The sequence below is a fragment of the Bos grunniens genome, chromosome 17, assembly GCF_055505025.1.
Source record: "Bos grunniens cultivar Pamir isolate PY7600 chromosome 17, Bosgru_T2T1.0, whole genome shotgun sequence".
NCBI lineage: Eukaryota > Metazoa > Chordata > Mammalia > Artiodactyla > Bovidae > Bos > Bos grunniens.
In genome coordinates, this window is record NC_141181.1 from 21,950,231 (window position 1) to 22,022,319 (window position 72,089).

Sequence of the window (72,089 nt, forward strand, 5' to 3'; positions counted from 1 at the left end):
AAGATGATGCTATGAAAGTGCTGCACTCAATATGCCAGCAAATCTGGAAAACTCAGCAGTGGCCACAGGACTGGAAAAAGTCAGTTTTCATTTCAGTCTCAAAGAAGGGCAATGCCAAAGAATGCTCAAACTACCACACAATTGCACTCATCTCACACGCAAGTAAAGTAATGCTCAAAATTCTCCAAGCCAGGCTTCAACAATTCGTGAACTGTGAACTTCCAGATGTGCAACCTGGAATGAGAAAAGGCAGAGGAACCAGAGATCAAATTGCCAACATCCATTGGATCATCGAAAAAGCAAGAGAGTTCCAGAAAGACATCTACTTCTGCTTTCCTGATTACGCCAAAGCCTTTGACTGTGTGGATCACAACAAACTTCGGAAAATTCTTCAGTGCAGTCGTTCAGTTGTGTCTGACTCTTTGCGACCCCATGAATCACAGCACTCCAGGCCTCCCTGTCCATCACCAACTCCCGGAGTTCACTCAGACTCATGTCCATCGAGTCAGTGATGCCATCCAGCCATCTCATCCTCTGTCGTCCCCTTCTCCTCCTGCCCCCAATCCCTCCCAGCATCAGAGTCTTTTCCAATGAGTCAACTCTTCCCATGAGGTGGCCAAAGTATTGGAGTTTCAGCTTCAGCATCAGTCCTTCCAATGAACAGCCAGAATTGATCTCCTTTAGGATGGACTGGTTGGATCTCCTTGCAGTCTAAGGGACTCTCAAGAGTCTTCTCCAACACCACAGTCCAAAAGCATCAATACTTCAGCACTCAGCTTTCTTCACAGTCCAACTCTCACATCCATACATGACCACTGGAAAAACCATAGCCTTGACTAGACAGACCTTTGTTGGCAATTCTTAAAGAGATGGAAATACCAGACCACCTGACCTGCCTCTTGAGAAATATGTATGCAGGTCAGGAAGCAACAGTTAGAACTGGACATGAAACAACCGACTGGTTCCAAATAGGGAAAGGAGTGTATCAAGGCTGTATATTGTCATCCCGGTTATTTAAACTTCTATGCAGAGTACATCATGAGATATTCTGGGCTGGATAAAGCACAAGCTGGAATCAAGATCGCCAGGAATAATATCAATAACCTCAGATATGTAGATGACACCACCCTTATGGCAGAAAGCAAAGAAGAGCTAAAGAGCCTCTTGTTGAAAGTGAAAAAGGAGAGTGAAAAAGTTGGCTTAAAGCTCAATAGTAAGAAAATTAAGTGAAGTGAAGTGAAAGTCGCTCACTCATGTCTGAATCTTTTCGACCCCATGGACTATACAGTCTGTAGAAAATCTCTAGGCCAGAATACTGGAGTGGGTAGCTTTTTCCTTCTCCAGGGGATCTTCCCAACCCAGGGATCAAACCTAGGTCTCCCACACTGCAGGCACATTACTTACCTGCTGAGCCACAAGGGAAGCCCATGTGAAAATTAAGATCATGGCATCTGGTCCATCATTTCAAAGCAAATTGATGGGGAAACAGTGGAAACAGTGACAGACTTTATACTTTTGGGTTCCAACATCACTGCAGATGGTCACTGCATGAAATTAAAAGATGCTTGCTCCTTGGAAGAAAAGTTATGACCAACCTAGACAGCATATTGAAAAGCAGAGATGTTACTTTGCCAACAAAGGTCCGTTTAGTCAAAGCTATGGTTTTTCCGGTAGTCATGTATGGACAAAAGAGCTGGACTAGAAAGAAATCTGAGCGCCAAAGAATTGATGCTTTTGAACTGTGGTGTTGGAGAAGACTCTTGAGAGCGCTTTGGACCGTAAGGAGATGCAACCAGTCCATCCTAAAGGAAATCAGTCCTGAATGTTCATTGGAAGTACTGATGCTAAAGCTGAAACTCCAATACTTTGGCCATCTGATGCAAAGAATTCACTCATTGGAAAAGACCCTAATTCTGGGAAAGATTGAAGGCAGGAGAAGAAAGGGATGACAGAGGATGAGATGGCTGGATGGCATCACCGATTCAGTGATATGAGTTTGAGTAAATTCTGGGAGTTGGTGATGGACAGGGAGGCCTGGTATGCTGCAGTCCATGGGGTTGCAAAGAGTCAGACACAACTGAGCGACTGAACTGAAGGGAATTTTAGACAAGCTGGGTATGAAAAGCCTGAATTCCAGAATGTTACTTAATTATACTAAATTACTATATAAAATTTAAATAATTATATTAATCATATTCCATAAGCAAATCACTAAATTTCATTCACTGTTTCATAATCTGGCTTTGGAGATATGTTATGTCCAGAGACTAAGGATATAAATGTTCATATCTCTAGCAATCTGTTTTGTTCTAAGGGAAAACATATTCAACAATTTCAGTTTCCTGAAATATGAAAAGATGTTTACTTTTTAAAATAAGGACATGTTAATGATAACTCACTTATTAAAAATGGAAGTGGCTAGTGCATGATACAGAACACAAATTTATCAGTTTTCCATATGCCTTCATTAAAATCTAAGGTCTAAATAATTCTCAACATATATATCTCACTTCTCACCATGAGCTTATAATATAAATGAGCAATATAAAGGTTATACCCAAAGGGTTCTGAGAATACTGGATAATTGGATTGTTAGATATCAAAAGCCCTTCACCTCCATATTTGGACTCATGTAGGTTTCTGTAAAATGGCACCTTTCTAAGCTGTACATTTGTCTTGAAATGTTTCATTGCTGGAACCTGACTGCCTTTTAAGATAAGGCCAAACTGGACACCTTGAAGCTGCTGGTGCCAGCAACAGGAACATTCTAATTGAATGTCTTTGTTCCCTTTTCCCAATGAAACAGGTGAGGTTTTGTTCATTTATACATGCATGTAAAGTCATTTGTCCTCATTTATAGCAATTGTTAGAGGCAGCTATTTGTGAAATACTGTTGATAAAATTTAAATAAAATTTATCTCTTGCTACAGATGACCACAATTCTGGTGAAATCCTTTTATTCATTACATTATGATTTAGCTTTTTAGTAATTTTCATTCCTTTAGCTAGACTAGATTTCTTGACAGTCATTTCAAATTCCATTTAGGGAATAACACCAGGGGACATGACCAAGGTGAATAAGACTTCCCATTTGTACTCTGAAGAGCCTGTATTCTGTAGCTTTGAAAGGAAGAACAGATTTCCAGAAAGTTACTAAGTCACAGGGTACATTTATAATGAAACTATACCATAAAGTTCTTGAGAAAAGTACAACCAAATATTAAAAATGTTAAACTATTACTAATTTTAACTTGATTTATTTTTCTTTCAAGGCAATAATGGTCCCCTATATGCAGGGAATACAACTTCACCTTTATTCTATACATCTGCTCCCTTGCCTTATAACTGGATGAAGAGAGTTAGTGAAAATTCTACAGAAAACACAGTTCTAACACCACCAGCATACTAGCTAGATCTTACATTTTGTGAAGGTACAGTCAGAAACCAACAGAATCATCAGGGAAACACTGAATAAATAACTTCAGCTTCACCATACTGTGTCTCCCACTGGTGTTTTATTCACAAGACTTAACACCAAAAAAGGGATAGTTGTTTATTTCTCCCCCCTGAATCAAGCACATTCTGAGGGCACCTAACTCATTTCTTTTTTCATCTAGACATATGCCCATCAAAAATATTTTAGAATATAGGATAGTCAGAAAAAGAAAAATTGATTATTATTCAGGAAAAAAGAATTCCATTCTTAATGCAAAATGCACATAAATTGTCTTCCATGGTATTATTCTGAAAGAATTCAACTCATTATATATCACACAGAATTTTTTTTAAAGGTAGACATGACAATTACTAATGCTTAAACAGATTACTTAAAAGTTTTCAGTAAATGTTTACCAATCCACTGCTCGTGTGGAAGTACCTCACCTCATTACAAAAGGGTGTATACACATAATAGGCAAACAGGAGATTCAGAGGTGAGAGAACTAAGCCATCTCTTGAAAACAACTTTGAATAATTTAAATTTCAGTTAATCATTGTAGAGATATTACCTCCCTCATTAACCTGAACAATCAGTAAATTGTTTAATGGTCCCTAGAGCAAAAGGATCAGCAAAATCCCACAAAGAACATCCTTAAGTGATACATTAAGAACCTTACATAAAAAATTGTGTCACTTACTCTGGACAGAAGTAGGTGTTTGCTCTGTTAAAAAATAAAAGTCCTCCAAATGAGTCATTTGTGCAAAGCCCCATGTCAGCAAGCCAAGACTTAATGGCAGTTTTGGTCTCTCCCAGGAATGTGACTTTTAACCAGTTAGTCTGGGATTATCTGGTCACCACTAGCAAGGTAATCCATTGGATATACCCCAGTTGTCCCCCTAGGAAGATGGTTTTGTCTGAAACAATCCACTCTTTGTTAGGAACTTCCTTTTCCCCTCTTTCTGATTATAAAAGCTTCCACTTTGTATAGCTCCTTAGAGCTGCTTTCTACCTGCTAGATGGGATGCTGTGCGATTCATGAATCATTGAATAAAGCCAATTTCATTTTGAATTTTATGTGTTAACACCTCAAAGTACCAATATTTGTGGCATTTCTCATGTTACTATTATTGTATAGGTGCCTATCTCTTCTAAATAGACTAAATTTTCTTGAGGAATAAAGATCAAATTGGATAAATTTTTTCCCCATTCCTCAACTATTCTTGTTACATACTGAATATAAGAGAAACTTAAAACATTTTCTTGAATTAAATTCATTAAGATAATCCAACCCTGAAGTAATGAAAATGTTGTTTGAAAGCTTAACTTCTTATATGTAAATAACTGTCAAACTTCATTCACAGTTTAATTATTATGTTTTCAGTAACTGGGATTAACCTTTTATTAGCACAAGTAAATTGTAGAATACTACATAATTATTCCATGAATTTTTTTCAATTTCAAAATAAATCTGTTCATGGTATACTAATTTGTCCAGATACATACTTTCAAAACTAAATTCTGGATTTCTAATGGGGATGTGATAAATAAGTGAATGTACATTTCATATAGGAATAGTTTCTTTTTAAGAGTATAATAATAATTTTACCATTATAAATCAGCTGCTATGTGTCAGGCATACTTCTACATCCTTCATAAATATAATAATCTTAGGTCACAGACTACTCTGGCCTACTCTCTTGAGGTTATCTTTCAAACTAGAAAGGAATAGATGCATTTTTAAAATTTAGAACAGAATTACCTATTGTGTCACCAGAACATCTGGTATCTAAACCATATGGATTATTTTAAATAAATAACTAAGACATTTGCATTTCAGACATGCAAAGCATTTAATTATGAGTTAATTATAATTAAGACTTTTGTAAACCTCACTTAGACAAAGAATCTGTAACCATTTACCTGGCTACTTATTCTTGATATCTTCCAATCCACATACCTAGAACAAGTTAGCATATTTTACAGGCTCAGCTACATCCAAGATTCTGAAACAAATCCCTTCCTTAATCCTGGGAGATTTAATTTGTTCTACTTCAGATGACTGGCATTCTAGCATTTGTAACTCGTGTTCTAATTTGTTACTATATTAAGATTTTAAGAACAACAACAAAAGTCATTTTAGTTCTCTGTAGAAATACTTTTGGGGGGCTTCCCTGGTAGCTCAGCTGGTAAAGAATCTGCCTGCAATGTAGTAAAAAGAAATACTTTTTATTTACTCAGTTGAATATATCTTATATCTTCAATCTACAAACTTCTATTAAAGAAAATATCTAATCATTTTCTGCATGTATGCTCAGTCATGTGCAACTCTTTGTTACCCCATGGACTGTAGCATGCCAGGCTCCTCTGTCCATGGAATTTCCCAGGCAAGAATACTGAAGTGGGTTGCTATTCCCTTCTCCAGGGGATCTTCCCAAATCAGGGATCAAACTTGGGCCTCCTGCACTGACAGGCAGATTCTTTACCACTGAGCCATCAGGGAAGCTCCAATCCTAGTCCATGGAAAAACTGTCTTCCATGAAACCAGTCCCTGCTACCAAAAAGGTTGGGGCCGCTGAGTTACAAGTCAATAGTTAGAATAGCAGGAGGGTGAGATTGCTACTTGAACTAGCATGATGTCAGTGGAAAGAAAATAAAGTTTTTTAGTGGAATTTTGGAGATAGTCAGGACTTATTGGTAAAAGAATGTAATATGTGAGGGTGAGTACATGTGACTTCTCAGTATCAGTCATATTCATAAACATGAATAGTGGTATCGGTCACTGAGATACCAACACTTTAAGAGATACATTCAATTTTCTTGCTAGGGAAGAAAAGGGGAAGAGATAATAAACTTATTTGGAAAATGTTTAATTCAAGGCAACTTTTGGCCTTTATTTGACATATTTTTATTACTCTACTTTGTGCCAAGAAAAGCTTTAGTTTTTTAGGTATTATGTGGACAATTAGAGATATGACTCTGGAGCTCAATGAAGAAGTTTAAATATAAATTTGCAAAAAAAAAACTGGCATATAGATGATGCACAGATGACAATGGAAGTTTTAACACAAATAAAGTGAGGGTAAGAAGAGAAAAGATACACCACTAAGTCTTGAGGAACTCCAGTGTTGTAAGGGAGAGAGGTGGCGATCTAGAAAAAAAGATTGAGAAACAAGGGCCAGGTATAGGAGAATGAGATAAATAAAACTTGAGTGGCAAAAGCCAAGGGAAATGTTTTTAAAAGGAAGTAATTCACTGGTCAATTAAGAAACCTAAAAAACACTTCCAAATTAACCTCCAGAAGGTCCTGAGTAATTATAGTAACTGTTGTTTTGATGGACTGATTGGAGCACAAGACAACTGAATGGATCTGAGGAGGAAAAAAAGAAGTGAGGAAGTAGATGCAGCACATGTCAACAACTCTAAAGAAACATCATTGTGAAGGGGCTTCACTGGTGGCTCAGATGGTAAAGAATCTGCTGCAATGCAGGAGACCTGGGTTCAATCCCTGGGTTGGAAAGATGCCCTGGAAGAAGGCATGGCAACCTATTCCAGTAATCTTGCCCAGAGAATCCCCATGGACAGAGGATCCTGGTGGGCTACAGTCCATGGGGTTGCAAAGAGTGGGACACGACTAAGCACACTATGGTCTAATAGACAATTTTAAAAATAATTTGATAAGCATGCTTCATTGACCATTGAAAGGTTTTATTATAAAGTTAGTAGTTGACAAAATAGGTTATGTAGGATTCCTTAGAAGGAGGGTGGAGATGACATTGTTGAGGTTCTGAAAAGTATGTATAGTGCTAATGCACAAATATGTTGAGTACTGTTTCTCCAGTAGTACATATGACCTTGTTTGGAATGTAGGATAAAAAAGATGATTATGATTTAGAATTTTCCCTGTGTATTCAATGAGAATTAAAAAAAAATGAGGATTAGGGTGTTGGCATGAGAGTTATAAAAATAATGAAATAGAAAAGACTGAATATGGAAGGGTAAATGATGAGGGCAAGAAATGGAAATACAGGAAAGTGGAGATTCACCTGGGATCAAAAGAATGTATGCTGCTGCTGCTAAGTCGCTTCAGTCATGTCGGATGCTGTGCGACCCCATAGACAGCAGCCCACCAGGTTCCACCATCCCTGGGATTCTCCAGGCAAGAACACTGGAGTGGGTTACCATTTCAGTCTCCAATGCATGAAAGTGAAAAGTGAAAGTGAAGTTGCTCAGTCGTGTCCGACTCTTAGCAACCCCATGGACTGCAGCCCACCAGGCTCCTCTGACCATGGGATTTTCCAGGCAAAAGCACTGGAGTGGGGTGCCATTGCCTTCTCCAAAAGAATGTATGAATGGAAGTAATTCACAAGTGAGCTGAGAAGGCAAAGAGCAAAGGTGGGTGGTAGTAACACTAATGGGTGAAATAAGATCTAACTTATGATGTAGGATTATGTGGCTGAGGAAGGAGAAGGAAAAAAATCATTGGAGATAAAGATATTAAAGAACAGAGAAACTGACTGTTGAGATAGTCATCTATATGGAAAGTGTGGTCACCCAGAATATTGTCAATAAATAGGATGGAGAGGAATACTTAAGTGAGATGCCTATATGTTATAGATCATAACAAGAAGAGGAAATGTTGGATAATATAAGGTAAAGACATGCTTCAAAGTGTAGAATATCTACCAGATTAGTGAGTATAGATCTGGACCTTATAACAAGGTACAAACAACATCAAGCACAGCACACAAAGTGCATAAGGTGTGAGTAAATAGTCACTACTGGTAGGGTTACAGATACAGCAACTCTCAAGGAAGGATATATGCTTCCTTTAAGGCATGAAACACTTAAGAACACATAGATATTGCTTAACGCGTGTAGTTCTAAAAGGTAGAGTGGACAGCATATAACATATGTGTGATCCCATGGACTGTAGCCCACCAGGCTCCTCTGTCCACGGGATTCTCCAAGGAAGAATACTGGGGTGGGTCACTAAATCTTACTGAGAAGAAGGAAGCTGCAGTAGATGACAGATTATAAGGATAAAATATGGGGAGGGTATGGGATTTTGAATGAGGAAGACAGGACACTATGATTTTCAGTGCAAACTCTTTTGGTAGTGTGCATAAATTTAAATAAGAGGTTACTATCTTTTTACATTCCATTCTGTGGTTCAAAATCATATAGGGACAAGAGGCTCATAGTCCCTACTACTCCCTTAACTCCTACCTACTCCCTTAACTTTGACAAAATATCAAGTATAATGATCAGGTTTTTCTTTTCTTTTGTTTTTGGTTTTCTTTCTTAAACTAACAGAGGTGAGGATAATTGATCAACATGGTAGCAATCTGTATCCACTGCCTGCAAATATAATTCCTCTTTCATTATTTCAAAAATTGTTGATTATTTTATGAATATATCAGATAATATGCTTGGGTACTGTAAAACTGGAGCAAGTTAAAACACAGATGGAATGATATGTGCATATTCATGATCATTTCTCATTACTGGAGGCTGCCCATCATTGTATTTTCAAACACATCAGTTTGAAACATTTGGTATTTGCATAAATACTGTTCATCATGAAAGCATTAACATTGTGTTAGAAGGTGAAGTAAGTAAAATAAATGTATCTGTTTTAACATTATGATCCTTCAATTTATGTTAATTTCAGAAGACATAAAACAGTATCTTATGTATCTGAAAAATCTGTATGAGGTTGTAATTTTAATTTATCTGTGAGTGTTTCTACATTAATTAAAATGCACAGGTTTTTAAAATAGGGATTAAAATATGAAAGAGATCAAGCTATTTACAATCTAATTAGCTCAAAATTGGATGAGTAATATAAATGCATAATTAATCTGCTTTGACTATGACAAACTTGAAAGGGAGATTATGGAATTAATAACAGAAAAAAGTATCTAAAAAAAACTTGTATTCAAAGTAAGAGGAATTTCCTGACATCTTTAAAATAATTCTTCCATACTCTTATTTTCTGAAAAGTATCCTATTGAATAAATACAGAATGAAACATGAAAATATTTTACTTTCTCCAGAATTCCTAAAAAGACACCTTTCATTGCAAAACACTTGCAAAGTAGATAAGTAACAATTTTTATATCCTTACTTCATTTATCTTTTACACATGCTCTTTCTCTTCCTATCTTTTTCTTTCACTCTGAACAAAGTAAGCTGTATATGTCATCTCCCTTTATCCCTAACATTTCAGTATGTATTTTCTAAATTTTCTTATTCTCTCCATATTCCAGTTTGTTGATTGCTAAAAGAATCCACTGTATTGTATAGCATTTTTTTTTTCTCTAGTAAAGAAACCAGTCTAGCTTATGAAAGAATTTAAAGGTGACACAAAGAGATGGAAAAACATACCATGTTCTTGGGCTGATATTGTCAAAATGACCACACTACTCAGGGAAATCTACAAATTCAATGCAATCACTATTAAACTACTAATGGCATTTTTCACAAAGTTAAAAACTAATTTTCTAATTTGTATAGAAACATTAAAGACCCCAAATAGCCAACACAATCCTGAAAAAGAAAACAAGCTGGAGGAATCAGGCTCCCTAACCTCAGACTAAAGCTACAGTAATATAAACAGTATGATGGTACTGGTTTTTAGTCACTTAGTCATGTCCAGATCTTTGAAACCCCATGGATTATAGCCCGCCAGGCACCTGTCCATGGAATTCTCCAGGCAAGAATACTGGAGTGGGTTGCCATGCCCTCTTCCAGGGGATCTTCCCAACCCAGAGATCAAATTCATGTGTCCTGCATTGGTAGGCAGATTTTTTTTACCACTGAGCCACCAGGGAAGCCCAATTCAAACAGTAGGGTACTAGCACAAAAACAGAAATATCGATCAGTGGAATAGGAGAGAAAACTCAAAAATAAAGCTTGACCATGCATTTATGGTTTATTAATCTATGGCAAAGAAGGCAAGAATATACAGTAAAGACAGTCTCTTCAATAAACATTGCTGAGAAAACTGGACAGCTTCATTTGAAAGAATGAAATTAGAACATTCTCTAATACCATACACAAAAATAAAGTCAAAATAGATTAAAGACCTAAATATAAGACTGTATACTGTAAAACTTTTACAGGAAAACAGAGGCAGAATGCTCTTTGATATAAATTACAGCAAAATCCTTTTGGATCCATCTCCCTAGGTAATGGAAATAAAAACTAAAATAAATGGGACTTGAAACTAAAAACTTTTGCATAGCAAAAGAAACCTAAATAAAATGAAAGACAACCTACAGCACAGAAGAAAATATTTGCAAATGAAGCAAATGACAAGATTAACCTCTGAAATATACAAACAGTTCACACCTCAATATTAAACAAAAAAAGACAACCCAATAAAAAAACAGGCAGAAGCTCTATAAAGACATTTCTCCAAAGAAGATATGGCCAAAAGGCACACGAAAAGATGTTCAACACCCATTAATTTTTAGACAAATGCAAATCATAACTACAATGAGGTATCACCTCACACCAGTCAGAATGGCCATCATCAAAATGTCTACAAATAATAAATTCTGGAGAGAGTATAGAAAAAAAGGAACCCTTCTACATTGTTGGTGGGAATGTAAATTACTATAGTCATTATGGAGAACAGCATGGCAGTTCCTTAAAAAAATAAGATCAGAGATACTATATGATACTGCAATCCTACTCCTGGGCATGTACCCAGAGGAAACCATAATTCAAAAATACACACACACTCCAATGTTCACTGTAGCGCTATTTACAATAGCCAAGACATGGAAGCAACCTAAATGTCCATGGACAAAGGAATGGATAAAGAAGTGGTATATCTAAAAAATGGAATATTACTCAGCCATAAAAAGAATGAAATAATGCCATTTGTAGCAACATGGATGGACATAGAAATTATCATACTACTTAAGCCAAACAGATATAAATATTATAAATTGCTTATGTGTGGAATTAAAATAAAAGTACAAATGAACTTATTTCCAAAAGAGAAAGGACCCACTATATGGCACAAGAACTATATTCAATAATTTTTAATAACCTATAAGGGAAAAGGATCTGAAAAAATATGTAACTGAACCACTGTGCTATATACTGGAAACTAATGATATCATAAATCAACTATACTTCAATAAAAAAAAAAAAACAGTTTGTAACTATGTATGGTGCCAGATGTTATCTATACTCATTGTGATAATCATTTTACAATATATATAAATATCAAATAATCATCATGTACACCTGAAGCTGACATGCTATCAATTATACTTCAAAAAAACCCCCAAAATTTTATAGAAAAAAATTAAAAGAGAAATTCAGTCTAGGATCAGGTATTATTGAGTTGTCATTTCTCTTTAGTCTCCTTGGGTCTAGAAAAAATTTTCAGCTTTTATTTAGCATTTTATAAATTGGCATTACTGAAAATTATCATCCTTCTGGATGTTCCTTTAATTTTTATCTAAAAACAAAACTTTTTTAGTTTGTCTTGTTTTCTTATGATTAGATTCAAGTTTTATATTCCTAGCTTGAATATTCTGTATTTTGTCCCTTTCAGTGTATAGGTATCATATCTGAGGCACCCAATGTCTACCTGCCCCTTGTTAATAATGTTAATTTTTATCATAATGTCAAAGTGTTATGTTCATTATAAACAGGATTCTCACCCTAGGGTCCCATGATGAACACATAGGGTGACCAAGGGTAATTTTAATTTTTGAAGGAGCCACAGTAACACTTGTTATCTGCCGGTAACTGCATAAACTATTAGTTAAACTATCAGCTTGAGGTCAGTTCAGTTAGATCATCCTGTGTTCTTCTCAAGATGTCATAATATTGCAAACCTAGGTATTCAATCTTCACTGTGATGAAAAGAACACAGAAAAACAATGTAAATGCTCTGTGTCTAATTTGACTTCAAATCTGAGAATTTGTTCCATGTCCAAAATGTCCACACATCCCATTAGGAATTTATTTAGGAAAGAAAGGAAATGGTTTTATGTTTCTTTTCACATTTTGCATATTTTAAATGGTTATTAAGCCTTCATATATAACTATTATTAAATTGCTTGAATTTCCTTATTAAATAGAGCTGTTGGTATTTATTTTGGATCAGTTGAAATATTTTAAAAATTACTCAGCTATTGTACTAAGGGTTGTAAGATTCTCTGCTGTATAGTTACTATTATTTTCCATTGTAATTAAAAGGCAAATTATGCTGAGACACTAAGATACTCATTCTATCTTCAATATTTAATCCATGATGAAACACTTTAAGATCCTCACCGACATTTATCAGTGATGATTACAACATCATTATTTCTATCTCTGTCATTTCCTCCAAAATTACTGGTCCACATTTGGCCTTTTTATTGAATGAGTCTACTTTTTCCTTCTTAACCATTCAACTAACCAGCATTTGTTATAGGTGTGGTCTCATGAATTACATCTTATTTCAAAATTTATAATTCATCACCCTCCTTAATTATTTTGTAGATCAAATTGTCCCAGATTTGGCCAGTGGAAGCCTATTCAGGTGGTGAGCTTGCCTATATATGTCCATGTTCAGTCGTGTCTGAATCTTTGCGAGTCCATGGAACTATAGCCTGCCTTCCAGGCTCCTTTGTCCACGGAATTTTCCAGGCAACAAAACTGGAGTGGGTTGCCATTTCCTTCTCCGGGGGATCTTCCCAATCTAGGAACTGAACCCAAATCTCTTGTGTCTCCTGCATTGTCAGGCGGATTCTTAACCACTGTACCACCAGGGAAGCCCATTCAAGTGGTATCTGTGTCTTTTTTTTTTTGCTTTAATAAAAAAGTTTTTATTTTCAGTAAATTATTTTCAACTTGTGTACCGTTTATTCTTTCTTTTTTTTAGTTTTATTTATTTATTTTACTTTACAATATTGTATTGGTTTTGCCATACATTGACATGAATCCACTATGGCCCAGAGGGATGGGATGGGGAGGGAAGAGGGAGGCAGGTATCTGTGTCCTTATCACATGTACTCTTTTTTTTTTAAGGCTTCTTTACTTTCTGGCATGGCAATATGTTCTAGTCTCATCTTGTACTTTCCTGAACCAGCCATACAATTAGCTATTTCTCCAAGGACATGCACATACATTATTTTAGAAATGATCAGTCCATATGAACACCTTCAATTCAACCTGGCCAATAATCTTCTTTCTTTACTCCTTTGAATATTTGCTATTTTTCCTTCCAAAGTGAGGTTTCTGGCTTCCAATACATCAAAATATTCACTCATTTTCTAAATAAAAATAGTGTATTCATATTTAATTAATTATTTCAACTTGGGTATCTTATTCATTTGAATACACTTGGGTTAATTTGCTTCTGTTTTCATTTTTAGTTTATCCTTCTTCCCATTTTACTGCAACCATAAAACATATAAATAGTATTCACATGGTTGCAGAAATCAGCATTTTACAAATATTATTTACAGATATATCACTTGCTCTTATCCACTTTTGCAACCCCAGCTCTTGGTGACATCATTTTGCATGTTTTATTCTTTTTCATTTCTTTTCAGAGACAAGAAATTTATGCTTATTATTTACTGTTTCTCCTTTCCTATAGCAAATGTGGCATAATATATATTCTATTTTTCAATTGCTTCTTCATATAAAAATAACTCTGAGAAATTGTTCTGTTTCAGTTCACTGCTATCTTTCTTATTCTTTTTTACAGTTGTATAACCACTCTAGTATGTTTATGTATCATGGTTTACTATTTATGTTTGACATACAAGTAATTCTCACTGTTGCAATTAATCTGTACATATGTGTTTTTGTATTATTGGAGGTGTATATTTAGGATATCTTCCTAATAGTGAGATTGGTTTCTTGAAGGATAGATTCATATTTTTGTTAAATATTGCCCCAAATCTGTTAGGTACATTCATTTTATATTACCAATATATGAGATTGTTTCCCCAAACCTCACCAAGTGACTAAGTTTTTTCTGCCCAGCTTTCTGTTTTGTGTGGTCTACATTTTAATTCTTAGTCATTTTATTAACTTTTTAAATAACTATTCTTTGTATAGAGCATAAAATTAGTTTTGCATTATGTTGTAATTTGAAATATCTTTCAATATGTGAATTAACCTCAACCTCCTATTAAAGCTTTAATTTTCAGTAGATTCTATTTTATATTGGAGGATTCTGTGTCATTTGGTTCACAGTCATTCACAAATGATGTATCTTCATCTTGAAATATAATTTTTAGCATTATAAGTTATTCTTCTTTGTCTAATTTATTGCTGTGGTCCTGAATTTGATTTTATCTACTATCAGGACTGCAACCTCAGGTTCTTCATTGTAAGCTCGTCAATGTTTGCCTCAATTCTGTATTATATGCCTTTCACAGAGATAAATATACTAAAGATACTGATTATAAAACTAAATACACATGGTAAATTTACAAGTAATGATTAAAGTAGAGAAATAAAGTAGAGAAATCAGGTTTTCAAAAACAGAAGGAGAAATGTAAAAAACAGAAGGGATGTAAACAGAAACTCTCAATAAACCTAAAAGTTGTTGAGAAAAAGTGAAGGCCAAAGAACATGAGAAAAAAAGCAAAAACACAACAGGAGAAGTAAAACTCGATCTATAAATAATCACAATAAATTTAATGTATCTAGTTTCAGTTAAATACAAGCAATGTCATATCTCCCTCTGTCTCTAGCCCCTCCCCTGTGCTTTCCTATCTTTTCCTCTAATATGAGTAACAAAGCAAGGATGCCTGCTTTCACAATTTCTATTCAACATATTATTGGAAGTCCTAGCCAGGGCAATAAAATAAAAGGGAAAAAAATAAAAGGCACCCAGCTAGCCAAGCAGAAAAGGAAGAAGGAAAGTTATGCTTGCAATGTGCACATGCACACAAACAAAACACTTGCTAGAACTAGCAAACCAATTAAATTGCAGGATACCAAATTAATGTATCAAAATTAGAGGTATTTATAAAATAACAATTCACAATCCAAAAAAGGAAACTAAAAACAATTCCATTTATAAAATTATAAATGTAACCAAGAAAGTGAAAGACTTGTACACTGAAAACTGTAAATCACTGCTGAAAGAAATTTAAGAAAGTACAAGTAAATGGAAGATATCCAGTGTACAGTTAAAGATTTAACATTAAGATACCTGTGCTATCCAAAACAACCTACTGATTTAACAGAATCCCAATCAAAACTCCACTATCATTTTTCACAATAGAAAAATTCATCTCAGAATTTATGTGGAACTTTGAAAGACCTTTTACAGTTAAAAAACTGTAAAAGAACAAATTGGGAGGACTCACTTCATGATTTAAAAACATTACAAAGCTACAGAAATCAAAACAATTTGGTGTTGCCATGAAGACAGATCATTAAAACAGTGCAATGAAATTGAGTCCAGAAACACAGTTTTGTGTATATTGGCAAATGATATTCAATAAGGATGCCAACACCATCTAATGCGGAAAGCACAGTTTCTTCAACAAATGGTGCTGGGAAAACTGGATATTCACATACAAAAAATGAAGTTAGACTCTTATAGTACACTATATCCAAAACTGAACTTGATATAAAGACATAAATGCATGACCTAAAACTATGAAATTCCTAGAAGGATATTGAGGGAAATTTCATAACCATGGTTTTGGCAATGATTTCTTGGATATATCCGACCCCAAAAGCACATGCAACGAAAGCAGATATAGATGATGCAACTATATCAAACTTAAAAAACTTGTTCAAATGACACAATCAGATTGAATGGCTACTTAGAGAATGTGAGAAAATATCTGCAAAGTATATCTGGTAAAGGACTAATATCTAGAATCCATAAAGAACTCTTGAAACCCAGCAGGAAATTAAATAGACCTATCTAAAAATGAGCAAAAGACTTGGATATTCCTCTAAAGATATACAAATTGCCAGTGAAGCATATGGAAAGATGCCCAACATCACTTATTATCTGAAAAATGCATATTCAAACCACAAAGAGATATTACCTGATACCCATTAGGATGACTACTAAAAAAAAAAAATAAGTGTTGGTCAGGATATGGAGAAATTGGAACCCTTATGCATCTTTGGTAATAATGTCAAATTATGTAACCACTATGAAAAATAACAGAGCTCTCTCAAAAACCTAAAAATAGTATTACCATATTATCCAGCAAATGTTCATTTCATTTCAGCACTTTTTTCAATAGCCAAGACATGAAAGCAACCTACACATTCATTGACAGAGTAATGGATAAGGATGTGGTGCACATACACAATGGAATATTACTCACCTATAAAAAGAACGAAATATTAGCATTTGCAGCAACATGGATGGACGTAGAGATTATTTTACAGTTACTAAGTGAAATAAACCACAGAAAAACAAATATGATATTACTCATATATGGAATCTAATTTTTTAAAAATGATATAAACAAACATTTCCAAAACAGAAACAGACTCAGAAAGCAAGCTTATGGTTACTAAATGGGAAACAGTGAGGGGATAATTTAGGAGGTTGAGATGAACATACACACACTGCCTGCATGCACACTATGTCACCTCGGTCATGTTCAACTCCTTGTGACTCTATGGACTGTAGCCCTCCAGGCTCCTCTGTCCATGGGATTCTCCAGGCAAGAATAGTGGAGTGAGTTACCATGCCCTACTCCAGGGGATCTTCCCAACCCAGAGATTGAACCTGCATCTCTTACAACTCCTGCATTGACAATCAGGTTCTTTACCACTAGTGCCACCTTGGAAACCCCCAACATACACACACTGCTGCTGCTACTGCCGCTAAGTCGCTTCAGTCGTGTCTGACTCTGTGCGACCCCATGGACGGCAGCCTACCAGGTTCCTCCATCCCTGGGATTCTCCTGGCAAGAATACTGGAGTGGGTTGCCATTTCCTTCTCCAATGCATGCATGCATGCTAAGTCACTTCAGTTGTGTCCGACTCTGTGCGGCCCCATGGACAGCAGCCCACCAAGCTCCTCTGTCCACAGGATTCTCTAGGCAAGAATACTGTAGTGGGTTGCCATTTCCTTCTCCCTAAAAATATGGATGGAGAAGGCAATGGCACCCCACTCCAGTACTCTTGCCTGGAAAATCACATGGACGGAGGAGCCTGGTAGGCTGCAGTCCATGGGGTCGATAAGAGTCAGACACGACTGAGCGACTTCACTTTCACTTTTCACTATCATGCATTGGAGAAGGAAATGGCAACCCACTCCAGTGTTATTGCTTGGAGAATCCCAGGGACAGGGAAGCCTGGTGGGCTGCTGTCTATGGGGTTGCACAGAGTCGGACATGACTGAAGTGACTTAGCAGCAGCAGCAGCAGCAAAAAATATGGAACGCGTCACAAATTTGTGTGTCATAGTGCTCGCTTCGGCAGCACATATACTAAAAATACACATACTACTATATGTAAAATAGTACTGTATAGCACAGGGAACTCTACACAATATTCTATAATAGCCTGTATAGGAAAAGAATCTTAAAAAGAATGAATATATTTATAACTGGATCACCTTGCTGTACACCTGAAACTAACACAACACTGTAAAGCAAATACACTGCAATAAAATTTTAAAAAAGATTTGAAAGCAGAGTTTGGGAGACATATTTGTACATTCATGTTCAGAGCAGCACTATTCACAATAGCTAAGAGATGGAATCAAAATGTCCATTGATGGAAGAATGACTAAAATGTGGTATATACAAGCAGTGGAATAACATTCTTGTTCATATGCTACAACTTGGATAAGCCTCAAGACAGTATGATAACTGAAATAAGCCAGTCATAAAAGTACTATATTCTACTTTGATAAGGTATCTAAAGTAGCCAAGTTCATATAAACAGAAAATAGAATTATGGTTACCAGGAACTGTCAGGAAAGAGGAAAAGAGAGTAATCACATAATATACATAGTTTTTTGTATTTTTAAGATGAAAAATTTCTAGGGATTTTTTCTAACAACAATGTGAATATAATTAACACTACTGAACTGCACACTTAAAAATGATTAAGACTGGACTTCCATCATGGTCTGGTGGTCTCCATGCTTCCAATGCAGGGGGCATAGGTTCAATCCCTGATTGGAGAAGTTTTGCATGCAACACAGCATGACCAAAAAAGAAGAAAATTAGTATAAAAAATGGTGGAAATTTTACATCAAGAAAATCTTTAAGAACCATTATATCGATATTATACAAATAATACTCTAATTAAATTGTATTATTAGAGGCAAAGGAGTATATGAAAAATAATTGAAAATATGCAGTCAAGTAAATATATGTACATACAAATTCATTATGCCAGAATTATTCATAATATCTAAGACATGGAAAGTGCCCAAATGTGCATCAGTGGATGAATGGATAAACAAACTGTGATATATACATTCAATAGAACATTCAGCCATACTAAGTGCAGAAATGGTATGATACATGCTACCACATGCATAAACCTCCAAATATTATGCCAAGTGAAATAAATCAGACACAAGAGGTCATCAGATCAGATCAGATTAGTTGCTCAGTCATGTCTGACTCTTTGTGACCCCATGAATCGCAGCATGCCAGGCCTCCCTATCCATCACCAACTCCCGGAGTTCACTCAAACTCACGTCCATTGAGTCAGTGATGCCATCCAGCCATCTCATCCTCTGTCGTCCCCTTCTCCTCCTGCCCCCAATACCTCCCAGCATCAGAGTCTTTCCCAATGAGTCAACTCTTCACATGAGGTGGCCAAAGTACTGGAGTTTCAGCTTTAGCATCATTCCTTCCAAAGAAATCCCAGGGCTGATCTCCTTTAGAATGGACTGGTTGGATCTCTGTGCAGTCCAAGGGACTCTCAAGAGTCTTTTCCAACACCACAGTTCAAAAGCATCAATTCTTCGGCACTAAGCCTTCTTCACAGTCCAACTCTCACATCCATACATGACCACAGGAAAAACCATAGCCTTGACTAGACGGACCTTTGTTGGCAAAGTAATGTCTCTGCTTTTGAATATGCTATCTAGGTTGGTCATAACTTTCCTTCCAAGGAGTAAGCGTCTATTAATTTCATGGCTGCAGTCACCATCTGCAGTGATTTTGGAGCCCAGAAAAATAAAGTCTGACACTGTTTCCACTGTTTCCCCATCTATTTCCCATGAAGTGATGGGACCGGATGCCATGATCTTCGTTTTCTGAATGTTGAGCTTTAAGCCAACTTTTTCACTCTCCACTTTCACTTTCATCAAGAGGCTTTTAAGTTCCTCTTCACTTTCTGCCATAAGGGTGGTGTCATCTGCATATCTGAGGTTATTAATATTTCTCCCGGCAATCTTTATTCCAGCTTGTGTTTCTTCCAGTCCAGCGTTTCTCATGATGTACTCTGCATATAAGTTAAATAAACAGGATGACAATATACAGCCTTGACGTACTCCTTTTCCTATTTGGAAAATGTTCCACGTCCAGTTCTAACTGTTGCTTCCTGACCTGCATACAGATTTCTCAAGAGGCAGGTCAGGTGGTCTGGTATTCCCATCTCTTTCAGAATTTTCCACAGTTTCTTGTGATCCACACAGTCAAAGGCTTTGGCATAGTCAATAAAGCACAAATAGATGTTTTTCTGGAACTCTCTTGCTTTTTCCATGATCCAGTGGATGTTGGCAATTTGATCTCTGGTTCCTCTGCCTTTTCTAAAACCAGCTTGAACATCAGGAAGTTCATGGTTCACATATTGCTGAAGCCTGGCTTGGAGAATTTTGAGCATTACTTTAGTAGCATGTGAGATGAGTGCAATTGTGCAGTAGTTTGAGCATTCTTTGGCATTGCCTTTCTTTGGGATTGGAATGAAAACTGACCTTTTCTAGTCCTACATTCTATGATTCCATTTATATGAAGTACACTGAATAGATTAAATCCATAGAGACAGTTACTTGTGTTAGGGGGAAGGAAAAATAGAGAGAAACTTTTGCATAGGTAAGAAATTTTACTTTGCAGTGCCTGAAACAGCTTTGATCTATATAGAGTTGGTGGCTGTCCAACAATGTGAATGTATTAATGCCACTTGTTAATTTTATGCCATGTGAACTTCATCTAATAAACTTAAAAAAATGGAAACAACCAATAAGACATTGAATACATAAATGTTTTACAGGATTTTCTACCAAATTAGAAAGAAATAGGTAAGTTCAAACTTGTGGGAAAATACTCCCTAGAATAGTTTTTATTTTTATAAGGCTGATATTCTTGGCAAACAGGTAAAAGGAGAAACACATATTAGAAAGCTAATGTAAGCTTTCATAAGACCTACAGTAGCAGAAAAAGCAATGCCAAAGTATTTGGTATGTCTGACATATAATCTACAAGATCTAATTGATTGCGTGAAGTAGATGAATAAAATAGATTTCAAGATTATCTCTTGCTTTTTAATGTGTATTAACTTTTGGGTGAGATTGACAAAATTCAGAGAAAACCCTTTGAATTGATGTATTTATTTATTGATTGATTGATGTTTATTGCAACTTTATTTTTAACTTTTTATTGTACAAAACTAAAAAAACATACAAAGTAGCATGAACAGAAAAGCAAACCCGCATGTACCCACTCCCCAGATCCAACTCCCGGGGCCCCTCCTGTCCCTTGATATATTAAAAAAATAAATTTTATTGGCGTATACTTTCTTTACAATGTTGTGTTAGTTTCTCCTGTGAAGCAAAGTGAATCAGTTATTCATGTACAAATATCCACTCTTATTTAGATTCTTTGTTATACAGGTCATTACAAAGTATTGAGTAGAGTTCCCTGTGTTATACAGTAGGTTCTCATTAGTTATCTTGTTTATACATAGTAGTGTGTGTATTGGAGAAGGCAATGGCACCCCACTCCAGTACTCTTGCCTGGAAGATCCCATGGATGGAGGAGCCTGGTGGGCTGCAGACCATGGGGTCGCTAGGAGTTGGACACGACTGAGTGACTTCACTTTCACTTTTCACTTTCATGGATTAGAGAAGGAAATGGCAACCCACTGCAGTGTTCTTGCCTGGAGAATCCCAGGGATGGGGGAGCCTGGTGGGCTGCCGTCTATGGGGTCTCACAGAGTCGGACACAACTCAAGCGAGTTAGCAGCAGCAGCAGCAGCAGTGTGTGTATGTCAATCCCCATTTCCTAGTTCATCCCACTCCACTTTCCCCCTTTGGTATCCATAAGTTTGTTCTCTACATCCATGTCTCTATTTCTGCTTTGCAGATAAGTTCATCTGTACTGGTGGCTCAGACAGTAAAGAATCCGCCTGCAATGTGAAAGACCTGGGTTCAATCCCTGGGTTGGTAAGATGCCCTGGAGGAGGGCATGGCAACCCACTCCAGTATCCCTGCCTGGAGAATCCCCATGGACAGAGGAGCCTGGTGGGCTACAGTCCATGGGATTACAGAGTTGGACATGAGTGAATGACTAAGCACAGCACACAGCAGTACCATTTCTCTAGATTCCACATATAAGAGATATTAACTGATATTTGTTTTTCCCTTTCTTTTTTTTTTAAATTTAATTTAATTTTTCAACTTTACAATATTGTATTGGTTTTTCCATCTATAAAAATGAATCTGCCACAGGTATACATGTGTTCCACATCCTGAACCCTCCTCCCTCCTCCCTCCCCATACCATCCCTCTGGGTCGTCCCAGTGCACCAGCCCCAAGCATCCAGTATCGTGCATCGAACCTGGACTGGCGACTCGTTTCATATATGATATTATACATGTTTCAATGCCATTCTCCCAAGTCATCCCACCCTCTCCCTCTCCCACAGAGGGACGTTTTTAAAACTAACTTAATAGCTACTCCTTCCCTCTTGAACTAGTCTAACACACTGACAAAATTAACTTTGATGCTACACAGAAGTGCAGCGTTTCCCTTTAGAACAAACGCAATTTGAAGTCTAGAAGCCTGGAATACAATGGACCATTTAGAAAAATTTTAGTCATTGTGGAAAAAAATACAGGAAATACCTCAAAATTGAAGAGAAATATATGCATTTTTTTCTTATAAATGTTGGACTTTGATAGTTGAAATTTGCTGATAATGTACAGTTTTAATAATTCAGTTAATATTTGCTAAGGAGAAACATACCAGTCTTGATTAGTGTTTTTAGTTTCCTAGATGTGTTCAACTAATAAAGGGACCTATTAGAGTAGCACATGAACAAACACTTTATCCATAATAGTGTTAAAGGAATCAAAAGTTCATAAAAACACTCAAAATAATCTTACTTAAATTGATATTATATATATCTAGCCACAGAGTTGCAGTGATTAACAAAATGTCCCATCTAGTTATATCTTGGTAGGTTATCTTAATGAATACGTAGACCAATATTTTTATCTTTTTGTTTCCATACTACCAGGAGAAATATCAACAACCTCAGATACACAGATGTTACCACTCAAACTGCAGAAAGTGAAGAGGAACTAAAGAGCCTCTTGATGAGGGTGAAAAAGTAGAGTGAAAATGTTGACTTAAAACTTAACATTAAAAAAAACTAAGATCATAGCATCTGGGCCCATCACTTCATGGCAAATAGACTGAGGAAAAAGTGGAAACAGTAAAAGATTTTACTTTCTTGGGCTCCAAAATCACTGCAGACAGTGACTACAGCCATGAAATTTAAAAATGCTTGCTCCTTGGAAGAAAAGCTATGAAAAACTTAGTGTATTAAAAACCAGAGACATCACTTTGCCAACAAAGGTCCATATAGTCAAAGCTATGGTTTTTCCAGTAGTCATGTATGGATGGATGTTAGAGTTAGACCATAAAGAAGGCTGAGCTCCAAAGAATTGTTGCTTTCGAACTGTGGTGCTGGAGGAGACTCGAGTCCCTTAGACTGCAGGGAGATCAAATCAGTCAACCCTAAAGGAAATCAACCCTGAATATTCACTGGAAGGACTGATGCTGAAGCTCCAACATTTTGGCCACCTGATGCGAAGAGCCAACTCACTGGCCAAGGTCTTGATGCTGGGAAAGACTGAGAGCAGAAAGAGAATGCAGCAAGAGGATGAGAGAGTTGGACGGCATCACTGACTTAATGTACATGAGTTTGGGCAAACTCTGGGAGATAGTGATGGATAGGGAAGCCTGGCATGCTGTACCCTGTGGAGTCACAAAGTCAGACACGACTTTACAAGTAAACAACAATCCATATTGCAATTACAGATGTTCAGGAGTGGTTTCTGTAAAGAAATTTTTATTATAACTTAAATATATTTATCAATATATTTTGCATGCCTTATTTAAAAAAAAAATCATGTAATTAAAATCAAAATAACATCTTTAGTAGCTTAACTTCCCTGATGGTCTTAATGAGATAAACTCATATATTCATCCATGCCAAAACAAGTACTGTGTTCTAACATCAAAGATCAATATGAATAAGCAGGTGAAGTGTTGTGGTTTGTAACTTTTCTTTTAATCACTCAAAACCTGGGCAAACCATCCAAGACAGCTGGTAGTAATAGCACTTCATTTTCTTTGCAGGAGCTATCTTTCCCTCCTCTGCTCTTTGTGCTATGATGAAAAGGAGACGTGATTTTTGAGTTAAATTTCTTTTTTGAGTTGAGTTTCACACCTCTGGTAAAGAATACACAAACACACATATTCCCCTCTGCTAGTAAATATTCATCTGTTTCTACATAATGTCTGTGTTTTCTTTATCTCCCCATGCTCCACCCCCCATTCCTGTTAGGAAATATATTTGGGGCTTAAAATTTATTACAAGTAATTCATCTTTTTCTCTCTTGCTCTCTCTCTCTTTCCTAGTCTATTCAAGTTGGAAAAGCTGAAACAACTAGCAACAATTGGTCTTCCACAGCAGCTGCTCCATCATTACCAAGCAGGAACTGCTTCTTTTTGTCTGTGGGATTGGTGCCCTTCACTTTATCATGCATGCAAAACTGTGCAATCTACAGTGGCCAATTCTCCATGCACAGAGAATGTAGCAACATTTCTTTCTTTTTGTAGTCAATATTTTTTTTTTGTATATTGAAATATAACTGATTAACAATGCTGTGTTAGTTTCAGGTGTGAGCAGAGTGATTCAGTTATATATATACTTATATCCTTTTGCAAAAAATTTTCTCTTTTAGGCATTTGAGAATATGAGCAGAGTTCTTTGTGTTATAAAAGTAGGTCCTTGTTGGTTATCTATTTTAACTATAGCAGTGTGTATGTAACCCCAAATTCTCAATCTATCCCCCCACAACTCTTCCCACCCATAACCATAAATTCATTCTTTATGTTTGTTAGTCTGTTTCTGTTTGTAAACAAGTTCATTTGTATCTTTTTTTTCCGACTCCACATATCATTCTTTATTGAAATGATCATACTGTTTGGCCTTGATCTAAGTGTTTATATGTATAACAATCTAAAACTATTTTTTGCTGTTTTTATAATAAAGTAATTCAGGATTTAAAAAAGAGCAAATCTTCTCTATCAATACCAAATACAATCTATAATACATTTATGAATATTTAAATTCAAAGCCTGGGCATATTACTATCTGGTGGAATAAACAGGCGAAAGCCTTAATATTGTGAAAACTTCACTGCATCAGGTAGACTTGTCCAAGTGTTCTACTTACAGCTCCTTACAGTAAGTATTTTTCAACAGTGAATGCTACGGAACTACAGAGTCCATGGTTGGTTGAATCCACAGATGTAGAGGAACTGGGCATATTGAGGGCCAATTTAAGTTATATGTGGATTAACCAGCCCCCACATTGTTCAAGGGTCAGCTTTACATGAAATGAGATTATTACTAACCCCAGCTTATTATTTTCTAAGTAATCATATACACATTAATATATCAATATATTTTTCATTAATATATACATTAAGAGTCAGACACAACTGAGCGACTGAACTGAACTGATACTATATTTATGATACTGTTTTATAATACAATATACCAGTATTATATAAAATATTTATTAGGCCAAATTCTTTAATATCCAAGAGCAGCTTTAGAACCCATTTCCTGTAATGATGTACAGAGTAACTTTGATTTGTGCCTACTTTAAGCCTTTAGGGGAGAAGGCAATGGCACCCCACTCCAGTACTCTTGCCTGGAAAATCCCATGGACAGAGGAGCCTGGAAGGCTGCAGTCCATGGGGTCGCTGAGGGTCGGACATGACTGAGCAAATTCATTTTCACTTTTCACTTTCATGCATTGGATAAGGAAATGGCAACCCACTCCAGTGTTCTTGCCTGGAGAATCCCAGGGACCGGGGAGCCTGATGGGCTGCCGTCTATGGGGTCGCACAGAGTCGGGCACGACTGAAGTGACTTAGCAGTAGCAGTAAGCCTTTAGGATTTCTTAAAACAGATTCAGTGAGCAGCTTGCACAGATTGATACTTAAATAATAAATGAAATCAAGTTATGATATTGTGTGGAAACATATTTTAAGCAGTACTGATGACAAAATAGGATTTGTTTTAATCAATATGTATATGATAGTACTATTAATAATCTATATGTCCTTGTTTCAATAAGCAACAAAGTTATGGGCTTCCCTGGTGGCTCAGATGGTAAAGCATCTGCCTGTAATGCAGGAGACCCAGGTTTGATCCCTGGGTCGGGAAGATCCCCTGAAGAAGGAAATGGCAACCCACTCTAGTACTCTTGCCTGGAAAATTCCATGGATGGAGGAGCCTGATAGGCTACAGTCCATGGGGTCACAAAGAGTCGGACACAACTGACCAACTTCACTTTCACTTTCAAACTTGGTTATAGCTTTGTAAAAACTTCAGAGGAAAACAAAATTGCAGATGATTCATTAAAACTCCAAAAAGGCAAGCATACTTCAGAATAAACCAAGGTTTGTTTTTTCAAAAAAAAAAAAAAAAAAAAGCAAAAAGCACAACACAAAAAAAGAACATCAATATCTCCATGGTGAAAAATGAGGAATATTATTTAGAGGCGAACTAGAAAACCAAAATACTGACATTTATACCAGCACTTCTAGGAAAGATTACATGTTGTTAAAAGTTCCAGATAAAATACGGTTGTGTATATTTAGATTTATTTCACTGAGGGTTTGGCTGGCATGGTGATTAACCAAGAAAGGCTTTGTGAAGAGGGTGGTCACTGCTCTTTAACATCAAGTAAGATTTAGACATACACAGATTTGAGAAAGGACATTTAGGTGGAGGGTAGAGCAGGAGCAAAGTCACGAAACAGAAACTTCAGAGCATATACAGAGAAAAGTAGAGCCATTCAGTTACTCCCTTTATGACAAATTTAAGAATGTGTGTGGGGCATAGATTAGTAAAAGTATAAAGAATCATATGTTGAATACTTTGCAAAATAAAACTCCACTCCTTATCTCCTTTCTCCATTCATTCCCCCTCCTCTCCTTCCTACTCTAATATTTTCCACATATCTGACTATTTAAAAGATTATCACATTATTCCACAATAGGTATAACGTTTAATGATGCTGTTTTCCTGTAATTAGAGTTCTTTCTTAATTGCCTTATAAGTATTTCCTTATAAGTGATTATGAATGCATTTTCCAGTGTAAACAAATAAGTTCATGGGTTTATTTTACACTCCTGTGAATCGAGCAGAGACTTAAATCAAATTAAGGATGATCTATATTGCCAGGCACCCATGCCCCAATCTAAAATTAATCAGAGGTTCTTTTATCAGGGGAATCTAAGGCACAAGGGCTATATTTATGCTAATTTTTGTTAATATGGCTGGAAGGCATCAGAGCATAGAGAACACAGAGAAGCTTTGGAGTCCTAAGAATAGAATTCATTTTACCAAATGAGGATTTTCCAAAGGTATCATTCATACTATATAAAGCTAAGAAATCACTTTTGTCACTTAACAATGCATTGTGTCTGAGGGTCAGCAATTAAATTCAACTTGTTCATTTCAAAATCTGCTTTGGATTTAACTGTGTATTGGCACAGGGTATACAAAATATACTTTCTGTTGTCTGCCTGCATATACATAAGTTGATTTTAATGTTATATATGGTACTTTTCCTGGAAGGGGAACCCACTGGAAGTGGGTCACTGGAAATGGAGTCAATCCACTCCAGTATTCTCGCCTAGATAATCCCATGGATAGAGGAGCCTGGCGAGCTACGGTACAAAGGGTCACAAAGAGTCGGACATGACTGAAGCTACTTAGCACGCATACACGCATATTGTACTATTAAAAATCAAAATATGAGCATCTGTTGATGTGTTCACTTGAACATATATGAGTATATGTGTATGAACATTTAAATTTTTATTGACATCTAAATTACATTGAAATAAGTTGTATCAACTTGTTATCCTAACAAAGACTTGGAAAGTTGTACCAATATCAATTTTCCTTCTACTTTTATTACCCTTCCATGGCCTTCTGTCAAAAGCTACCTTGGGTCATTTACTGAGGAAAGGTGATTAGAGCAAGACCACCTGTAATATAACTAACATACCCATTAAAATCTACAAAATAAATGTGTACCTTTTTTTGTTGTGGATGCATACAGTTTATAATTCCACCAGTAAGTGTCTGTATATACCATTACGTTAGTTTACCATAAGCTGTTAAAATATCCTACAAAATCTGGGTATTGAAGTTACATCTAATTTCATGTATATCAATATTAAGAGAAATATGTTTGGAACAAAGGTGTCATTATGTGTCTATGCTGTGGTGCAAGTATTTTAGAACACTTCAAGAATAATATTCAGCATAAAAATAGAATGAAATCTTGTCATTTGTGATAACATGAGAGGACTTTGAGGGTAGTATGCTAAGTGAAATAAATCAGATAGACAAATACCATATGATTGATTTCAGTTAATGTTAAATCTAAAAATAAAACTAAAACAAAGAAACACCCGCCCAAACCAAAAAACTACACACAAGCTCATAGACACAGGTAACAGACTGATAGCTGATAGAGGGGGTGGGGGTTAAATGGTAGGCAAAATGGGTGAAGGTAGTCAAGGCACAAACTTTCAGTTAGTATAAATAAGTCGTGGGGATGTAATGCACAGCATGGCCACTATAGTTAATACTGTATTACATATTTGAAAGTTGCCTAGGGAGTAAATCTTAAAAGTTCTTACCACAAAAAAATTCTGTAGTTAGGTATGGTGATGGATGTCAACTAGACTTATTCTGATTATTTTTTGATATATACAAATATATGATCATTATGTTGTATATCTGAAACTAACTTAATATTGACTGTCAATACCTCTAAAATTGTAATAACCATTAGTATTTTAAATATATAGTTCCTTCACAAAGTCATATCTAATTAAATAATATTTCTGATGCATTTTTTTTTCGATTTTGAGGCAACTGACAACAAAAATGTTTTATTTTAATCTTCACAATACATCTATAAAAAGCTAATACAAAATTGTTTTGTGAAGGGAATAAGCACGTTATCTTTCAGTACAAAAGTATGTCCCAGTCAGAAAGATCAGCATTACTATCTACCAATTCACTTAAGTCAAAAAAAAAAAAAAAAAATGGACTACACATTTTCAGCCTCTCCCACGTATTCATAATGATAATGAGCCAGCTGGTAATGAGCCAGGGCCAGTAGTATTGTAAAGTTGCTCCTATCTATTCTTATTGATTTGACATTCAATCTGTTACTTATGTCATATTTATTCCTTGAATACTATGAATATTATACCTGATTACATTTCACACCACATCTAATCAGTCTCCAAGACTTGTAATTTCCACCTCATAAGGCTTTCTGCAATATATCAATTTCTCTCCATCTTCACATGAAGATTCATGTAAATATTCTAAAGCAGGACAATATCCTCTCTATGAACACTAAAATAAATTCCAAACTCCTAAATCAAAGCTCATAAAATATTTGACAGCTTCAACAATTCTTAAGGCAAAGGCCAAACCCATTTACATTACACAAAGCATTTTTTTTTTCTTATATGGTGAAGTGGAGCCAATGTACCTAGGTTGAAATTTTGGCTCCAAGATTTCTAAATTTTTGGTTTGGGTAAAGAATTTAATAGCTCTTCAAGTTTCCACATGAAATAGGTATTACCATGCTGCTATCGCATAAAGACTGAAACAATTTTGGCACATCAGTTTCTCAGTAAAAGTTAGCCTTTCTCCATTGGTCATCATAATCAAATGCCATAATATTACAAATAGGTCCCTACCCAACTGTACTTTTATCTAGTGTTAATCTACAAATTTAAATATTGATATTAGTATTTATATTTCAACACTCAGATAATCTCTCATTCTAAGTGTCCAACTCTTGGAAAATCCAGTTTAATTTGCAACTCTGCCACTCTCTTGACATTTTGTGTCTGATTTTCAACACAGTCTGCTCTGTAGTTGTTGGAAACAAACATACCTTCCATATAAGCCCTCCTGTTCTCAAAGCATGCTGTATGAGATAATTTGCTAACCTGAGCATGTAATTATCTATTTGAGTTCTTAGATTAGTCAGATATACACAGTCCTTAAATATTACTTTCATGCCATTCAGGTTCTAGAGCTTCTGTAGAAGTCAGTGCTTCCCTTTCAATATGTGGTTCATTCGAATCCACTGCAGGAAATACTACAGCATTGGAGTTCTCATTCCCTCCCTGACAATCAGCTCTTGTTTCAATCTGATTAATGAAAGACTCATTCACTTTTTAAGAGTCCCCTGCTTTTTTTAAGACAATAATTTCATTTCTATTTTGTGGATGAGGAAAACTGAGCTCGAAATGGCAACATCTGATTAGTTTATAAAGTTGCAGAGCTTGGAATAGGAGGCAGTCTCCTTCTCCCTGGTATTGGTCCTGGTTTTCAGTTTTCAAACCTTGGAGGCTGGAGTTTATATCCCCAGAAAAAGGGAATGGAAACAGACATGTAGACACAGGTGTGAGGGCTTGCTTACATGCTCTTCATTGTTATTGTTTTTCAGTCATCCAGTCGTGTCTGACTCTTTGCAACCCATGGACTGCAGCACGCCAGGCCTCTCTGTCCCTCACCATCTCCCAAAGTTTGCCCAAGTTCATGGTCATTGCATTGGTGATGCTGTCCAGCCATCTCATCCTCTGACGTCCTCTTCTCCTTCTGCCCTCAGTCTTTCCCAGATCAGCATCAGGGACTTTTCCAATGAGTCAGCTGTTCGTGTCAGATGACCAAAATACTGGAGTTTCAGCTTCAGCAGCAGTCCTTCCAATGAGTATTCAGGGCTGATTTCCCTTAAGATTGACTAGTTTGATCTCCTTGCTGTCCAAGGGACTCTCAGGAGTCTTCTCCAGCATCACAGCTCGAAGGCATCAATTCTTCAGTGCTCCATCTTCTTTATGGTCCAGTTCTTGCAACTGTACATGACCACTGGGAGGAACATAGCTTGACTATATAGATCTTTGTTGGCAGAGTAATAGTTCTGCTTTTCAACACACTGTCTAGGTTTGTCATAGCTTTCCTGCCAAGAAGCAAATATCTTCTGATTTCATGGCTTCAACAGTGATTTTAGAACCTAAGAGGAAATCTGTTACCACTTCCACCTTTCCCCTCTATTTGCCATGAAATAATGGGCCAGATGCCATGATTTTAGTTCTTTAAATATTTAGTTTTAAGCCAGCTCTTCATTATATGCACCTTCATTTGAAGGATTTATAGGAAAGGAAATTATATACAGTGTAGAGGCAAGATGATATTCAGAACATGGTGTGGGGTGAAATTAAAAAGTGGTAGCTTCAATAAGATTTGGATTAATATGAGCATCTTAGGAATTTGGGAAAGATAGGCCTGATAAAGAAATATAATGAGAATACTGCTAAAAGAGAATGAATGCAAAAGTTCATATTATTGAGTAAATGTTATCTTGAGAGCATCTTATTGGTTGTGTCTAGTGGCCAAGGTGAAACAGAAGGTGAGGTTTGCCTTTGTATTTATAAAATTCTCAGCACACACATTCTACATGCCTCTTCTCTAAGATTACAGAGACTGCAAATGTTATTGATGAGTTCTTAAAAGTATAAAAAACAGGGGAGAAAAGATGAAAAAACCATAGTCACTTAATATTTAGCCAAAATATTATCTTATTTTTTTATATTTTTTTATTTTTTTATTTTTTAAACTTTACATAATTGTATTAGTTTTGCCAAATATCAAAATGAATCCGCCACAGGTATACGTGTGTCCCCCATCCTGAACCCTCCTCCCTCCTCCCTCCCCATTCCAAAATATTATCTTTATACACACTTTTTGTGGGAACACTAGGAGCAGTTTTAGGTTCATACACAGGAAAATACATTAAGAAGAAAGTACAAAGACTTCCCATACACAGTTGGCCGCCACATATGGATGATGGTTTGTTGACAGATTTGGTGGTGGGAAAAAAGTGAAAGTGTTAGTCTCTCAGTCGTGTCCGATTCTTTGTGACCCCAAGGACTGTAGTCTGCCAGGCTCTTCTGTCCACGGGATTCTCCTGGCAAGTATACTGGAGTGGGTTGCCATTCCCTTCTCCAGGGGATCTTCCCAACCCAGGGATTGAACCTGGGTCTTCTGCATTGCAGGCAGGTTTGGTGGAAAGATAGATGGTTATTAAATGTTTGCTTACATAGTCTCAGTTAATTATGAGACAAAAGCATCAGGTAAGAGTAAGCAGAGTTCAAGGTTGTGTTGGAGTGTTGAAGACAGAGGTGTATAACAGTCACTTGGGCAGTGGGAAAGTGGGAAGTGAATACACTAGGAAGTTAAATAGTTTTGCCAAGAATATATTTTAGATTAGTGAATGGATATCTCATATTCCATGTTTTAAAATGGGATATATCAGTGCCATCAACTTCAGAAACAAGCAAGTTTCTGGAGATGCATCAAAAATATTTATAAGCAATTCATGAAACCATGAAAACATTGGTTATGTGTGAAAGGGGAAGGGAGAGAGAAAGTACAGATAATAATCTTGAGGCATTTTGAAATATAAGATACCCTTGAGTGGTGGGATTTAGAAGTAAGCATTCCTTTCCTCTTTATCTACTTCTGGATTCCTTCAATATTTGAAAATAAGAAGCACTTTATAATAAAAATGGGTGAGAGATAGAGATTTCTCAATGTTTCTGTGTATTCTTTTGTAGCAGCAAAATGAAATCATACCCATTTCCCTTCCTGAGATACAAATTGTGCTGTCAAATTATTTTAAGATTTTTTAACAGCAATGGGATGAAGTCAAATCTATAGTAACAGTGCTCAGTCACTTGTTCATCTGGAGTTGAAAATCTCCTTATACTATCTTTTTGTAGCTATTTTTAGCTTAAGGCATGATTTTATGGTGACACCTAGGATGTATATAATTTTTTTTCTAACTTGTACTATGGAAGTTACTTTATGAAATAATTTTCCAATATTCCATACAAATAGTATCTTTGAAATAGCCATTATTTTAGAGATTTTTTTTCATAAGTAAACCTAAAGTTATATAAAGGAGCCAGCAATATTTTGGATCTCAGATGAAAAATACTAAAACAATTTATTTTATATAATATAATGGCAGTAACAAATCACTATATATTATAATGTACATATATATATATTCTTCTTCACACCCTTTCTTATTTTACCTCCATACAGAATAAGCTTATATTGATTTCTAATATTTAATTTTTATATTAAGAATGTATTTCAAGAAATCAACAGGAACCAAAAATCTCTTTTAAGAGATTTGTTTCAATAAACATTATTTGTTAAGAGTTTGAACATAGGAGTACAAGAAAACATGATCTATTTTAGTAACTAGGAGTTTAATTTCCCAATCTATTCAATTTGTCCCTTTCTTTATCCCCCACTGTACTACTCACTTCACTTTAAAATATCCTGAACTAATTTAAAGCATAATCTTATTGTTTTGATGTTAAATATACAGTGCATCTTTTCATTACCATTACTACTAAAATCTAGAAGAAATCTGCACTCAATTGAATTCAGTAGGTAGCATTTCAAAGTGGCAAAGAATAAAGTTTCTTTGAAGAAGAATATTTAAATAAGGAGTAAAGGCGAGAGATGTCTTGCTGTTATTTAAAACATTGTTAGTTGGTTCTATCAGGTCATTAAAATATACTTTACTCAAGTCAAAAGTTCTTTTCAAAAGCATTATTTTAACATACCAAAACTATCTCTTTATAAACTTGTACAATGATCTTTGTCTGTCTGTCAACATAAATGACAAAGTCAAGTGAATAATGTAAGAAAAATTCTCTATTGATTGGTATCCAGGACAGCCAGACTATTATTGGAATCTATATAAATCATCTCCTTCTAAACTAATGTATGTCTTGGAGCTATAGTCAACTTGATAAAAGCTAATTTGGAGAAAAGGCATTGTCTATGTGTCCTTGATGGTATAACTGTTTAGTCTATTCATCACAAAATAATAATGACAGTGTTTTGAATATGTAAAAATGTATGAATAATGATTGGGTCTTAGCTTTTTATGGTCTCCTAAAAATAGAAACATTTAATTTCTTTCTCCTGATCTTATTTGGGGACTTTTCCTTATGGAGTATATGGTTTACCTGCTCCATATATCACATGCTTTAAAATATTATATTTGTACCTTTTAAATAATTTACTGATGAGAGTTAATCATTCAAAATTCTTCATTTTTTTATTCTTTATATTCACTATAAAATTAACCACTATAAAGGCAAAAACTTTAGCTCTTTCTCAAAAATTTAAAATATTCATTCATTTTTCTGACAAAGTGGTTATGTAGCTCAGTTATTGTTAGCGAGTCCCCAGGAGGAAGTTTTATGGAAATTAAGTGGTTTCTGAGGTATATTCAGTTTCCTGGTAACAGAGCCAGATACATAAAAATATTCTATTTCCAAGTCTTTTCACCTATTCTTCCTTATTATTTTCTGAAAATATGTTGCTTTTTCTTGAGATGGAAAACCCAAAAGATAAAGGCAATATAAACAGGTGAGTGAAATTAAGAAAATTAGGTTTTTAGCATCACTGTGGCATTGTGCCAAGTATTAAGATTTTCTACCTCTGATCTCTAATTATGTAAAACAATTAAATGCATGTACTAACTACAATGATAAGTGCTCTGCCAATTTGTAACTCAAATAATTCCTAACTGGTATATTCCAATATTTGACTTCTCAACAATAGATAAAAATTTTATCCATAATCCAAATGGGTCATCCTGCAGGACTGGCACTGCAGGATATGTGGAGGATACACAATGGTCAAATAGGAGGTCAAACAATTTTTGATCAAGCTATCAAGTTTCTGTGAGTTCCACATTCTCTCATAAGCAAGAATATAGGAACTGTTCCTACTGATTATCTGTGTGCTATGTGATTAAGAGGTGGCCTACAGTTACCACTCATCAGGTTCAAGGTTTCCTAAAACAATGATGAAAACTCTTACAGTATACTAACACATATATATGGAATTTAGAAAGATGGAAACGATAACCCTATATGCGAGACAGCAAAAGAGACACAGATGTATAGAACAGTCTTTTGGACTCTGTGGGAGAGGGCGAGGGTGGGATGATCTGAGAAAATAGCACTGAAACATGTATATTATCATATATGAAACAGATCACCAGTCCAGGTTCAATGCATGAGACAAGGTGCTCAGGGCTGGTGCACTGGGATGACCCAGAGGGATGGGATGGAGAGGGAGGTGGGAGGGGGCTTTCAGGATGGGGAACAGATATAAACCCATGGCTGATTCATATCAATGTATGGCAAAAACCACTACAATATTGTAGTCTCCAACTAAAATAAATAAATTAATTAAAAAAAAAGAAAACTCAGGAGATAAAAGATGTGAGAGCAATGCTGCATACCTAAGAAACTCAGTGACTAAGCAAGTGAAAAGCATTCAAGCATAATATGGATGGGACAGTGAGTGAGTTATCCTGGGATGGGCAGGTTATTTTCTCACAAATCCATGAAATGGATCCCAACAGCACTCCAACGGCAAGTCAAGCTGACCACAGCAATCCAGTAGGATTTTTCCTGAACTTTATTTCACTCTTTCCCACATCAATTTTAGATGATCTGTTACATGAGATAGTACATTAGTTTTCTAATGCTGCTGCAACAAGTTACTACAAATTTAGAAGCTTAAAATGACACAAACTTATTATCTTATTGTTTTCAGGTCAGAAGGCTGATTTGTATCTCACTGAGCTAAAATTAAAGTGTTGTCAGGAGTGTATTTCTTTATGTAAGGATCATGTTTCTTTTTGGGAGAATTTGTTTCTCGGCATGTTCTAGCCTCTAGAGTTCTACTGCATTCCTTGGTTCGTGACTTCTCTTCCATCTTTCAAACCAGCAATATTGCCTCCTTTACCCTTCCTCCACAGTTCACCTCCCTCCCCCAACACACACACACGCACACACACACACACACACACACACACACACCAGTGTGCAAATTTCCACTTCTGAGATGACTACAATGCAATTACGGCTTCCTTGATGGCTCAGTGGTGAAGAACCTACCTGCAGTGCAGGAGACCCTGGTTTGATCCCTGGACCGGGAAGATCATCTAGAGAAGGGAATGGCAACCCATTTCAGTATTCTTGCCTGAAGAATCCCATGGACAGAGGAGCCTGGTGAGCTACAGTCCATAGGGTCGCAAAGAGTTGGACTCGACTGAGGTGACGGAGCACACATAGACACAATGCAATTACAATTTAACTTCATAAAATATAAAACTGCTGCTGCTGCTGCTGCTGCTGCTGCTAAGTCACTTCAGTCGTGTCCGACTCTGTGCGACCCCATAGATGGCAGCTCACCAGGCTCCCCCATCCCTGGGATTCTCCAAGCAAGAACACTGGAGTGGGTTGCCATTTCCTTCTCCAACGCATGAAAGTGAAAAGTGAAGACAACAAATTAAATCTTGGAAAAAATGTTAAAGCCTACATGGTTGATATTTTTGATAAATGTTTTTGCTGCTACTGCTGCTAAGTCACTTCAGTTATGTCCAGCTCTGTGCGACCCCAGAGACGGCAGCCCACCAGGCTCCCATGTCCCTGGGATTCTCCAGGCAAGAACACTGGAGTGGGTTGCCATTTCCTTCTCCAATGCATGAAAGTGAAAAGTGAAAGTGAAGTCCCTCAGTCGTGTCCAACTCCTAGCGACTCCATGGACTGCAGCCTACCAGGCTCCTCCATCCACGGGATTTTCCAGGCAAGAGTACTGGAGTGGGGTGCCATTGCCTTCTCCTAAATATATTTAAGTCTATGATTAAATGAACTTTAAGTCTCATATTAATCAGCCGCTGGTCTCAATTTTGTATATGTTTGCACAAGTACTGTATTCATATAAAGACAAATTCATAGCTTAAAGATCTCAAACATTTCCTTTCACAGATACTTAGGATCTAGTTTTGTGGTATAATAAATGTTATCTGGGGGTAAAAAGTTAATACTATGTGCCTGCTAAGTCACTTCAGTAATGTCTACGTCTTTTTGACCCCATGGACTACAGCCACCAAGCTCCCCCTCCCTGAAATTTTCCAGGCAAGAATACTGGAGTGGGCTGGCTGCCATTTCTTTCTCACTTATACTATGTGAGGAGGTTAAAATAAGGGAAAATGGGTTTGGGACATATGGAAACTCTTTCCAAAACCATCTGAAGTCTAAAACTGTACTAAATTTTAAAAACTTTATTAAAAGATAAAAAGAAAATAAATACGCAAGTACTTATATACAAAAGGGTTTTATAAAATTATAACAAAATTTGGTAGAAAATTTCTGACTTAGTATTCAAGTGCATATCAAAGTGTCTTAAATGCAATTTCTTAAATCAATTCAAAAAATAATGACTCACTGTTTGAAAGAAACTGAATTTCTTTAGATTATTTAATGCTTTGTTGTAACTTTCTACTGGTCTCTAGAGCATTTGATATTTAAATTTTAGTTCTAATATACAAAGTTCAGTGAGCTAAAAGAATGGAAATATCTAGTGACAGTAATCATGACTTTTTTCCTATTCACAAATGATGGTTCCATGGATGTCTCTAAATAAGCGATTGAAAATAATAAACATGTAATGATTTAGAACATGGTATGAATCTTATAAGTACACTCTTCCAAATTAGATTTCTTTTTTGCTGAACTGACTTTGATTTTTACAGTGAAACTGAATGATGTATACAGGCACAGATTTTTTTCATGAAATAAATATTTATATAATTTCACTACATAATTAACCAACAATTATCAATTAATTATTGGCTAATAAATGGTGCTGAGCACTATACCAGTTATATTTTAGGAAAGTATGATATTAAATGAAAACTATGCATTTCTTGCTCTCTAGAAGTCACATTCTTCTGCAGGAGAAGAGACTAACATCTCAACGACTGGAGAATATGCTAAATTAGATCACTCATTAGAAACTATGAACTACAGAATGAGGTGGTACTCTGGCAAGGGAGCAGGGACATATGTCGCATAGGATAACTGGGGAAAGATTCATAGAACAGCTAATAGTTTAGAAAAATCATGAAAGAAAATATTATAAAAAATAAGAGGGAAAGCATAATGAGAGGCAAGAGAATGTAGTATAAGTAACAAAGGTAGAAAAATAATAAGAATGTCTTTGTATTAGGAAAAACATATTTTGAGTAAAGTAATGAATATAGATTGAAAGGACTGATGCTAAAGCTGAAACTCCAACACTTTGGCCACCTCATGCAAAGAGTTGACTCATTGGAAAAAACTCTGATGCTGGGAGGGATTGGGGGCAGGAGGAGAAGGGGACGACAGAGGATGAGATGGCTGGATGGCATCACTGACTCGATGGCCATGAGTTTGAATAGGCTCTGGGAGTTAGTGATGGACAGGGAGGCCTGGCATGCTGCGATTCATGGGGTTGCAAAGAGTCGGACATGACTGAGCAACTGAACTGAACTGAATGAATATAGAGAGAACTACTGTGAGAAACAAGGACCATTAGGTAGTATGAGGCCATCTAATAGTTTTGAATTGATTCAGCAAATAAAGTCGTTGATAAGAGCAACAGGCTTTATTATACAGAGTGAAATAAGTAAGAAAAAGACAAATATCATATATCAATGCATATATATGTATACATATGGAATCTAGAAAGATGGTACAGATGATCGTATTTGCAGAACAGCAACAGAGACACAGACATAGAGAAAAGACTTTTGGACACAGTGGGAGAAGTAGAGGGTGGGATTATTTGAGATAGTAGTATTGAAACATATACATTAACATATGTAAAATAGGTAACCAGTGGGAATTGGCTGTATGACTCGGAGAACCCAAAGCCAGTGCTGTGTGACAGTGTAGAGAGGTGGGATGGGAAGGAGGTTCTAGTTGGAGGAACATATCGGAGAAAGCAATGGCACCCCACTCCAGTATTCTTGCCTGGAAAATCCCATGGATGGAGGAGCCTGGTAGGCTGCAGTCTATGGGGTCACTAAGAGTCAGACACGACTGAGCGACTTCACTTTCACTTTTCACTTTCATGCATTGGAGAAGGAAATGGCAACCCACTTCAGTGTTCTTGTTTGGAGAATCCCAGGGACGGGGGCGCCTGGTGGGCTGCCGTCTATGGGGTCGAACAGAGTCGGACACGACTGAAGCAACTTAGCTATATATATATATATACACCAATGGATTATTTATATTGATGAATGGCAGAAACCATCACAATATTGTAATTAACCTCCAATTAAAAATAAAGTTTAAAAAAGCAACAGAAGAATTAGTTTCTAGTATGGAAAACAAAAATGATAAATCATAATTATTGCTAAAAAGGACAGCAATAGGTTTAATGAAAGTACTGTATCAGAAGTGCTATGGTGGATTCTTTACATCAAATGTGCAAAATACTAGCCTTCATTGTAAAAACTTGGTCATTTTATAACACATCAGAAGAGAAATCCGGTATTTCAGCTAAGCCATATCATTTCAAATGAAAAAGTTTTGTAAAAATCTTATGAAGTAAACATTGCAACGTTGACTGTAAGAATATTTTCTCCTTTAGTTCTCCAACTGAATGGAACTTGATGTTTGTGATTCTTCTGATTTATGTTTCCATGCAAAATAACATGCTATAAAAGTTAATCACATTAACTCTTATATATTAAAAAAATTCTTTATTGGAAAATAAAACTAGTGTCAAATTGTTATAAGTATTAAAATTGCCATGGATTATTTAGTAATTTATTGATTTATAAACAGACCTAGAGTCACTTTAGCAGGAATTCCAAATGAAATCCTAATTTAGCTCAAAAGCCTTTCAAGAGGATGAGGCAGGAGATTAAAATACATAAGGCAGTTTCTGACTAGGATACAGAAAATTGGAAAGAATACAACTTCCCATTTTGAAACAAAAAAGAGCAGGGTAACACAAAATTAGTACTTTTCTTGAAATCATCAGAATGCTGGGGTGCCAGGAAAAACAGCTTCCTGAATTCCAAGAAGGAAGAACCTTGCAAGTGGAGACCGTTCACCTATCCAGAACATGGTAGACAGTGGTGAAAGCCACCATCTAGGCGGGCGAGGAGAAATCAGTTTAAACAAAATGATAAGGCCAACTGTGGGACAGGTTGACATGAAGGGACCTCAGAGAACTCCACACAAAAGGACTGTCTTCACAGATGCCTTGTGGTATTCAGGAGGAAGTCAGAGGAAGAGCAGGTAATCAGAGAGCCTGCCTCAGTAGGGCATGTATATGGGGGTGACTGGCTGCAGTATCAGGAAAGGCACATGGCCTTAGCCCAACCTGGATACCTCCTCACAGGACAAGGGAAGAAACCAAACAAACAACTCCATCTTTGCAGCTGGGGCAGGAAACAGTCCTGGACCCAGGATCCTAGGACAACATTACAAGCCTACAGTAGGTGACCTGAAAGTGAAAGCATTAGTCACTCGGTCGTATCCCACTCTTTGTGACCCCATGGACTGTATGTAGCCCACCAGACTCCTCTGTCCATGCAATTCTCCAGGCAAGAATACTGGAGTGGGCTGCCATTGCCTGCTCTAGGGACTCTTCCCAAGTCAGGGATAGAACACTGTTCTCCGGCAATGCAGGCAGACTCTTTACCCACTAAGCCATCAGGACAAGCATACTATAGGTGACCTAGGTAAAACTAAAAACCAAATCCAGCTCAGTATCCACTTAGATTGACTCAAATCCATCTGCTTCTCACTTCACGGTCTGACAGGTCAAAGCCAGGTCCTGGGTATAGGCTGTGTTTGATGAGAAAAAACTGAATATTGACAAATATACTATAATCAGAAATTCACTGTAATTATTTATATTTCAGTTGTAGTAGTTTAGACAGCTGAATATCTATTTATGTCTTTTTGCACTTATTACAGAGTCTGGATTCTCAGCAAAACCTTTTGTCATCTTCATTTATTAATATCTTTAAAGAATCAGTCCAGGAATTCCTATATAGGGATATCTAATCTAAATCATATTGGCCAGCCTAGCTAGTAGATTGTAGACAGACTGAGAAAAATTTGGCAATATACTACAGTGCACTTAGAAAATTTCTTCTAAATGTGATCATATTCTTGGTATATACCTCAGGTTAAATTTTTGTCAGATGTGTGTGAGGAGTGGAGGGTTGTGAGTAGAGGAGAGAGGGTTAGCAAGATAACTAGTGAGAAATTTCAAAAACTTAAATCTACTAACTTGATACTAAAAAAAAAAAAAACAGCTATTTTGTTTTGATTTTTAAGAATATTTAAGTACACTATTAAAGTTGTGTTCTCATGGGTTTTAAGGCAGCCATGTGAATAACATTGTGCCTCATGTATTTACAAAACCAATTCTGTAGTAAATGTCCAATAAATTATATCACCTCTCTACACTCTGACACACAGTGGAACTCCCTTCAATATACACAATGAAGTTATTTGGTGCATTACTTCAGATGTTTAATAAAAAATGCATAATATTTACACAGGAACTTTGATATCAAAGATGCATCAGTTCCTTGTATTTCTAAGGTGGGGGAAAACATTGGAATGAGAGGTCCTAGGCAGGTGTGATAGGTTATCTGCTCTAATTACAATCAGTAGTTAGCTGTTTTCATTTAAGAATAGGTACAGTGACTAATTTATTGGCAAGAGAGGAGGTGCTAATCGTGCTTGTAAAAGAAAAGAACAAGTGTTTTCGAATTAAATCAAGCAGCTGCTTCACAGTAATATTAATAGCACCAACAAAACTCCAAACCATCACTCGAAATTGTTTAATGAACTGCTTTTAATAAGCACTAAACTATAATCTGGAGGAGCCTGGTAGGCTGCCATCTCTGGGGTCGCACAGAGTTGGACACTACTGAAGTGACTTATCAGCAGCAAACTATAATCCTGATAAAACCCTGGGCTGGGGCTTAGTGATTCAACTTTGACCTTACAGTGGCTCCCCTACATTTATTACAGTAAGGTGGAGCCAAGCTCTAACACCAACCTTGCACAGAGATTAAAATATCAGTTTATTTAAAAAGTTGCATACTAAGTATATCTGTGATTGGCATTCATATTTACAATCTTTTATGCATTTTCCGGTATTTTCTGCTCTTCTATATATCATGTTTTTTTAGCTGCATGTTTTAATTATAAAGGACAGTGTAGCATCAGATCAGATCAGTCGCTCAGTCGTGTCTGACTCTTTGCGACCCCATGAATCGCAGCACGCCAGGCCTCCCTGTCCATCACCAACTCTCGGAGTTCACTCAGACTCACGTCCATCGAGTCAGTGATGCCATCCAGCCATCTCATCCTCTGTCGTCCCCTTCTCCTCTTGCCCCCAATCCCTCCCAGCATCAGAGTCTTTTCCAATGAGTCAACTCTTCGCATGAGGTGGCCAAAGGACTGGAGTTTCAGCTTTACCATCATTCCTTCCAAAGAAATCCCAGGGCTGGTCTCCTTCAGAATGGACTGGTTGGATCTCCTTGCAGTCCAAGGGACTCTCAAGAGTCTTCTCCAACACCACAGTTCAAAAGCATCAGTTCTTCGGTGCTCAGGCTTCTTCACAGTCCAACTCTCACATCCATACATGACCACAGGAAAAACCATAGCCTTGACTAGATGGACCTTTGTTGGCAAAGTAATGTCTCTGCTTTTGAATGTGCTATCTAGGTTGGTCATAACTTTCCTTCCAAGGAGTAAGCGTCTTTTAATTTCATGGCTGCAGTCACCATCTGTAGTGATTTTGGAGCCCAGAAAAATAAAGTCTGACACTGTTTCCCCATCTATTTCCCATGAAGTGATGGGACCGGATGCCATGATCTTCATTTTCTGAATGTTGAGCTTTAAGCCAACTTTTTCACTCTCCACTTTCACTTTCATCAAGAGGCTTTTGAGTTCCTCTTCACTTTCTGCCATAAAGGTGGTGTCATCTGTATATCTGAGGTTATTAATATTTCTCCCGGCAATCTTTATTCCAGCTTGTGTTTCTTCCAGTCCAGCGTTTCTCATGATGTACTCTGCATATAAGTTAAATAAACAGGATGACAATATACAGCCTTGACGAACCCCTTTTCCTATTTGGAACCAGTCTGCTGTTCCATGTCCAGTTCTAACTGTTGCTTCCTGACCTGCATATAAATTTCTCAAGATGCAGATCAGGTTGTCTGGTATTCTCATCTCTTTCAGAATTTTCCACAGTTTCTTGTGATCCACACAGTCAAAGGCTTTGGCATAGTCAATAAAGCAGAAATAGATGTTTTTCTGAAACTCTCTTGCTTTTTCCATGATCCAGCAGATGTTGGCAATTTGATCTCTGGTTCCTCTACCTTTTCTAAAACCAGCTTGAACATCAGGAAGTTCATGGTTCACATATTGCTGAAGCCTGGCTTGGAGAATTTTGAGCATTACTTTCCTAGCGTGTGAGATGAGTGCAATTGTGTGGTAGTTTGAGCATTCTTTGGCATTGCCTTTCTTTGGGATTGGAATGAAAACTGACCTTTTCCAGTCCTGTGGCCACTGTTGAGTTTTCCAACTTTGCTGGCATATTGAGTGCAGTGCTTTCACAGCATCATCTTTCAGGATTCGAAATAGCTCAACTGGAATTCCATCACCTCCACTAGCTTTGTTCGTAGTGATGCTTTCTAAGGCCCACTTGACTTCACGTTCCAGGATGTCTGGCTCTAGGTCAGTGATCACACCATCATGGTTATCTGGGTTGTGAAGACCTTTTTTGTACAGTTCTTCTGTGTATTCTTGCCATCTCTTCTTAATATCTTCTGCTTCTGTTAGGGCCATACCATTTCTGTCCTTTATCGGGCTCATCTTTGCATGAAATGTTCCTTTGGTATCTCTGATTTTCTTGAAGAGATCTCTAGTCTTTCGCATTCTGTTGTTTTCCTCTATTTCTTTGCATTGATCGCTGAGAAAGGCTCTCTTATCTCTTCTTGCTATTCTTTGGAACTCTGCATTCAGATGTTTATATCTCTCCCTTTCTCCTTTGCTTTTCCCTTCTCTTCTTTTCAGAGCTATTTGTAAGGCCTCCCCAGACAGCCATTTTGCTTTTTTGCATTTCTTTTCTATTGGAATGGTCTTGATCCCTGTCTCCTGTACAATGTCATGAACCTCATTCCATAGTTCATCAAGCACTTTATCTATCAGATCTAGGCCCTTAAATCTATTTCTCACTTCCACTGTATAATCATAAGACCTAAATCATATGATTTAGGTCATACCTGAATGGTCTAGTGGTTTCCCTACTTTCTTCAATTTAAGTCTGCATTTGGCAATAAGGAGTTCATGGTCTGAGCCACAGTCAGCTCCTGGTCTTGTTTTTGCTGACTGTATAGAGCTTCTCCATCTTTGCCTGCGAAGAATATAATCAATCTGATTCGGTGTTGACCATCTGGTGATGTCCATGTATAGTCTTCTCTTGTGTTGTTGGAAGAGGGTGTTTGTTATGACCAGTGCATTTTCTTGGCAAAACTCTATTAGTCTTTGCCCTGCTTCATTCCGTATTCCAAGGCCAAATTTGCCTGTTACTCCATGTGTTTCTTGACTTCCTACTTTTGCATTCCAGTCCCCTATAATGAAAAGGACATCTTTTTTGGGTGTTAGTTCTAAAAGGTCTTGTAGGTCTTCATACAGCCATTCAACTTCAGCTTCTTCAGCGTTACTGGTTGGGGCATAGACTTGGATTACTGTGATATTGAATGATTTGCCTTGGAAACGAACAGAGATCATTCTGTCGTTTTTGAGATTGCATCCAAGTACTGCATTTCAGACTCTTTTGTTGACCATGATGGCCACTCCATGTCTTCTGAGGGATTCCTGCCCGCAGTAGTAGGTATAACGGACATCTCATTTTTGATGGGGTTCTGATGTTTAAAAGGAATTATTTAATTTTTAATTAATCAATCCAGTCAATCCTAAAGGAAATCAGTCCTGAATATTCTTTGGAAGGACTAATACTGAAGTTGAAACTCCAATACTTTGGCCACCTAATGTGAAGAATTGACTCATTGGAAAAGACCCTTATGCTGGGAAAGATTGAAGGCAGGAGGAGAAGGGGATGACAGAGGATAAGATGGTTGGATGAGTTTGAGCAAGGTCTGAGAGTTGGTGATGGACAGGGAAGCCTGGAATGCTGTAATCCATGGGGTCGCAAAGAGTAGGAGACAACTGAGGGACTGAACAGAACTGAACTGATTTAATTTTAATATATGCCAAAATATACAAGTATTTTTCTTAAAATATGGGCAGATAAATAAATAATGTAATGAAAAGTTGATATTTATCTCAGAGAATACTTCGCAGTTTCAACTATTACTGAATATTACTCACATATTTGACCAGGATAACTTTTTCCAGGCCTATATCTTTCAATTACCATGAAAAAAAAAATCAATCATCTAGAATTAGTATTTTTGTGTTCTTTGGAGAAATCCAGGAATAGAATAGCTAGGTCATGTTACAGTTCTATTTTTAGTTTTTTTTTTTTTTTATTTCAATTTTTTACTTTACAATATTGTATTGGTTTTGCCATACATCAACATGCATCCGCCACGGGTGTACACGTGTTCCCAATCCTGAACCCCCCTCCCACCTTCCTCCCCATACCATACCTCTGGGTCATCCCAGTGCACCAGCCCCAAGCTTCCTGTATCCTGCATCGAACCTGGACTGGCGATTCATTTCTTATATGATATTATACATGTTTTAATGCCATTCTCCCAAATCATCCCCCCTCTCCCTCTGCCACAGAGTCCAAAAGACTGTTCTATATATCTGTGTCTCTTTTGCTCTCTTGCATACAGGGTTATCATTATCATCTTTCTAAATTCCATATACATGCGTTAGTATACTGTATTGGTGTTTTCCTTAAACTGGAGCCTATTATACAGAGTGAAGTAAGCCAGAAAGAAAAACACCAATACAGTATTTTTAGTTTTTTGAAGAACCCCCCATACTGTTTCTCACCTGGCTGCATCAACTTACATTCCCACCAACAGTATGCAAGTATTCTGTTTTGTGTCTGCCTCTTATCATAAACATAATTCTTTTAAAGTACAACTATCCTTGTTTTCCTGGGACTGTGCTTGTTTTAGAACCTCAGTCCCAGGCAGACTGGGACTGTTGGGCATCCTCTTGTGTATTCATCCATGTTTTGCATGTCTTTGTAGTTTGTTCCTTTAGTTGCTGAGTTACTTATTGCATTCATTTTCCCTTTCTCATCTGTATTGTTTTCTCTTCACCTCTGTGAATAAATTGCTGAAGACATTCTTGTACAAATGTTTTGTGGATGAATATTCTTTACTTCTATTGAAAAATACCTAGAGGTGAAATCTCTGAGTCAAATTATAGATACTCTTTAACTTTATTTAAAAAAAAATACCAGAATTTGTTCCAAAGGGTAGTATCATCTTATAGTCTATCAGTATTGTATGAATGTTCCAGGTGTGCCACATTCTTATAAAAATTTGATGCTGTTCAGAACTTTTTAAAAAATTTCAGTAATTCTAGTGGGCATACCAGTGGTACCTAATGGTATCTCAATGTGGTTTCAATTTACATTTTCCTAATGAACGACTGGATGAAACAACTTTTCATATCATTATCGAACATTTATAGATCATCTTTTGAGAAGTGTCTGTTCAAGTCTTTGTATACTTTTTTAAATAATTGAAAATGTTTTTGTTATTATTGGTTTATAAGAGCTTTTCATGTATTCTTAATATGCTTTACCAAACAGGATTTGCTGACAGTTTCCCCAGATTGACTTGCCTAGCAAGTTTATTAATGATATGTCTTGACAAACAAAACTTATTTTTCATTTTGATAAATTGTATTTTGTCTTGCTTTAATTGTATGGTCATTTCTTTCTGTGGCTTAAGAAATCTTTGTCTATAAGATTTGCACTTTGTGGGACTTTCAGTGCAGTGGTTAGGACTCTGAGCTTTCCAGGTGTGGCCAAATTAAAAAAAAAAAAAGAAATCTGCACTTTCTATCCTCTTTCCAACATTAAATAATAATCCTCTCCTCATATTTATTTCACAGTCCCATGCCCATATCTCCAACAATGCTCTGGGATGATCAATACAATTTCTATAAAGAATATCAATTTTCAAAAATGCCCCCCAAATGATTATCACAGCTTCTGATCTTAAACATGCCAGAATTACCAAGAGATAGAGTTGTGAATCACGCCAATGTTTCAGAAAAGGGAGAGGAAGAGAATATCTATAAGAAAAGGAACCGTATTAGTATCTCAACAGTTATGCTGGACTGCTATTCTCCTGGAACTAATTTGCATGTAGGAAAGAAAATTCCCGTCCTTCCATTCTGATGTTTTATTTTTCCCCAGTATGCCACTGGCTTCCCTGATGGCTCAGATGGTAAAGAATCCCCCTGCAATATGGGACACCTGGGCTCAATCCCTGGGTTGGGAAGTTCCCCTGGAGAAGGCAACAGCTACTCACTCCATTATCCTGGCCTGGAGAATTTCATAGACAGAGGAGCCTAACTACAGTCCATGGGGTCTCAAAGAGTTGGATGTGACTGAAGGTCTTTTACAATATGCCATCATGTTGATAGGGTCTACATGGGGGCTCACTGTTAAAATGGCTCATTATGTTGAACTTGCAAACAAAGAGACTGACCTTGAGACTGACCAAATTGCCCAAATGACATTCTGTTTTCTCACTGGTGCCTACCTTTTCAAAGCTATAAGACCACCAGATTCCAGACCTCTGGTTACATGACTGCAGGACTTAACTACAGGCTAAAAATTAACCATTCCTTCAGAGAATTTTTCACTGGTGGCATATAAGAAAGACCCCATCAGAAAGGGAGGACACTGGTTCTCCTTAAGGGCCAGTCACCCTCTCATTTCCCTCTAATAAATTTCCCTTTTGCCTTACTGCCTGGCTTGCTCTCTTTTTCTCTGCACTTGCCTTACACACATGACATGAAGTCATTGTGTCTCAGTCTTCTGTTGTTGGTCAGGCTCGCCAGAATAAGGTGACCAGGTATTCTGCTTTGCCTATATTGATCTTCATTTTTATCCTTTGCTACATCAAATCTGTATGGATTAATTTTATGTTACTATTTTAAACTTTTAAATTTTAATCATTAATATTTAATAATACAGGATAAATTTGGGAGAAGGCAATGGCAACCCACTCCAATACTCTTGCCTGAAAAATCCCATGGATGGAGAAGCCTGGTAGGCTGCAGTCCATGGGGTCGCTGGAGTCGGACACAACTGAGTGATTTCACTTTCACTTTCATGCATTGGAGAAGGAAATGGCAACCCACTCTAGTGTTCTTTCCTGGAGAGTCCCAGGGATGGAGGAGCCTGGTGGGCTGCTGTCTATGGGGTCGCACAGAGTCGGACACGACTGAAGTGACTTAGAAGCAGCAGCAGCAGCAGGATAAATTTGGTAGATTGTTGCTTTGTCCATCCAAGTTCTTTCACGGTCTCAGCTGGTAACATGTGAAATGATTATACCCTGTGCCAAGTTCTCATTTTAGTATGTTGCCAATTATGAATAACTACCAGCAATATGCCCTCTTTTCCCCCAACTCTTTGCAGAATTATCTAGCCTTTCTCTTCAAGGTCAGCATGGCAAGGACTAGCTGATAAAATTAATTACAAGGGGCACGTGTGAGTAGGGTTAATGAATTATTTCTGGTTATGGCAGGAGTCTAGAGAAGGAAATGGCAACCCACTCCAGTATTCTTGCCTGGATAATCCCATGGACAGAGGAGCCTGGCGGGCTACAGTCCATGGGGTTGCAAGGAGTTGGACACGACTTAGTGATGAAACAACAACAACAATGGCAGGAGTAATACTAGATAGGATTGCCCCAATCTGCAATTTGTTAAAACAGCTCAGTGTGCCATGGTTTAGGATGAGGTTTTTAACATGCAAGATGCAGACAGGCTATCAGCCAATGGTGGCCAATGGTGTCAATGGAAAACACAGCAAAATAATAAAATAATTTGTAAAGTACATACAGAAAATCAACGCTGATCAGAATACAGAGAATAGCTCGAGTACTCTTCCTACAGTGTTTTTAATTTTATTGGTATAGTCTCAACTTTTGATACTTTTTTTGCTTCATAACACATTAAAATTTTTAAATATACTCATTTTAAAATACTAATCTTAAAAGAATTAGTGTGTAATAAGTACTGAATTTCCATTTCTTAGGAATATTAATGTTTGATGATGTATGTGTGTAATCTGCAAAATGAATGGAAAGCAAGCCTTCATCATTGACCATGTGAAAACCAGAAGAAACAAATCTTAGAAGATGCAGCCACCACTACTTTGAAAGTAATCTTTATTTTTGGGATCCTGTACCTAATGAAGATAATTTAAAGTGTTTGACTGCAGAACTTGCATTTACTTATTACTCGATAAAACTTGGCCTTTATTTCAGGTCAAATTATTTCTCCAAAGTAATGTTACTCATTTTCAAGTCCAAGTTTTCTCCTGCAAATACTAAACGTGAAGCAATATCTTCATTATGTCAGGAGAAGACAAAATAGGCAAAAGTTGAATGAAGTTCAGTTTATGCCAGAGTCATCAGATGCTGCAGATAGAAGATGGGTTAGTTTCTATCATTTTAGTTATTCACCTATCTCACAGAACCAAGGTAAACTATTCAGTGGTACATTCTGTAGATACATACCATAAAAAATTATTCAAATGTGATTGCAAATTTTGTTAAGACATTCTAGTTAGAAAATGAAATGATTTACTTTTGCACTGTAATATAAATAATATATTTATGGTAAAATATACATGGAGCAAAACTGTACTTGGAATTTGTGGTGGTGTATACAAAATTCATATTATTTCTAAATATTTGGATCAACTTGTTTTTTCTCCTGTGGAAAAGAAGATCTTTGTGGAATTTGGTACCCCAATCAGGGATCAAACCCAGGCCCTTGGCAGTGAAAACAGTCCCAACCACTGGACTGCCAGGGAATTCAAAAGTTCATATCAGTTCTAAATAAGCATTCAGTTCAGTTCAGTTCAGTCGCTCAGTTGTGTCCAACTCTGTGACCCCATGAACTACAGCACGCCAGGCCTCCCTGTCTATCACCAACTCTCTGAGTTCACTCAGACTCACGTCTATCGAGCTGGTGATGCCATCCAGCCATCTCATCCTCTGTCGTCCCCTTCTCCTCCTGCCCCCAATCCCTCCCAGCACCAGGGTCTTTTCCAATGAGTCAACTCTTCACATGAGGTGGCCAAAGTATTGGAGTTTCAGCCTCAGCATCATTCCTTCCAAAGAACACCCAGGGCTGATCTCGTTTAGAATAGACTGGTTGGATCTCCTTGCAGTCCAAGGGACTCTCAAGAGTCTTCTTCAACACCACAGTTCAAAAGCATCAATTCTTTGGCGCTCAGCTTTCTTTACAGTCCAACTCTCACATCCATACATGCCCACTGGAAAAACCATAGCCTTGACTAGACGAACATTTGTTGGCAAAGTAATGTCTCTGCTTCTGAATATGCTATCTAGGTTGGTCATAACTTTCCTTCCAAGGAGGAAGCGTCTTTTAATTTCATGGCTGCAGTCACCATCTGCAGTGATTTTGGAGCCCAGAAAAATAGTCCGCCACTGTTTCCACTTTTCTCCATCTATTTGCCCTAAAGTGATGGGATTGGATGCCATGATCTTCGTTTTCTGAATGTTGAGCTTTAAACCAACTTTTTCACTCTCCTCTTTCACTTTCATCAAGAGGCTCTTTAGTTCTTCACTTTCTGCCATAAGGGTGGTGTCATCTGCATATCTGAGGTTATTGATATTTCTCCCGGCAATCTTGATTCCAGCTTGTGCTTCTTCCAGCCCAGTGTTTCTCATGATGTACTCTGCATAGAATTTAAATAAGCAGGGTGACAATATACAGCCTTGATGTATTCCTTTTCCTATTTGGAACCAGTCTGTTGTTCCATGTCCAGTTCTAACTGTTGCTTCCTGACCTGCATATAGGTTTCTCAAAAGGCAGGTCAGGTGGTCTGATATTCCCATCTCTTTCAGAATTTCCCACAGTTTACTGTGATCCACACAGTCAAAGACTTTGGCATAGTCAATAAATTAGTCACGTACAATAATAATACCTTAGTACATAATATCTTTATACAATAATAATAATAAGAGTTTTATTATCAAATGTATATGTAAAATGTGTAAACAGAATAGCTCAACTACAATTTTTGTGTGAAATATGGTATCAAATGTAAAATGTATGTTCAACATTATAATAAATGCTTGCTGTTTTTGTGGCCAATCATTAATTTTGAAGGGTTTGAATATTTATAATAAATAAATAATTAGTCTTACCACTCTTTGGCATTTGCATTTTGAAAACAATTCCAATAAATTTTGGCTTTATTTTCTTCAAAACTGTCTTGAAACCTTTAATATAATATTCAAATAATGGAATAACAAAAATAATTTCAATTTTGAAGGATTTTTTAATGTGCAATATTAAAAACACTGATACAGGAACATATTCATATTAAAATACACACCTGAAAGTCTAAAGGAGCAAGGAAACAAATAATTTGAGATAAAAATATGTGCTTTTTAAAAAAATTTATAAATTCACCTTGGTATATAACTTGTACCAAAGTTATTTTTGATGGGGTTTCTATATTTAATTAATATTTTTATTGTATAATAGAATAAAATAAAATTTAGAAAGTTTTTGGTTATACCATCAAACTTTGATAAAATATTCTAAAGATTCATAGACATGTAATATTATTAGTTTTATTGTAATACTATTTGTTCAAGAAAGCTACTATGACATGTGGGAAAAATAAATTTATATGTGCAAGTAATTTGAAATACACATAAATTTCAGTAATTTGAAATATACATAAATTTCAGTAGAAATGAAATTGAAAATATCTTTTATTTTCAGAATTTTCTCTAATCTTACTAGATATTTCAGCTTCTATAGAGTGATTTTTCAATTAAAATAGTATTATGGCATAGAGTGGGTTTATTAAATAGTCAAGGAAGTTGAATTTATTATTCATTAAATATAAATTTAGAGAAATAGTAGGTAACTTTGGCAAAATTTAAAAAATAAAACTATACAAAAATATAAGTTCTAGGGAAAAGTATAAACACTGATATTAAATGTAGATATGGTGAAGAAGTAATTTCTACTATAGGAGTATATATCAGGAAAAATTTCCTAATAAGTTATTTTAAATGTAAAAAATGTTTTAATTTTGTATTTTGTATATTGATGAATAATTTTATTTGTAAAAATAATTTAAATAAAGCTATTCAACAGGTCATCAATGAAATAAAACCTACTTATTAGTCAATAAATATTATACTTCAAAAATTAGTTATTAGTTATTTTAGCATACTCTTTCCATCTCAGAAACATCCAAACTTTTCTACAGGTATCTCATACAAAGTTTTCAGGGCAATACTTTCTTCATGCTCTCCAAGAAGGAAAAAGTGGACACTTTTTTAATTTTGAGAGACTAGCTTTCTTAGAATGTATTTTTCCACCAGAAATAAGCTCAGCCATCCAAGGTTCTAAACATTGGACAGACATCTCTCTGGGTTTATGAAGATGTTATATGCACTTATAATCTGTGAAATGAGCCTGAGGGTAATGAGTCTTGTGGAAGGTCCATGTGGGTGAGTGATATCAGCTGGCTTTCCAACCCAGTTCCATAGTGTCCCTTGGTGCCTCAAGTTAGGATTTCTCCTATCTCAGGTTCTCACCGGAGGCGGGGGGGTGGGGGTGTGTGTGTTTCTGGCCCTGCGCATATTCTCAAGGCCAGCAATATTAAAGAAAAAAATATTCCAACATTTGTTAATTAAAACAGTAGGGGTAAACTTTATTCGGAACTGTTGTGAGGGACTTCCCTGGTGATCCAGTGGCTAAGACTCCATGCTCCCAGTGCAGAGGGCCTGGATTTGATCCCTGGTCAGGGAACTAGATCCCACGTGCCCCAACTAACAGTTTTCTTTTTGCAACTAAGACCCAGCACAGCCAGTTAAACAAATTTTGTTGTTCAGCCACTAAGCTGTGTCTTTGTGCTCTTTGTGACACCATGAACTGCAGCACACCAGGTTCCCCTGTCCTCCATTATCTCCCGCTGCTGCTGCTGCTGCATTGCTTCAGTCGTGTCCGACTCTGTGTGACCCCAGAGACAGCAGCCCACCAGGCTCCCCCATCCCTGGGGCATCTGCTCAAATGCATCTCCATTGAGGTGGTGATGCCATACAACCATCTCACCCTCTGTTGCCACCTTCTACTCCTGCCCTCAATGTTTCCCAGCATCAGTTCTTTTCCAATGAGCCAGCTCTCCATATCAGGTGGCCCTTTGGAGCTTCAGCTTCAGCGTTAGTTCTTCCAATGAAGATTCAGGGTTGACTTCCTTTAGGATTGACTGGTTTGACCTCCTTGCAGTCCAAGGGACTCTCAAGAGTCTTACCCAGCACCACAGTTTGAAAGCATCTTTTCTTCAGCCCTCAACCTTCTTTATGGTCCAACTCTCACTAAAACTGTTGTGAAATGTACCAAAACTCTCACAGTAGGAAGAGAGATTAGGCTCTACTTTGAGTAGAACAAAGACAAGTAGGATTTAGGGCCAAGTAGGATTTAGAACCAATGAGCCAGTGAGAAGATCAAGGGCATGGAACACTGGACATCAAAGATAGGGAGGACTTTTACTAAACCAACTTAACTAAGGACTTGTATATCAAGTAGGAGATGAAGAATTTGATGAGTTATCAAGGATGATCAGACATCAAAGGTGGGATTCTCTCTGAAAGCAACTTAGGATAATTATTGCTAAAATTGGACCAGGCAAGCCAAAGGCAGGATGGGGGTGAAGACTGGGGCTTAGCTGAGAAGTAAGTTCAAAGGACCCTGCCTCACTCTAGGATCCTGTCTGCCTGGTGAGATGACAAAATGGGAGGCCATAGAGTCCAGGTTACTCACTAGCTGAAGCTTCTCTGGTTTCCTAACACCACCTTCAGGTCTCCACTTAGACTACCTTAGCTTAGTGTCTGAGGCTGTTCATGTTGACCTTCTTTCTAAAATGCTGACTTTTCTTAAGAGAAACTAAAAAGAGGCAGCACTACTTCTGTAATCTCTCCTTGAGAGTCTCAGTACACTCGCCTGCTTTTCTGGTGCCTTTCTCCAAAGTTCATTTACTGGGTGTGCTTGAGGATACTCCATCAATAGTATGTCAAGGAGAGACCTTAATTTGGGGTGGACATAGGAGACCTTTAGGGTAGCCTGCAGTGGCAGGGCCATAAAAGCAGTTCTGACACCTTGATTTTCAAAAGCCTACAAATGGCACACTGGGATATCCATGGTCTACTAGAACCCACTATGGGCTCTCTTGCCACTATGGCCTAACCTGATGCCTAAATGACCTGTTTTTTCATAACTCTCCTCATTGTATTGAGGAAACAGCCATTTTCTTCCATGCCTTTCTTTTTTACTGAAATTTTACAGATTAGTTAGAAGAATGGAAATAAGGGCAGTCTTTTGTGCATGCATTAGAATATATTAATTCCTATTTTGATGGGGACAAAATTATAATTTAATAATTGCAAATTTCTTAGTCAAATGCTATAACATATCAAAATCTATAACTACATTTTTAAATGCCAGAGCTTCCTAACCAGTCTTCTGTTAATCTCTTTCAGTTCTGGTTGCTGTGTCACTTAGGATACTCCTAGATACAACAAATAACAGTAAATCCAAATGAAAAAGTTTTCTATGTGAAATAAGTCAAAGGAAGACAAACACTGTATGATATCACTTAAATGTGGAATCTTAAAAAAACAAAACAAAACAAAACTAGTGAATATAACAAAAAAGAGACTCACAGATATAGAGAATAAACTAGTGGTTACTAGTCAGGAAGAGGAAAAGGAGAGGGGCAATATGGGGTAGGGGAACGAGAGGTACAAACTGCTAGGTATAAAATAAGCTACAAGGATATACTGTACAACATGGGGGATATACCCAATTTTCTAATAACTCTAAATGGGCTATAAACTTCACAAATTGTGAATCACTATACAGTATGCCTGTAACTTATAGAATATTGAACAGCAACTAGACTTCAATTTAAAAACAAAGATTCCCCAAGAATTTACTTCATCACAGATGAAAAAAAAAAAAAAAAAAACAGTCCTGGTGTAAGACAGCATGGCAGCCAGACTCCGCAGTGGCCTCCATGGTCCCTGCCACCTAGTTTTATACCCGGTATTAACCCTGCCCCTGACTATGAAAAGAAACTATGACTTATTTCTAATCAATAAAATAAGGCAAAGGTGATAGATGCATGTAACTATCTGCACATGATTATATGACATCAGACTGTAAGTCATATAGGTAGAAGCTTGTCTCCTTGATGGCTTTGAGGAGGCAAGTGGTCATGTAGGTAATGCCAGTGTACCAAGGATATACAGATGGCCTCCAGCTAATAGCCAGTAAGAGGCCCTCATGCTGATAGCCCCAAAGGAACTTAATTCCTCCAAAAACAGTATGAGCTTGAAAGCAGATCCTGTCCATCAAGGTTCTAGGAGACTACAGTCCTGCCCCACAGATTGGTTGCAGCTTTATGAGACCTGGAAACCGAGGACCCAGCTATGCTGTGCACAGACTCCTGACCCACAGAAACTGTGGTATAATAAATGTATGTAGAATATATCTTCTTACACAGCAATATAGAACTAGCACAGATAGTTTGAAAGTTATCTAATGTACAAACATTGTTCTAGTTCTATGTTGAATTTATTGCTGCAAAACCAATCACCCCAGATTTTGTGGCTTAAGACAACAATAATTTTATTATGTTTATTATCTGTGAGTCAGGAATTCTGGCAAGGCTCAAAAGGGTGATCCTTTAGATCCATATTTTGTGGTGGTATTTAGCTCATTACTGGTTTGGTCTGGAAGGATCAAAAAGCCTTTCTCGGGGGCACTGTCCATCCCCCTTCTGATGTCTCTGTGAGAAGCTTTCTCTGTCCCTTTTATACTTTAATAAAACTCTGCTACACAAAAGCTCCTGAGTGATCAGACCTGGTCCCTGGTCCCAAAGCTAAATCTTCTTCTTTGGAGATCACGAATCTGACATCTTTTCCCATAAGCTATCATCTTGGTCCCTCATCTGGGATCTTAGAGACAAGGTAAGAACACTCAGAATGCTAAGCTCTCTGCTTTCTCAGTATACATGTTTTCTGCTTTACTTTACTAACTCTATGGGTGTGCCTGTCTGTGTGAATGTAGAATGAAACAGATGTACAGAAATAAGTAAGAAGTGAGCGTTGAGCCTTGCTCTGCAGTTTTGCCATGCCTGGTAATGACTGAAAGCAGCCCCCAAAAGGGGAGCCTTGTCAGGGATGTATACTGACCTGCCAATGCCAAAAGACATCCAACATCCCTGCAAGGAGAGTGGCCACAAATGGGCAAAGCCTGTAGACTGAACTTTCCTTTCTTGGTCAAATTTTCCTGGTCTCTTTGACCATTTTGTAATTGTGTGAGGAGTTAGAAATACTAACCTAACTTGTCAGATCATAGACTTTCAAGAGACTTGTGATCCATGCTAGTACTGTGTACTTTTATTTAGACCCCAAGCTTGGTAGTCATGAGACACCCTGCCTTGCTAGGAGTATGTTTGGGAATGAGGTGGAATTCCAGCTCCAGCAGCATGTTCAGGAACTAGACGGAACTTTAGCTTCAGCAGCATCTCTCTCTTGGCTGCTTCCATATGAGGCCAGAAGTCCTTGTCATAGCTGTGCCTCCAAACTACATGGATGGAAGCCCTGTTATCGAGCATGAGGTTTCCAAGAACATAAGTTGGGAATCACAGATTGGAAGTACAGTGGGTTTCTTCCTTTGGTAGTGCTATCTCTTAGCAGACCAGAGAAAGCTCTCCAGTGGCTTCTGTCTCAAATCCTTAGAAGGTTATCCAGTGGCTTCTGTCTCAACTTCCTAGACATTCCTTTTGTGGAATCTGTGAATATGAGCTGGAAGGATTGGCCCTAGTAGCTTAAGGACAAAAATCACTTTTTCCTCACTGGCCGACCCTCCACCACCTCTTTTGCTATCACATATACTGGTGTGGTGACACTCAGAAGGGACATCTCTCAGTAGAAATTCAAACAGTCCCAGTTGTGGTTAAGACTATTTAGAAGATCCCAAAAGTACATCAAAGTCTTTATGGGACTAACTTTATTTTATGAGCTTAACTTGGAGAGATGTAATGTATGTCTTGGGAAAGATGCTGACTCCTGCCTGACTTGACAACTTGAGTTTTGAAAGAAGCTACTACTTTTGGAGATGAATGGCTTGAAGGCCTGGTCTTTAATGAGGCTTGAACTTCCTTCCCCTCCCCTCTCTGCCCCCGCCCAAAAAAAAAAGCGGGGGGGATTATGTCTCTATGGCAGACTGTTTTTGTGCACAAATATTGTTATAGATCCTGAAACCTTAGAATTAACTATCTGACTCAGCTTTCAGTTTTTCAACAGACATTATGAAAACTCCGGGAGGTAACTCCTGACCCAGCTTCTGACTCAGACAAGCCGCTGTTCAAGACAGGAACAGAAGTCCTAATAAAGATGTTAGAGTCTGGAGGACAATCTCTAGAGCCCCTCTGGGAATGCCCTTACCAGATAAGTTTGACAAGCTATATGGGCTTGCTTCTGCTGACTCCAAAAGTCCTGAGTCTGCTCTTTGACCATAAGACAATGCCTTCCTGTCCTGAGCTCATTCCTATACCAAATTCCACAAAAAATCTAATTGCTGGGTCTGCGGAGTGCTCCCCCTCCTCATCAATAGAAGGCTTTCCATGGTGGGTTTCTCCACTTCAGGAAGAGGACTTTCTTCAACCCTGCAAATCTGATGACATCTAACAATCCTAAAATGGACTGGTATAACATATTGTACCTTAACTATGGAAATAATGTGACTTTTCATTTTGATTATGTTTTAATGTGGTTTAATGACTATTTTGTGCACATAAGAAGGTAAATGGGTGTAGATCTGGTCATTTTCTACCTAATGTTTATCAAATACGGGATGAGGTCATATGGCTAACTCCTGTAAAGGGATGCCTGCTATCTAATGCTCCCACATGCTGGGAACAAATAGAGCCATCTCCAGAAGTTGCTGCTGCTAAGTCACTTCAGTTGTGTCTGACTCTGTGCGACCCCATAGACGGCAGCCGACCAGGCTTCCCCGTCCCTGGGATTCTCCAGGCAAGAACACTGGAATGGGTTGCCATTTCCTTCTCCAATGCAGGAAAGTGAAAAGTGAAAGTGAAGTCGCTCAGTCGTGTCCGACCATCAGCGACCCCATGGACTGCAGCCTTCCAGGCTCCTCCGTCCATGGGATTTTCCAGGCAAGAGTACTGGAGTGGGGTGCCATTGCCTCAGAAGTTAGCTGACAATTTATTTGTAATAATTGGAAACAATTGGGATTTTTGCCTCAAGAAATATACAGTGTAATACTTCCTGTGTTTTCCAATCCCAGTCCAGGTCCTCCTTTTGCCTGGCCAGGCACTGATTGGGACTGGATCCCTCAGTCACACTGGCTTGCTCCAAACCAGACCTACTGGATATGCGGCTCTTACCTATAGATGTAGCTTCCTCTGGCTGGATAGGGAGATGCACCCTAGGTCTAACTTTTACTCATGGATTCATATTTTCAGAGCTTCTAGAGAAGCCTGCTAATCTGCCACATCTTAAAACTTGTTGGGCAAGGTCTGTTTTTTACTGGTATGATTATCTGGCTACAATATTTGTTGTAGGAATTATTCATTCTCTCTGGGAACTACAGATGTTATGCTATGAGTTGATGCTCTAACTTTACTCAATAGACTTTACATTCTCAAAAAGCTATTTCAGCCCTTAATGCTGAATAGATACAAATTAGATACAAATTAGAAAGATGGTTTTACCAAACAGATTGCCCTTAGACATTCTAATGGCTGCACAAGGAGGAATTTGTGCCATTATTCATACCCAGTGTTGTATATAGATACCAGATATGAGCATCAATGTTACTCACTTTCCTAAACACATGAACAAGATGATTCAGGCTATGGGTACTCCTAAAGCCTCAGTCACCTCATTTTGGGAAGCATTAACTAGCTCCCCATGGTGGAAAACTATTTTAATCATAATAATTCTAATTGTTCTGTTGTTACTGTTTGCTCCCTTCATCTGTGACTGTGTAAACTGGATTTGTTTCTGTCTAAAAGCTCTTAAGTTACAAATGATTGTCCAGACTCCTATGAGTGCCACAGCCTCCTACAACTATTACTTGAGACCCCTGGATCAGAGACCCTCAATATGAAGATTAGGTGAATATGTTGCCTCAACAATTTAGGGATGGCACCCTTCAACAGCAGGAAGCAGTTATAGAACAAAAACAATGTCCTCCTCCCTTGGCAACATAATTCTCCTTAAAGAAAAGGGGGAAATGAGAGAGTCAATTCTTAGGGAGGTTGATAAGAAGTCCAGGGTCCCCAAAGAAGAGAAAGGGACTTTTTTTTCTTTTCCCTACATTGCTTTGTCTTAGTCAATATAACAATGAATCTTTCTTGAGAAAATGTTTCTCCTTAACAAGAACCTTCTGACAAATCTTGTTATTTGAAGACATATGTTGTGGGAGTGGGTCTGGTAAGTGAAGTGAAGTCACTTAGTCCTGTCCAACTCTTTGCGACCCCATGGACTGTAGCCTACCAGGCTCCTCAGTCCATGGAATTTTCCAGGCAAGAGTGCTGGAGTGGGTTGCCATTTCCTTTTCAGGGGGTCTTTCCAACCCAGGGATCGAACCCCAGTCTCCCGCATTGCAGGCAGACACTTTACCGTCTGAGTTTTCTATTGTTAGTTCTAATCTTGCTAATTTAAGATGTATGTTGTGGGAGTAGGTCTGGGAAAAGTATATAAAGCCTTGATAAGACTAGATATTGGGTCACTCTCCCTCCCCCTTTTTATCTATGTCAAAAGCTTTCTCTACCCTTTTTCACTTTAATAAAACTCTGCTACACACACACACACATGGAAAAAGGAAGAGAGTTCCATAAAAACATCTATTTCTGCTTTATTGACTATGCCAAAGCCTTTGACTGTGTGGATCACAATAAACTGGAAAATTCTGAGAAGAGATGGGAATACCAGACCACCTGACCTGCCTCTTGAGAAACCTATATGCAGGTCAGGAAGCAACAGTTAGAACTGGACATGGAACAACAGACTGGTTCCAAATAGGAAAAGGAGTACGTCAAGGCTGTATATTGTCACCTTGCTTATTTAACTTATATGCAGAGTACATCATGAGAAATGCTGGGCCGGAAGAAGCACAAGCTGGAATCAAGATTGCCGGGAGAAATATCAATAACCTCAGATATGCAGATGACACCACCCTTATGGCAGAAAGTGAAGAGGAACTAAAAAGCCTTTTGATGAAAGTGAAAGAGGAGAGTGAAAAAGTTGGCTTAAAGCTCAACATTCAGATAATGAAGATCATGGCATCTGGTCCCATCACTTCATGGCAAATAGATGGGGAAACAGTGGAAACAGTGTCAGACTTTATTTATTGGGGCTCCAAAATCATTGCAGATGGTGATTGCAGCCATGAAATTAAAAGACACTTACTCCTTGGAAGGAAAGTTATGACCAACCTAGGAGAATGGCATTAAAACATGTATAATATCGTATAAGAAACGAATCGCCAGTCCAGGTTCGATGCAGGGTACAGAAAGCTTGGGGCTGGTGCACTGGGATGACCCAGAGGGATGGTATGGGGAGGGAGGTGGGAGGGGGGTTCAGGATGGGGAACACATGTACACCCATGGCAGATGCATGTTGATGTATGGCAAAACCAATACAATATTGTAAAGTAAAAAAAAATAATAATAATAAAAAAAAGAAAAGCAGAGACATTAGTTTGCCAACAAAGGTCCATGTAGTCAAGGCTATGGTTTTTCCAGTGATAATGTATGGATGTGAGAGTTGGACTATAAAGAAAGCTGAGCTCTGAAGAATTGATGCTTTTGAACTGTGGTTTTGGAGAAGACTCTTGAGAGTCCCTTGGATTGCAGGGAGATCCAACCAGTCCATTCTAAAAGAGATCAGTCCTGGGTGTTCTTTGGAAGGACTGATGCTAAAGCTGAAATTCCAATACTTTGGCCACCTCATGTGAAGAGTTGTCTCATTGGAAAAGACCCTGATGCTGGGAGGGATTGCGGGCAGGAAGAGAAGGGGATGACAGAGGATGAGATGGCTGGATGGCATCACTGACTCGATGGACGTGAGTCTGAGTGAACTCCGGGAGTTGGTGATGGACAGGGAGGCCTGGTGTGCTGCGATTCATGGGGTTGCCAAGAGTCGGACATGACTGAGTGACTGAACTGACTCACACACACACACACACACACACACACACACACACACATACATACACAAACGTCTTCTCTTACAATATATTGGCAAGGATGACTGGAAGACTGGGGTTAGCTAGGACATTCCCCTTTTCCCTGTCCCGTTTCTTCAAGTTCTCTTCATATGGTCTCCCCAGCAGGTCATTGTTTTTCTCACATTGCAGCTAAAAGCTTTTAGAGCAGTGGATTCAGGAAACAAGAAGTGGGAGCTGCTGGTCTCTGAATTCAGTCTATTGGTGAAAGCAATTAGGGAATCCACATAAATCCAAAGGGAGGTGATCAGAGACTCCACCCATGTTATGGACTCAACTGTTTTTATCTCCTCAGGATTCACATTTTGAAATCCTATCCCTTGGTGTGATAATGATAATAGGAAATGGGCATTTGAAAGGTAATTAGGTCATGAGGGCGGAGTCCTCATGAAAGGTTTAGTATCCTTATTTAGAGTATAATATAGTATAAATAGTATCCTATCAAAGAGGAAACACAGAAGACCTTGATTCCTTTTGCTCTCTCCTCCATATCAGGTACAGCTGTGTTCCACAGCTAGAAGGTAGCTATCTAAAAGCCAGGGAGTAGGATCTCAGCAGAACTCAGTCATGCTTGTACCCCAGTCTTGGACTTCTAGTCTCTAAAACTACAAGCATTGCAGAAAAGTATACCCAGATTTGTTGTCTACTAAGTTATGTGATATGCTCAGACCTATATCCATCAGTGGAAACATTTGGCTTAGAAAGCTAAGCCATATGACATATGTGTCATATATGAATATCACTTAATTTTCATGAAAACTGAGCTAGGTACCATTATCATACTAATGTTACAATTTTGCTCCTATCAAGTGTGCTGGTTCCTAAAAGTCTATGATACCTACCTTATTTGCAATCTCTGTCAATGTTACAGATAGCCTTTGTCTCAAATGATGGGAATGTATAATGAAACATACATTGCTTTCATATAGCTCATGTCCTTGTAGTAGGATATAAATAATCAACATGTAAGTAAATATATTATTAAATGTTTGTACTGTGGAAAAAACACGGAGGCAAACAACACAATAAAGGACAGATCATATATGTTATTGATGCTTGCCAGAGCCAAAGACAAAACAGTTATAAATCAATTAATTCTAAAATAGCAAATTACCTTTAGGATACCTTATTATATGTAGATATAACGTAATAAGTAGTATACTCTCCTTTCCTAAGAACTGATGCATTTGAAAAAGTATCTCAAATTACTAGGTTTATGATTCAGAAATATTTAAAAATCTATCATTATGATAGGTGCAAGAAATATGATTGCTCTATTTCTAATTAAAGCTCTAAATGATTCTGTGCTGGTGGCCATATTTTTCAAAATCATATGCAAAAAAAAATTGTGTATTTTGCAATGCCCAAAATACAAATCAGTGAAAGAATATAATTTTCATTGTTTACTAAAATGGTAAACTAATATTTATTTTAAATATTGAGACTAGTGTGCTTTTTATGGAAGGACTTGAGCATTTTAAATTGGAAGGATGAGAGACCTTCAGTATTACCTATCTTCTCTAGGCATAAGAACTTTAGCATCATCCTGACATGCCCTCAATCTGCCTCCATGCAGTAGACTGCATTCCCAACATGCCATTTGATAAGAGTTGAGACAAGGACATAAGACAGGCATGGAAAATAATTGTTCATGCTACTCCTCCATCATTTTCATGGAAAACAATTGCCTAAGTCACTATTTCATGGTATGAAGTATTCTAGTTTCGCTTTCTTTCTCCCTGTCCCCTTCATGTTTTTTTTTTTTATTGTTTTATAGCTTTTCATTATGGGAAAACACATATCTATAAATGTTAATATAAATATATCTCCCACAGTTTTCCCCCTCTCACACATGTGCCTTTCTTCTTTGCAGGTGTGCTTAAAATATTATCAACATAATTTACAACTTCAACAGAATATTACGAATGTGACAGACAAGATTACTTTGTGAAGGAAAAACTCAATCTCCTTTGAAAGTGATATCCACTCATGATTTAGGAGATTAACATTTATAATTTCCAGAGGTTTCACCCAAGGAAAGCACATAAATTGGAGAACAAAGAACCCTGAAACCAATAAAGACTATTATTACTTTCAGTCTTCACAGTATCTAAATGCAAATCTGCTCTTCCCAAAGAGTTTATAAATTCACTGACATTAAGATATAAATGACTGATCAGTCTAAATTTTTACTGTTAACCAAAGTAACTACATTAAATGAGCCCAAAATTCTATCCAAAAATTATTCTTAGAACATGAGGCTTTGATGAACAGGGTGAATAGATTTATGGTGTTTTTTTGTAGATTGCAGATAGGGGTATTTTGGGGGCTTCTGAAATAACAGTATGAATGTAGTTATCTACTCATAGTATTGACAGTGTCTGGAAATGGAACAATTGCTCTCCTAATGGAATTGGCATTGAGAAATACCCTCCATATTAATATTTGTCTTTTATGTCACTATAATATTCTCTAGGTAACCATATTTCTAATATTTGTATTTCCTTTTTTTGCAAAAATGAATTTTCTGATGGTATTTGTGTCATATGTAAGAATCAAAAAAGAAATAAATGCTTAAATGTTAATAAATTTATGCTTTCCATAGATATTGATATTTGTAGCATCCAGCTGCGTAACTAGTCTAATAACCAATAAGTGCATGAAGCAATGCAATAAAAATTATCTTGCTAATATTATCAGTTACTATCATAAGGGGTAAATTAATTTATCTTATGAAAATTGAGAAAATATTTCCATTTGATCCATTTCTCACTTCTTTTAGTTAACTTGTTAGCTAATATGAATATTTATTAAGTAAAAACCTATTCTATGTGACCACTTTATACTTTCCAACTTATATGGAGTAATGCAAAATAAAAATTTGAAGATATTTCAGCCTAGTTACTTCTATTATTTCACTATTATTTTGGGAAATTTGACTATTTCTATCTTCCTTCCGGACTTAAATGTCTCTGTAAGACTTCACCCAAGGGCATAAATCTTTTAACAAATGTAATTTTAGAGCAATCAATCATGCCCTTTTTCTCTGACAATTATGAATTTTCATATCTCAGATATGACCACAAATCAATGTTTCCAACTTACAAATCCATATCAGTAAGAGGTCTTATTGTTCTAATACAGGGAGTTCTGCTACCTCATAACAGGAAGTCAGCAGGAATGACCACTGTGTGCTGCTGGGAGGCTTAGGTCAAGATAATGGAATGCTCCCACATCATACTTCATTGTGATTTTGAAATTAAAAGAAAGAGGGTTGGTGGGTCCCAGGTTAGTTAGGTGATGAGAAGATCTGAGAGACAGCAAATGACACAAACACCTCCTGGATATTTAACTGATTTTAATGTCAAGGTCGGGCTTCCCTGGTGGTTCAGACGGTGAAGAATCCACCTGTAATGCAGGAGACCTGGGTCCGATCCATAGGTTGGGAAGATCCCCAGGAGAAGGGAACAGCTACCCACTCCAGTATTCTGGACTGGAGAATTCCATGGACAGAGGAGTTTGGCGGGCTAGAGTCCATGGGGTCGCAAAAAGTAGGACATGACTGAACGACTTTCACGTTCACTTTCAACACCAAAGTCTGTCTCTATGCGATAGAGAGGAAATGGACACTAGGTTTCATCTCTTTCCAAAGTGATTCAGGGGTGCTTTCTCCTTCCTCCTTTCTATCTATCTATCTATCTATCTATTTCTACCTATGCTGACACATTGCCTGTGATACTGTCAATGATAAACACAGTGGGGCATTTGTTTAAAGGGTGAAAAACAGATTTTATTCAGTGAGCCCTGACAGTAAGAGAAAGAGCTGAGCTCCATTTCAATTCTGCAAAGCTGACTGGGAACTTTAAGGAAGAAGGAGAGAGGGAAAGTTTGGGGCTCAGTGGAATTAGAGAGGTGAAAATGTTCAAAGGGTGGTCAGTGTAAATGTGATAGGCCAGTTAGGTTTGCATGCTGGCAGTTATCCATTCAGAGTTTTATCTTCCCACAGAGACTGGGAGGCTGAGACTTTCTTCTTAATGATTTCATGGCAGAGGAATAGTTCCCAGACCCTGGAGAGAGATGCTTCTGTTACAAGCAGCACATATTCAAATTTTCAAGTCCTTCTTAGTAAACAATCTAAGAAAGGGAGGTCATAAGCATTGGCTAGAACAAATAGTAAAATATTTTCCTGGGAATGTTGGGCTTTCTCAGGCAGGCATTTTAATGATGGGAAGTGGGGTGTGGGGTTGGGAGTGGAGTGAGGGGTCGGGCTGCAGTGTCATTCTAAAGACGTAGCCTTCTGCTGCCAAAAGCTGTGCTAGAGTTTGGTCAAGTGTCTCAGGGGGAAAGTTTGGGCAGAGCTGTTATGTACACAGAGTTCTACAGTTTTAATTGTTCTGATGCCCTCATTCCTAACAGAGTGCAGCAGATAACCTAATTTCTCTCTTCCTCAATGCAAATGTAACAAAGGAAGTGTTGACTGGAATTGTGGTAAGAAGTCATAAGGAAATTCTATTGTCAGTAAGCTTATCTGAAATTAGATCCCTTTATAATCACACATTTTCTGGAATATCCAAGTCTGACTCTTACTGTGATTAAACCTAGAAATCAATGCAGTCAGATACTTGTTCAGTTGCTAAGACATGTCTGACTCTTTGTGACCCTATGGACTGTAGCCCGCCAGGCTCTTCTGTCCATGAGATTCTTCAGGCAAGAATAATGGACTGGGTTGCCATTCCTTTCTCCAGAGAATCTTCCAGACCCAGAGATTGAACCTGCATCTTTTAAAGATAATTCAGTCACTTTAATTGTCTATTCTAAAACTTAACTTTTGAAATATAAATGGAATGAGTGCATTGATCAGTCAAATCAGTTTTTATGTGGGAAAAATTCACTTATTATTTTGATATTTTGCAATACTGACCTGTGATGTTCATCATAGGGGAAAGCATTCTATAGTTAAAGAGTGGAAAAGAAATTTAGTATCTAAAAATTAACTGGTGCCAACTGTGAGTTTTGGATCAGATAGAGAACAAGCTCTCATTTATTAAGTGGACCTTCCATCTGGAAAGCTTTTGCTTGCCTTGGCTGGCTAGACTAGTTCTCAGTCTTTCTTAGTTTAGCACATTTAGTCTCTTCCAGATGCTATCACAAATCTGGTGCTGCTTTATATTTTTCCTTGACACTATTTTCCATTTCTCACTTACTTATCAACCTGTTCTAGATCTAGTCAGCAAATCCATGTTTGTCTTTCATCTGTTTTTCATCTGTTCACCACTTTATTCACTAATTATTTACTCTATGAAACACCGTTGCTCTGACCTGATGAGTGTGGCATTATCATGCAATTTTAATATAAGGATTATCCTATGGGATTTCCATGCAAATCATTGAATAATGCATGCTATTTTCCAGTTGCATTCCTCACTGAAAAATTAATCCATCGCTTTTAAAGCCTGATGATAAATTTCTTTTGTTTTTTGGCAGGCTAGCAGGCAGTGAAAATAATGTGAGTCAGCATTATATGTAGTGCGTCTGATTCACTGAAATTTAACACCATGAGGTGTATGTCTCTAAATGCTCTATGTTGCTGCTTTATCATAGCTCATTACATCTGACAGTTTTACAAACTCATCTTTAATGTTATGCCAAGGAATAAGTATAAAGTGCACCAATATTGCATGGTGTTACAAAAACAGGGATTAGTGTTTTATGGTAAGGCAGTTAACTAAAGAGTTTGTTTTATAATCTAGATGACGTCATTTCAACTACTATATTAATTTGCAAAGCCAAGAAAACAATGCATTGTTTTCTAATTTAGGTAAATCTTATATTCAGTTAAATATCATTCTGGTTTAAATAAAAGTCATATCACTAATTAAAACATTCACTGTATTTTTCATCATTGTTCACTTTAAAATATTTCAGTGTTAAATCTTTGTGTAAGCAGTTATACATGGTTATATATCTAATGGATGTAACAGATATAGTACACTCATGACTATGCTTTTTAATCTCATACTTGAACATTAGGTACAAACATACCACATGTAATATACAGATTGAACTGGGTTGTCAAGTGCTTTCCATAGGTTTGAAGTCATTTGTGTGTTACTCATGCTTTATAATAGTAGTTCTCACAGTGTTTTCTGAGGTTCTATTGGATTTTGAAACCCTTTTGTGTCTTAGTGAGGTCAAAACTATTCATCTCTTTATAATATCACGATATTATTTGCCTTTTTTCACTCTCGTTCTCTTACAACTATCCATTTCCAGATGCCACATCATATGTGATATGACAATGATTTGAATGTAAAAGTAGAGAAAAGAATTCAGCTGATTTCTCTTAGGTCAGACATCAAAGAAGATTAGCAAAAATATGAAACCGTATCACTTTTCTCATCCTTTTAATTCTCTAGGGCTTTATAGTTATTTTTTTCATCAATTTGCAAGAGGTTTATTCTTGTAGCTTTCAATAGATTAATAAATAAATGGTTTTAAATTTATTGGTTTTAATTTCTAGTGTAGTAAATATTAGCCACATAAGGAAAAGCTCCTTGGTACCCTCAATTCTAATAGAGAAAAAACCTTTTAAGACTGAAAAGCTGATCTAGAAGACAACCATGGAAACTGATTTTTTTATGTTTCAATTTTTTCAATACATAAAATACTATTATAAAACTAATGTGCATGAATACTCGGTTGTGTCTTACTCTTTGAAATCCCATGGACTGCAGCCCTCCAGGTTCTTCTGTCCATGGGATTTCTGAGGCAAGAATATTGGAGGGGGTTGCCATATCCTTCTATAGCAGATCTTTCAGACCCAGGGATCAAACCTGTGTCTCCTGCATTGGCAGGCAGATGCTTTATCACTGAGCCACCAGGGAAGCCCTACTAGTACTAATACTAACCATACAAAAACACCAGATCTTTATGTTTAATTTATTCAAACACTTATTTCCTTCATCTCATTAAATTTTTCTTTTACAATAACTACCGTGAGAAATACTTATTTTGCAACTTTTGCATACGATTTAATTGCAGTTTACAATTTTTTTTCTTCCTTATTTCAACACTGACTCAGATAGGAAGAACATGGATTGTGGCCTCGTGGCCTTGAATTCTTCTCTGGAAGGTATTTGACAAGTGTTGCAAAAAGTAAGTCTAGTTTCCATAGCATCTGTTTCTATCCTGAACATGAGAATTCAGTCTTTTCTGTAATACCAATATTCCCATTATTAAATACTTTCTTTTTCAAGGGTAAGAACCATGAAAAGGAAATGGTATTCTTGCCTAGGAAATCCCCATGGACAGAGGAACCTGGTGGACTACAGTCCATGGGGTCCAAAAAGAGCCAGATACAACTTAGTGACTAAACAACTGTGTATTTAAGGACTCAGAAGGCCATGAGTCATCACCCCAGAAATTTAAATAGTATTAAGAATTAAAAAACAAGAGCTCTTAAAAAAACAAAACAAGAGACCACTTTAAATTTTAAAAAGTGCTTCTATTTAATAGCCAGACTTCCAATATACTATCTGGCATTAAATGCAGACAGGAACTTGATTAAATATTCTGGATTATATTTTACAAGTTTAAAATGTGAAATATTCCCTATTGATTATTCATACATAGCAGAAATACTTGCTACTCACATATATAGTATAAATGGCATATTCCCTGGTTCTTGAATTTTCCTTTTTTTCTAATTAAAAGTATTATAAAGTCATTAAATAAGCAATTTATTCTGCTGACAACCTCCTCTGATATTTTATCTCTTACTGGCCCCTTCAGATTCTAATAGTAAGTAATTCAAGAGTAACTGCTTATGAGAGATATAGTATATTTTTGCTTTATGCATTAATAATTTCAATTAAAACAGTATATGGTCTTTTAAAATGTTTAATGCTAAAAAAAATCCTATGTGAACAAAGAAAAGACAGCTAGGTATATGATTAAATATTGAGAAGAGTAGGTATAGGGGACATCTGGAATTTGTAAGTGATGGATGAATTTTTTTTTGTGACATCCTCCACTGCCACTCTGGGAATTCAGGGAAATGTTGAATACTACTGGAAAAATCTTGAAAAAGCAACAAAAATTGCATTTTATGTGACTAGTTCATCTGCTTACAGTTTGATATTGAATCCTATAATGTATGAGTTTTGTTTGAGATAAAGAATGCTAACTGATACAAATGAAATATAAATAAGCATTTTGTAAATATTTAGTAATTAGCTAAGTAAAAAGGTTATGTTTAACATATCACAAAGTAATATTTATCAAGATAAAGCACATACATGCACCTACTTTTTAATGTGCATCTATATATAGATGCACATTAAAATTGAATTCCAGTGTGGTTAACCTTAAAGACTCAATCATGTTTCATTTTTTTCCTGTCTTAACTATGTAAAATACTTAAATGTGATAAAAATAACATAAACTGTCTTATTTAACTATCAATATTTCACTTTTCTTTCTAGCACTCATGTCTTATATTTGAAAAAATAAGTATACTGATAAACTTTCTTGTAAGGCTCTTTTGGTTTTCCTCATTCCAGCCACAGTAGCTATATATTCTCCCATAAGTGAAAGAATAAACAGAGAAAGAAATTATAAAATACATCCGTTTCTATCATCTATCTGGTATTGTGCCTGGTAATTCTCTTTTAAGTAAATCAGATTATGGAAATTACATTTACATGTGGATCAGAAAAGAGATACAAACTTCTGACTTTACAGATGGCTGTTTTTCTTAATTATATGAATAACAGTTTAGAAATAACTAATTGGTCATGCCTGACAAGTAATAGCAGTTTTTCCAAGATAAACAAATGTTCACATTTTTCATACTTAATCAGAGACTTTATGTGCAAAAATGACCAAATGTATCATCTATTCTGAGCCTCCTGTGTTGTTTTGTAATAAACGACCATCTGTACTTTGATTTGACTGAGTTTGTCTGTGTGTGATGACCAGAGAATTTGATTACATGGCAGATGGTTTTGGGAGAAGAATTTGTCTTTTTAGAACTAAGCAGACAAGCATCTCTCAATATTTTGTCCATACTCTCCCAAATGGCATCTGCTAATATTGACAGAAAGGTAAGTTCTAAGATACAAGTACCTTGATGTCATTCTCTTTACTCTCCTATAACATAAAGAAATGTGAGGAGCTTGTACATAGCACAGTTACTGTCTGGGCATGCACATATCAGAATGTGCTTATTGACAGTGGAAATGAAAGTGTTTGTCCATGTTCATGGGCTTGGAATTATTAATGTGGGAACCTACGTCTGATTCCACCTCTCAGACACCAGGTAATATTTCTTATTCTCTTAAGTATCTACATTGTTATTGCTTCAGACCCTCTTGTTAGGCACACTGCAATGCAAGAGTAGATCAGAATCAGAAATTTAGTCAGCTAAAAAATATTCATTTAATAAAGTCATATAAACTTTTGCACAATATCTTGACATATTTAAACCTGATTTATGTAATTTTTTTTCCTTTGAGCTTCTTAGTTATCTTATGCAAGAAGTACATCACTACATTTATTATATTGTATAAGAAGCTGAAGCTTTGAGAGATTGAGCTACTTCCTCAAAGCCATCATTTATTAACTACCAGAGCTGTAGCTACAACTCAGGATGAATTAACTGGTATGTGACTTCTGTTAATTTCAGTTACTAGCAGATGCTTTACAATAGCAAAAAGTAAAACCCCAAAGCTTTACTAATTTTCAAAACTGATATTTTAAATACACGTTAAACTGCCAGTGAGAAAGAAAAGTGAAACCAAACTCAGAAGAAACACGAAGAGGACAAGCTCTTCTAACTTTCCACTTGAGGCAGCTTTCTGCTCACCTCTACAGGATCTCTCCACCAGGGCACAGGAGGGCCCAGAGGAGCTATTCCATGTTCAAGGTCAGAAGGGGCGGCGGTGAGGAGGTACACCTTGTCCAAGGTAAGGAGGAGAGGCTGCGCTTTGCTGGAGCATCCGTGAAGAGATATCCCACATCACTCCACTCCAGTACTCTTTCCTGGAAAATCCCAAGGACGGAGGAGTCTGGTAGGCTGCAGTCCATGGGGTCGCTAAGAGTTGGACACAACTGAGGGACTTCACTTTCACTTTTCACTTTCATGCATTGGAGAAGGAAATGGCAACCCGCTCCAGTGTTCTTGTCTGGAGAATCCCAGGGGCGGTGGAGCCTGGTGGGCTGCCATCTATGGGGTCGCACAGAGCTGGACACGACTGAAGCGACTTAGTAGTAGTAGTAGTAGTAGTAGTAAGGTAAGAGAAAACCAAGTAAGGTGGTAGGTGTTGCAAGAGGGCATCAGAGGGCAGACACACTGAAATCATACTCACAGAAAACTAGTCAATCTAATCACACTAGGACCACAGCCTTGTCTAACTCAATGAAACTAAGCCATGCCTGTGGGGCCACCCAAGAGGGGCGAGTCATGGTGGAGAGGTCTGACAGAATGTGGTCCACTGGAGAAGGGAATGGCAAACCACTTTAGTATTCTTGCCTTGAGAACCCCATGAGCAGTATGAAAAGACAAAATGATAGGATACTGAAAGAGGAACTCCCCAGGTCAGTAGGTGCCCAATATGTTACTGGAGATCAGTGGAGAAATAACTCCA

General features: G+C 37.1%; 1 non-coding gene across 1 annotated transcript; it reads left to right on the forward strand.

Moving 5' to 3' along the window:
- The first annotated feature begins 26,032 nt into the window (after positions 1 to 26,032).
- On the forward strand, positions 26,033 to 26,104 carry TRNAY-GUA (transfer RNA tyrosine (anticodon GUA)). The gene has a single exon. It is a non-coding gene; the product is annotated as a tRNA-Tyr (tRNA).
- Positions 26,105 to 72,089: the final 45,985 nt, after the last annotated feature.